This window comes from Glycine max, chromosome 13, assembly GCF_000004515.6.
Source record: "Glycine max cultivar Williams 82 chromosome 13, Glycine_max_v4.0, whole genome shotgun sequence".
Classification (NCBI taxonomy): domain Eukaryota; kingdom Viridiplantae; phylum Streptophyta; class Magnoliopsida; order Fabales; family Fabaceae; genus Glycine; species Glycine max.
This window is the reverse complement of record NC_038249.2, coordinates 28477237-28548825: the sequence shown is the minus strand read 5'-3', so window position 1 is coordinate 28548825 and position 71589 is coordinate 28477237. Positions and strand designations below refer to the sequence as shown.

The following is a 71589-nucleotide window of genomic DNA, read 5'->3' as shown; positions in this document are numbered from 1 at the left end:
GATAGATCTACACAAACAAAACAACTTTTGGCACATAGTTTTCTTTATATATAAATGATTGGCAGTTAATTAAATAATTTAGAAACATTTAGAGAGCTTACTGAACTCAAGACCCCAAAAGGATTTCTTGGACAATTTTTATCAGGGTTTGTCTGAATTAAAGTCTTTGCCACGTCAAGAGGCAAAACTGTCAACCAAAACTGGTAGAACGATCCAGAAAAATCACAAAAAAAAAGGTTCAGTACATTAATATTCAATAGCATGTTTAGTTGTCAACAACAGCAGGAAAAAAAAATGCTAGTTATCAACATGCTTACAGCCACACCACCAAGGCCACCACTGGCGATCCCAACTCCAATATCAACCAGGTTTCTGTGATTGGATGAATTAGCTTTGATATTTGAATGCATGTGATAGCGCACATATTCGTATACACTGAAAAAGACAGCATTCCCTATTGATTCTCTAAGCAATGTTGCACAACCTCCACGAAAAATTCCTTTCACCTGAAAGGGATGCCATCAGCTATAACACATTAATCATGGTGCTGCAGAATTTCCTCACCCCTTCAGCTTTTACAGTTTTAAGGGCACAATCAAGGGGACTACTGTATCTACTGGATTTAGGAACCAAAGAGTCAGTGCCTTGTATCTGCATCCTACACTGGAGAAGTTCAAATTTAAATTGGTATTGTTGTTAGGGACAATAAAAGTTCCAATGACACACTGCAGGTTCACTTTACCTTTATCAGATCTGTTGGACCTAACACAAAACTGATGATGGCACCACTAAAAGCTGCAGATGGTATTATCACTTGAGGCCGTGGTTCCCCACTTTGAACTCCCCCCTAGATAATTGTAGGGAAACAAAGTAGAAGCTAAGAGATACAAGACACATCACACATGATACACTCACAAAACCACTAAAAGCTTATAGAACTCTATTTCATAACAAGTTGTGCTGATTGGTGCAATGTCAAATCAAGATAAACCTCATTTAAGCCATTCTGAAGCACACCTGAAGGTACACTTTTGTCTGGGAATAAATGCCAAAAAAGAGTGATCCTTCAACTGCCATCCCAACAAAAGATGGTGTTGCTCCTCTATAAAGTCCTTTGATCTGAAAGAGTTATTGTAAAATTACATTTGGAAGTCTCAAACCAATCCCCTTGAAATCTCTAATTAAAACTAAAAAAGAAAAACAAAGCATATTACATATCAATCTCTGTGACTAAGTTCAAGAATTCCACCATTGACACTCCAATTTTCATAAATAAATTGAAATTCAACACAAAGTAAAATGAGCTCATACCTTATCTATTATCAACACTTAAACCCAATAGACTCTCAGGTGAGGGAGTGTCATAGATATAAAATCATTCATGGGTCTCCAATTAACAGGCCAACTACATAGGCTTTTAGGTGAACTACTCTTGGACCTTTATCAATCAAAATTGAAAAGATAGTATGTGGGCTTTGGGGAGAGAAAAACACTTCCATTTGAGAGGAAAAACATCAGAACAGGATAGAAAGGAAAATATGGAATTTGGACATATGTGCCTTCTGACTTTACTGAATAAGTGAAGTTAAGCATAGCCAGTTTTTACAAATAATTAACAAAACATGTCATAATCAATAGGTTTCAAAACAAATAGGAAGATAGCTTTCAAAACAAAATTTAGTGAGCCCCTACAATCAAACTCCAGAAATAGAACACAAATATCAAATGGTCAAATAACTTTATTACTTATTAAATGATGTGATGGTCTGATAATTAATAAAATATTCAATCTAAATCACCAGATGAATTCAAGTAATGAGCCCACTACATGCCTACATAATGATAAACTACCTCTGACCAGGCTTCCAGCTTTTATACACAAGAAAGCATATCAACCAGCATTGATATGAATTAGCAGTTATCAATATGTCATATTCCTATGTGGAATTGGGAATAACCCATTTTTATCCTTTGGAAGTTAAAGGTCAATTAGCCATACTCCTTCAGTCTTCAATATCCTAGCAGTGCAATGCAATCCATTTCTATACTGAATCATATGTGCTTCTGCATTGTGCTTTTGCAGCATCACCTGATTAATGGGGGAAAAATAGTTTACAGAGACTACAATTTTAAAAGTAGATAACAATTAAAATATAATTAAACACAATAAAAACCATCCTGAAGTCACCAGCAAACATGCAAGAAAGGGCCTAAAATAGATATAAATATAAGTATATTGTAGAAGATCGTGGACCAAAAGAAAATGACCAAAAGGATTTCTCACTGCAACTGAAGAACCATAATTTAGGAAAATTGTTCAAACCTTGTGCTTCTGATGCATAAATTTAAAATTTCAGAACTTTCTCAGTATTTTCATAGCTTATTGATATTATCTCCTTGCAACATGAATTATATGAGTAGTCTTAAAATATTAAGGGACTGTAAATTTCTGTACATCTGGATTATATTGTATAGCTCACATATATGATATTGCTGATCAAATTATTATATACATAACATTTACGTATGTTACAATTATAAGAGTTAGCACCATTCCCTGTTAAGCTACAAGTCACATTTTGTTGCTATAATCCTATTCCTGCCCATATCCCATATATTATTTAATCACAATAATTTTGTTCGGACGAGATTACACACCAATATTTCTGCTAGCTAGCTAGCTAGGAGAGAGAGAGAGAGAGAGATCATTTCATCCTAATTGCATTAAGAAAAGCTTGATTCTTTGCCTGAAGGTTTTGCAAGCTTTCTTCTAGGCTTTGGATTGATAATCTTATTTCAAAGTTCATGTGTGCCCCTCATGGGAAGCCTAACTATCATTTTCTATCACAAAAGCAAACAATTTGATAAAGGAAAGCAGTGCAACAGCATTGCACATGCCAAGGAGATGGAAAAATCATTAATGTTTTCTTTCTCGATCACTTAAGTAAAATTCTAAAATTTCCTATTATTTTCTCCATTATTTGTCATGAGGGTGAACTTTAGCACAACGCTAAAGCTGCTACCTTGTGACCTGGAGCTCATGGCCCACAGATTCAAATCTTAGAAACAGCCTCTTCGCTTATGAGGATAAGGTTGCCTACATCTACCCTCCCAAATCCCACTAAGTGGGAGTCTTGGGCACTGGGTCTCTGATGAAGTTCTGAATTTGGCAGTAATAATTCCGTGTTAGGATGTTGTTAAGAAGTTATTTTCATATTAATTTTGGATTAGGAAGTATGTGTTATGGAGCGAAAGTTATAGTGATATATAGGTTGGGTGACAGACTTGCAGAACACAATTAAGTTGTCAGATTGTTATTTTATTTATGGTATTTTGAAGCAAGAAACTTCTTGTTAGGATGAAACCCAAAGTTTTTTAGGAGAAATATCGTGCTTATTGATGTTTGTACTCAATTTCGACTTAAAACCAAATTATTTATATAATTTATTCAGTGTTCATTTCTTGAGTCTAACAGCCAGTCAGCCACCCCTTTTTTTTCACCATTATTTGTTATCATAATATTTATACATGCTTGAACTATTTAAAAAGGTTAACAAAAAAGCACAGACATGAATTATACAAGCAAGTCAGTAATAGCTCTGAATCATCATGTCATCCCTAGATAGCACATAAGTTGCAATTTTTATTATCCTATGCAAAAGCCAGCAATTGACATTGGTCAGTTAAAAGGACAACAACAGTAGAACTTGGCCATTAAGCTAGTTAAGTAATACTGACTAGCTCAACACAATCCCAGACACTATCTTTAACTGCTCAATCAACCAATAAACCAACCACGAACAATAACAAAAACTATATAACACTAATCACATTAAGTATCAACTCAAAAAACAGAAATGAAAAACGACCCCAATGAAAATTTGAGATCTAAAATTGTTTCACACTAGTTCAGAACGATGGCCGATTGAAATTATAGCAGCCCACCATTTTAATTTTCAACCCTGCATCCCAAAGTACAAAAAAAAAACACTGTTTTGAGTTCCCCAAAAAAATTCACTGGGCAGAACAACAAAAATACTGATCAAAAGAGCTAACAGTAACACATAGAAACAAAACAATTACAGTATCAAATAATGTATCAATCGGGGGCAATAATTAAGACCAAAGGGTTCCATAAAAGTTGATAAAAATCGAACCTTGACGGTATCAAAGGGGTGGCCAGTGGCTACAACGGCAACACCAGCGGACAAACCGGCCACGTATTCCTTGTAACCTGAACTTGAAATCTCCGCCATAATCAGCTACATAGGAACTACGTTGTTACTGTCCGTACCAGGTCGCAGGATACACTGTTACAGTTACTGATAGTGTCTCAAAGAAACAAACACAGTAGCAGGTGGCATGGGAAAAGTAAAATTTTTTCACTATTAAGGATGAGATCAGAGGGGTTTTTTTTTTTTTCTCATTTTTGTTCTGTTTTGGTAACTTGTGTCACCCACCTGGATTCCCTGACTGGAAAGCAACTGGTGAAACTGCAGGGTGATGCAGTAATTATCTTTTTTTAATCATAATGTAAAATTCTTATATTACAATTTGTTTTAATATTTTATATCATAAAACAAAAAATTTAAAGAAGAAAATCATTAATGATTTTTGCTAAAAAAATCATTTATGATTTACAAAATAAATAAATAACATACTTAAATATTTTTTAGTCATTATAATTTAATTTTTTTCCTTATAAAAAAATTATTTATTTTTAATCTAACAAATTATGTTTATTTTTTTATCCTTAAGATCATTTTAATAACACTTTAAGCTATAAAAAAGTGTTATTTGAACTATTTTAAAGACCGAAGATAAAATAAATATAATTCATAAAGATTAAATTTAAAAAAATACAAGAACGAAAAAAAATATTTAAATTTAAATAATATAGATACTCATACTATAATATTGTTTTATTGTCAGTGTAGAGAGAAAGTAAGTTTATTAATGTTTACAATAATCGTGTTTTAGTCATGCTAAAAATATTTTTTAATTAATTAATAATATAAGAAATTATACTGTTTCATTTTATGTCAAACTTTTATAATGTTGTTATTGAAATATGGGAGTGGGGTTTAAAGTTCATCTTCACCAACATTTTGTTAATTTCTCCCTATTTTCACTTGACACATTATTATCACTTCAACATAATTTGTTACATGTGGATGTTAGAAACTATGTTAGCGCTACATTAGTAAAATTTGTTAAGTTTTTTAAAAAAAATTGAGAGACAAATAATTGTAAATGAAAGGAAAGTTTGGGGACCGGTCCCAAAGACAAAAATTGCATAATTACAATACTTGAAAACAAAAGTGTAATTAAGACTATAATTAATTACTATATTTATAAATATTGTGAAGTTATAAATTAATATTAATATTAAATACTATTCACGTTAATCACTATTATTACTTTATATATTTACTAATATTAATAAAAATATTACAATGAATATTAATCATTAATATTAATTTATGTATTACTATTTGTATTAAGTACTAATTCTATTATATATAATACATTTATTTAATTGCATTAAACGTGTGTAAGTTTTAGTCAGCCATTTAAATTACATATAATATAATTTTCATTCTTATAAAAAAATAGATTTATCTAATGGTTTTATATGAAATGATTCCTTTTCTTGGGTGTTATCTAGTGAATGCAATATTAACCCAAAAAAAGTGACATGTAATTTATTTTTTAAAATATTTTTTGTATTATTATTATTGATACTATTTTAGTAAAAAAAACAAAAAAAAAGTCTTATTTAATTACCAAATACAGAGATTCGATGAAGATAATTTTATTTAAATAATATCAATACCATTATAAAAAAGTTGTGAAGTAATTATGCACAAACAATTGTTTATTGCAATTAAAACTAAAATAAATCTTTATTGTGTGCGTATTTTTTTATACTATTAAACCTATGAGATATGATTGCGAACATGCATTTGTCATAATCCATTTGGTTAAATTCTTGGAATTTGTGTATTATTATTATATATTAAATATTGTAATAAATATTTTTGTTGAATAATCAATTTTATTTAATATTTTATATATGTATTAAATGTTGTAATAAATTTTATTTAACAAATTCAATACTTTATGTATCTATTAAATACCGTAATAAATACTTTTTAAATAATAAATTTTATTTAAAAAATACAATATTTTATATATGTATTATATGTATCTATTAAATGTTGTAATAAATACTTATTAATTTTTTGGTTTCAACATGTAATAAACAATTTCTTTCATTTTATATGACCTATAAGATTCTGACACAAGTATTAAAAATGAATAAAGAATATTATACACAATTGTTATATATAATAATTTTGTTGATTTTTATAATAACTACCTTAAAAGTCATGAGTTGTGATTGAATAACTGTGTAAAAAATACAATTAGTAAAAACTTTAACTTTTATTTTACATCATCAGTGCATATTTATTAAATTCATTAAAAATGCAATTAATATTTTGAATACATAAAATTTATTAATGGGGGTGGAGACATTTAATGCTTCATGGGAGATATTGGACTACACTAACATTATTATTTTGAGTTATATTATTTATACAACCTTTATCACCTTTTGCCCCTCTATTGTTGAATGTTTATCTTGAACTCTCACTTCATTAGTTTTCAATAGTTTTTCTTTGTAGGTGTGTTAGCTACAAAGTGTTTTAAACTTTCATTTCATTGATAGGTTTTGGTTAGTTGGAGTGAAAATAATGTCACCAAAAAGGCTCCCTCACCAAACTTCAGCAAAACTTGCTCTTAGAAACAACCATGAGCAACCCCAAGACGAAGTGCAACCCGAAGAAATTGGTATGTGTCGTTTTCTTCTAAATTTTTTCATTTGGATTTGCATAACCACTTCCTCCATTTTATTTTAAATTTCAATTACTCATATGAGCGATTCGTAATGGTAATTTTTCATATATATCTTGCTTCTTTATTTTTCTCAAAATTAGATCAAAGTTGTTTGCTGAGCGATGAGTACAAGGATGAGAACAAAGACAAGTACGTTAAGCTTATTTGTCATTTTGCAATTCTTCAATCATGTTGATCTTTAATTGGTTTTGTTGCTTGAATTTTGATGTTGATTTTGATTCTACCTAGTGAGATTTTTTTTTGTCAATGGTTTAATTTCATGTGTTGCCTTTTCATGGTATTTGATAGTGTTGTTGTGGTTTTTGCATATTTGTAAGTGATGCATGAATTCTCTCGTACTTTTTTAATTTTTTATGGGTGAGTTAGATGTTGAATCCCCTTTGAAGGATGGTTTTTTTATGGAATGATTTTATCTTATTTAAATATGTTTGTAGAAGCTTGTCAGATGAGAGACAAGAGTTTGAGAAAAAAGTAATAGCAACACAAAGTCTCCCTCAAGAGACTCCAACAGAGATTGCTCCCAGAAATGACCACGAGCAACTCGAAGCTGAAGTGCAACCTGTAGAAGAAGTTGGTATGTGTCCTTTTCCTCTAAAATTATGTGTTTCAATTTGCAAAATCAATTCTTACATTTTAATCTAAATTTCATTGACTAATGTGTTTGTTATTTATGATCTTGTTATTCATTTATTGTTTCTTTGTTTTCGATATTCAGACTTAGATCAAAGTTATTCGATGAGTGAGGGGGACAAGGATGAGGATGGGGATGAGGATGGGGATGAAGATGAGGATGAGGAAGAGTATGTTAAGTTGATTTGTCATTCAAAATTTCTCTAGTCATTTCAATGTGCAGTTTTTGTTTTTTAATTGGTTTTTTCACTTCTTTGTTTTCATGTTGATTTTGATTATACTTCAATGTTGTTTGTTATGTGACTATGATTTAATTTCATGTGTTGTGTTTTAGTAGTATTTTGAGATTATTGTTGTGGTTTTCACTTATTTATAAGTAATGCATGCATTCTCTCATGCTTTTATTGTGCTTTATTTAGTTGTTTACTTTGCAATTTTCAATTTTTACTAGATATGTCTTTTTATGTTTACTTTCTTAAAAGAAATAAGAGTTAAAATGTATTTTTTTTCTTATTATAGACAAGAAAAATTAGGGATCTAAACCTACAACACAAACGGTTAAATTTGCTTCACCTTATGAAAATGTGATGTAGAATGTGATTACATCATGGTACTAAGAGAAGAAAAAAAATCATATTTATAAAGATAATATGCTTTACTTTTATTGAATTTGTGTAAATCTTTTTTTTAATATGAATGTTATTTTTCACTAGCATGAACTTATTCTCAAGGAAGCATTTTATCTTGACTATAAATTAAATCAATTTGGATATTGGGTTCATTTTTTTTATTTACCTATTTTTTCACATTAGAATCTACCAACATTTTCACATACATGCTTCTTTGCTAAGCTAGGAAAGTGAAACACTTCTAGGCATGCATAATGTTAGGTTTTTTTTTTTTAAAACTCAAATATAACGTATGTGAAAACTATTAACTCTAAGGTGGAACTACTAATCATTATTCTTATCATTTACATGACTTTTTTAAGTAGTTATGTATTTACCACAATTTAGTAAAACATTCTTTTTTTTTTCTTTTTTGCACTATTCTTAGCACGATCAATTTTATTAAATGAATAAAATTAAGATGAATTGTATTTCCTTTAAGGATTGTCAATGTCTTCTCATAATAAATTCACCTAAGGCAAGAACTTGAGAATTTGGTATTTGACAATGATCATCTCCAAAAAAAATATTAAATATTAACATTTGCTAAAATGACTAAATGGGTGTTTATTTACAGATATGTGACTATAGATTTGGCAAATTTGAAGGAATTGCGGTGTCCTATATGCCTAGGTATGTAACTTACAACCAATTCTTGTTTTCTTAATATTTTTTTTTGCTATATAATCATTGTTGTTCCTTAAATATGTTAAACTTACTATGAGTATGAATTTGATAACTTTGTTGAGAGTTGTGTTTTAGCAAAGATATGACAACAATTGGTTTATAATGCTTTTTACTTGGTAAGAAAATGGTTAAAATTCTGGCAATGGAAAATTAATCAATTTAAAATTTTGTATTGATAAATACCTTTTAATGTGCCTTGTCCCCTTCATGATGCACTAAGATTTTAAAGTGTCAATCATATTTTAGTAAATATTTTATTAAAAAATAAATATAAGGAAGATTAGGGAGGGAGTGATCCAAATATGCCTATTATGTTGTGGTTGTAGACACTACTTTGCTTAATAACATAATCTCCACATGAGAGTAGTTTACACTTATCTCATTCTTAAAAGTCCATGACATTTGCCTTTTCTGACATGCATGGTGCATATAGTAACATGTAAAAAAAGTCCCAACATGGTGTATTTTTAAATAGTGTTGTATCCTGATTATGAATTATTTAATGACTACTATACTAGGTCCCGAGCATGAAATAAAAACATCAAAGCTATTTGGTACTTCAAATTTTGCATTGCCCATAGTTTTTGCTCACCAATTCACTTTTCTTCTTGAACACATTGTATTCTATAAGGGGTCTAAGAAGTATAAAATGTATGTGTGTGAGGGGGGGCGAGTTGGAGAGCTTGGTAGTGCATTAACTAAGATGTTATTCGAGAGAATAGTAGGAAAGAAAGAAAATTAGTTAGGTCACTTGAAGGAAGTAATAAACTTTCCTGATTAGATTTCTTAAGATTGGTAGTACTTGATGCTTAAGACAAATTTTTGAATGGTCTCAGTGTGCAATGTTGATTTGGAGGTACCATTGGAAGAAAGATGGGTGCCTTCTTTACATTCATCATAGGGTCTACTTCCTTTAGCATAAGCAATAACACCAAAATTGTCTTTTATTTTATTTTTATTAGAAATTTCAGGTTATAAAAATCATCTAATTATCTTTTAAAACATTTTTAGCTGATTTTTTTACTATAAGTAACAAAAAATATGCCTTTGGAAGGAACTATAGTTCATTTTTTTCTTCTTATAATGAATCCACTTATTAAAAAAGTGAATGTCCAATTAGATGACAATAAAGATTTTAGTACATGAACTTTTCTCATATTATTGTGTTTGAGACATAATATATTTAGATTGGATGTTTTTTCATCAATAACTATTATCTAATATTTACTCTAATAAGAAGATTTTGCATTGCAAATTGAAAATTTTAAAATATTTTTGTAAAATGGATAACATTAATTTGAATTCTCATGCAGATAATATGTATGGAAATGAGCCAAGGACTGATAGTGTTTTTGTTATTGTGTGTATGGATGAACTTTTTATAACATTATAAAGATTTGTTTCAAATGCAACATTATAAAATAATTATTTCCTTTCTAATTATCAAATCATAATAGTAAAAAATGGTTGATTCCGCAATATGTGAAGGTATTCTCCGGAAAACAAAAGCAGTTATGGAATGCATGCACCGCTTCTGTGGAAAGTGCATAGAGAAATCCATGCGTCTTAGGTTGGTCCTCAAATTGTCACATAAGTTATTATGTCATAGATTTATATTTCTAATAGTCTTGGTTTATTTTCACATTTACTAACAAATTTAAAATGGTTTTACTACAGTAACAATGAATGTCCCGTTTGTCGTGTACACTGTCCTAGCCGTCGATCACTTAGAGATGACCCAAATTTTGATAATATAATTGCTGCTATATATCCGGATATTGACAAGTATGAGGAGGAGGTAAGATGAACATATTGTATTTTGAATTTAAAAATATAATTATGTGCCTTTAAACCCCATGAATGTGATTTTTTGACTCAGGAGGAATTGGCAATGTATGAGAGTGAAAGGACTCATAACAAAGAGGTATGACTTTGCCCAAACATTTTTCAGATATGAATGCTAATTAAAAATAATTTCATTGATAGTTCTTGTTGCACTAGAATACAATTTATGACCAAAGAAAGCTAATGGCTTGATTATCAAACTACTTTTATTTTTTGCTAATTGTATACTCTTATGTTATGAACTTAGTACTCTCTTTTGAACAAGAATTTTCAGTGGTTATTCTCCTATTGAGCTACATGACTTTTCCTACATTAAGTATATCATTTTATTCTTTATATATAGTTTTTAATTTTTTTCAAAAACATTTGTTAAAATTTAGCTTGTTAATTCCAATTTACATTTGAATTGAATTTTATATCTTACCACCATATCAAACTAAAGTGATTTTTTAAAATTAGATTTTTTTTTCTAAAATTCTTTTACTTAAAATTTAAATGGCTAAATTTTAAGCTAATGGCAAAATTTTCAACTTTCTTTGTTGCTAATACAAAATCTTTCAACATATTATAATTTGAAATTGATAAATTTGGATTAACACTATCAAATTAATAGATAATTAACACAATTCATTTTCATAATTTATTTCTCCATTTATAAATTTTATTTCATTAATTTATTCCTATATTTCAATTTTAAATGTCTCATGTTTAATTTATTCTTATAAAATAAAACAAGATCTTCATCCTTAACAATGAGGATGTCTCCTAATCATGCCTTATTCCTTGCACAGGAATCTCCCACTATCGATGTGGATATAACTATTGGTGAAAGTATCCAAGACGTCAATAGAGAAATAAGTTCTTCTGCTGATAGTCACCAGAGTAACACTCGAGTGAGTGGTGATAATGGCATGAGTAGTCGTCTCTCTAGATTTATTAATCATTTACATAACTCGAATGTAAATGATGGTGAGGTAAAATAATTTTATCCTTTGCTAACATTTAGACCAACTTTAGAGATTCATCTAACATGTTGCTAAGTTTTCTTCTTCTTCTTTTAATTTTGTAATCTTTTAAATCATGATTTTTTGCTCGAACATTGGTATTATTGCAATGATACAATATGGGTGATTTGGACTAATGTTATTTCAGTTGGACATCCCCCTTGTGCTTGTCTCTTTAGATGAGCAAAAGATGCCAACTTTACAAGAGCCATACCTTCATTGTAGGCCTACTTGTTCAGTGAAAATCTTGTGCAAGGTTATTTTCTCTCCATTTTAAGACACTTCTATATATGTAGTATATTTCTTATTGATTCTAACTGATTTTTTTTTTATCTATAGTATGTTGCACTTAAAGTTGAGCTCCTACCTAATGAAGTTGAACTAAGCTTGGTAGAAGAATCTCAAACCAATGTTATGCGAGATGAACTAATTGTTGATCCAAACAAGGATAAATTGCGTGTTTTAAGGGATGAAGAAACATTGGCTGACCTATACAAGCCAAACGTCACCAACTGCGGTCATTTGGTAAACTCTTGAAGGCCAAAAACCTTTTAGTAAATATTTATAAGAAAACAAACTTCTTTAACATTAATTTTAACTTTTATAAAAGTTATTTTTAACTTGTGAGGGAAGATTATTTTATTTTATGCTTTTTATTTTATTTTCTTATATGTGCTTATTAAGTATTTTTTCAAACCAGACCGAAGTTGACTATAATGTGTATACATAATTAAATATCGAGTTTTCCCTCTTAGTACTATTGCTACAATCTTAGTATTTACTCTCTTGTCATCTCACTTTCTTCTTTTTTTGTTATTTTCAGCTCCTGGCTTATAAGATGAAGTAGCAACTTTCGGAGTTTGGAACACATTTGGGTTAAGCAAAATAATGAATAATCACTTGACCATTTTTTGTCAAGTGCATAATTATATAGAACAATGAAAAATGTATGGTAGTTTTATCATTTTTAATTATTTCCCCGTGTTAGACAATCGCATATTTGACGTAAGGAAGTTTTACAAACTATAAGTGCCCTAAAATATTCATAAATATTTCATGAAATCATATTTAGTAATCTTTTAATGTTACAATATAAGGCTTTGTTTATTTAGTTGAAGTGAAATTTAGTGATTATTTAGTTGAAGTGCAATTTAGTGATTGTCACTTAGAGGATTCATGCGAGAATGAGAGTGTTGTTGAGTTGAGATGCGTGTTATTTGGTAAATTTGCATAATAAAATAAATTAATATTTAATTAGGAAAATAATATTAGTAGTTAATACATAGTTAATTAGCTTAAAATTAACAACTCATTAAATTTATTAGTAGCTAAACTTAGCAAATGTTAAAAATTCTTCTGGTGTATGGTAGGAGAACTTTTAGTATGAAGTGGGTTCTATCTCCTATACTTGTATACAAAGACATCAAACTGTAACCTTTGATGTAGTATCTTTATAACCTTCTGAGAAGTGAGAAATACAGATTCAACTTCTAGTGCGGAGCGCAGAAGCATTCAACATGTTCTAGTGTTTTCTTTATTTTAGCAAGACATTTATATCTTCATATAAGACATTTATGAATGTAAAGTATTATATAGATATAGATATCTTAATGTGCTTGATCTTGAGGCATGCATTAATGATAAAAGATTGTAGCAAGCCAAAGTGTGTGTTTATTTGCTTTGGTTTCCCATTGAACTTGAATCTATCTATCACACAACCTTAATGTTGGTTGTGATTCAGGGACAAATCAAGCACACCATAAATAGTCGGCAATCTATGATTGTGTTGTGTCTCGATACAAAAATACTTCACATTCATTACATTAAAATTGAACCCATATAAAAACCGAGAACACTAACACTAACATCGATCCATAGAATAACATTAATGTCTTAATCTTTACTACTTTGAAATGCAAAAAACTCCTCATGACATTAATTTTCTGCTTCATGTCAGTGGTATATGTTGAGCTTTTCTCATTTCACACTTTGTCCTTTAACGGCACCTGGCTGAGTGGCTTGGCATTTCCTGCATGGAGATAGAAAAGACCTAAACACTTTGTGGCCAAACCAAGTTCTTGTCACACTACTACTCCTTTCCTTGCTTTTGTGGATTCTTGCTTTGACACGTTGCTCATCATATTTTCTAGCTTGTTGCACATTTGACATCTTGCTATTATTGGCATGATCAATAGCTAGCAATGATCTTAAGGAAATGGGGGGATCTGTGAGGACAGGTCGATTTGGTTGAAATGGTTTGATTTTTCCATTGGAAATGAGCACATCAGCAGGTGTGATCTTGAATGGGTTGGAACCAGAATTTAGGTGTTCTTGTATGGTGGAAAATTCAAAATCTAAGTCTTGCTTGCTTACCTTGTAGTAGTGTGTGGTGTGGTTAGGAATAGGAGGCTTTGAATTCTGGTCTTGAATAGAAACTAGGCCTGCAAAAGAGAGTGAGTCAGCTGAAATGCTATCTTCTGCAGCATGAGATTTTTTAGAGGAAGGTTTGTTTCCTTGACGTGTGCCCATTGATTTATGTTGGGGTCAAATTTATTATCTAGGTCGAAAAGGTATATATAGGTGAAAGAATGTTTTTATGAGAAAAAATAATCTTAAATTATATAAAAAAGTGTAGATAAATTATTAAGATTAAATTTAAATGGATGATGATTAATGGTACAAAAAGTATCTATACGAATTTCAACGAAGTTTATTTACTTGGTGCAGTTTTATTGGAAAATAATCTGTATTTGATTTTATGTGTGATTACTTATGCAAAATTTAATTATAGAGAACAATTCCTTCGGATGTTTGGTAGAAGAGTTATTTTAAGAGTCTTGAGTTGATGGGAAGAATTTATGCTTGGTATAAAATTCTTTTAAAAATATATTTATAGAAAACTAACAATCTCATGAATATTTCTAATCATATTTCTGAACAAATGTTTTATGAGAAGCAGTAGGAATTCAATATTCTTATAAAGTGAAAAGGTTTTAATCATATTTATGATAATATTTTGAAGAATCTCTTAAACATATCAAACTAGCTGTTGCCACTTTCTTAAATGAATAGTTTTCGGCTGACTTGATTTTTTTTTATCTTGTCTTTTATGTAGGTAAGAATAATATAGTTTAAGGAGAATTCTTTAGGAAGTAAAATCAAATTAATCTATTAAATTTGTTAAAAAATATAGACAATAAAAGTATGTGAATTCTTTTAACAAATGTCTTGAATTATAAAATAAGCTGCCTATTAAGAGTTTGCATTGTCTGAAGTTTATCATCATCCCTGTGGGGTTTTCATACCCATTTGGCCCATTGATACACACAAGAGGACAGTGGTGTGATACACTTAGAGCTAGCTTAACCCTTTCTTGATTTCATTTTCAAAACTCAATTAGTTTATATATGTGTTTGTTGTGACTATGTCCCTTAAATGGTTGCATGATGCATCCCAAACTATATATATTCCCTCGAGGATGGTGTGTTGCTTGATAATAATTTGCTATTCCAGTTTACTTAATCTTCCTTTTTATGAAAGGTGAACACAAGGACTTGATCTGCATTATTTGCTTGTTGGTTAGATCCATGGCCTGCATTGAAGTTATTAGTAAAATTAGGTGCTAATTAGAACAATTTTCTTGCTGTAAGTTTATACTTCCATGAAGAGCTAATAATGGCCAAAATATGTGATCTTTCGTTAACTTTGAAAAATTTTCCAATTCAATTTCGTATATGTTTATTTTCGGTCGTCACTGTATTAAAGTAATGTGCATATTTTCAAAAGGGTTGAAAAATGAAAATAGACGAAGCGGTCCAATGAGAACCAAGACACATCACTTTTGGTAAATACCGTTACTCGTGTACCAGGAAAAAACAAAATCTGTTAAGAAAAGGATCATCAAACCAAAAGTTATTAAAATATCAGAATCGTCAATTCATCATAATAATAAGATTAAAATATAATTAAGTGAAATTAATATTTTAGAAACTGAAACAAGAGGCTATTCAAGTAATGGACTATTGTTTGTTTGCACCTAAAGGTTAAATTTGTATTTAAATATTTGATTAAAAGTCATTAACTCAGTTTTTAATTAGTTCAGCCCACTAGTTCAACTTGCCGATTTAGTGGAGATTTTTTCTATTATCATGTGGAGATAATTATTTGATGCCTATGGAGAAAGAAATTATTATTGGACGGAGATAATTTACCTATGAATGTCAGCAAATTTCTTGAAAGAATTTTAAAATTCTGATGATTGATTTGGATATTCTTTTGCAATCATATGCACAGAAACAAAAAAAAAAAAAAAAGACTCTCTTAATTACTCTACTGTAGAAATAGATCAAAATAAATAAATAAACCTCACATGTTTTAAAAAAAATATGTTTCACATATTTATTTATATATATACTACTTAAAATTTGGCATAAATACTACTTAAAATTTTAAGTTTTCTTTATTAAAAAACTAATTTGACATGAAGTGAAAGTATTTAAAAATTTATTTTATATAAATATTTTTTTAAAAAAGTATACCAACAAGCTAGCTTCCTTTTTGATAGGCTAAAGGGCCTAAGCATTTATAATAATTAATGGATCAGAGTTTTTAAAATAAACTAACGAGTATATAATTTCAAAACATTTAATATTATTATATAAAATAAATTTTCTGTGTGTAAACTTTACCTTAATATTATTTTTTCTTCCAAAAGCTAAATTATATTTTCAATATTATGTATTTAAAACAATCAAGACAAAAGTAATTGATGTTCTCTGATCATGACCAAACAAAACAAGCACATAAAAGTTTGGTCAATTTGGTCTCAGTTTGATGTGTTAATAATAAAAATAATAATCAAACATCATAAATGTTTCTTATGGGGCTATTTTTGTTGAGGCCTTACGGAGCTTTATAGAGCGTTTATGGTTCCTTCAGCACTACAGAGTATCAAAGTAGAAATGATCGTTTGTAAGAAAAAAATGTAGAAATGATCGATATCATTCAAATCTTGATGTGGTTCCAGTAATTTAATGACAAGTAGATTATTTTTTTCTAACTCATGATCTGTTTTCAATTCTCTATTAAAGTAGTATCAAAACTTCAATATTCATAAATATCCAACCAACGTTAGCTAACAACTGTTAATCTCCGAAAGTTAATAGAAGAAAAAAGAACATGCTAAGCCCCTGGCTATTCCCGAGAGAGACAAAGTTTCATCTTTCTAGTTGTTTTGCATTGCATTTCACAGGAAAAAAACGCGGCAAAAATAGTGTTAAAATTATTAACCAATTTTATTTAATTTTTTTATTCCTGGAAAACAATAATGTTTGAAGCATAGTTGAACATGAATCCTAAAGAATTTAAGCCTTGTTTAATAAGGTTGTGAAAAATTAGCCTTTTCCACATGGATTCGGTTTGGTTGCTAAGAATTTTATGTAATTGCTTAAACTTTTCAAAAGAATTAGTTCCTGACATGGTACAGAGAGCATTTTTTATTTATCGAGTAGCCAAGAATTAATTATTGCTTTCCCTATTTCTTCTCAAAAAAATTGAGGACGAACTAGAGATTTTACCATAATTTTTTTTAAGCAAGAGATTTTACCATAGTTTATTTTTTACACGAGAGCTTATAGCATAGTTGAATCTTAAAATATAGTGCAGAAAAATTAACTTATTACCTAAGTGCGTAGAACAGGAAATCCGTGTACGAATAAGCAAGAGATTCTGTCATTAATTGTGTGATGCGCATGCGATGGCAATATCTATACACCAGGAACACTAGGCATATTTTCTTCATGCACTAAGTTCCTTATTTCAATACGATTATATTTATTTTTTTGTTTTATTATAATTATTGTGTAAGAAAAAAATTCTAAAATAATAATAATTATTTTTAATATAACAATGTTAATTATTTGTTTTCATTTATATTCTTTATAATATTAATATGAAACAATAAGATTTATAAATAAATTAATGATGATATAAAATTAATTTTATAAAATTATTATTTTTTTAAAATATTTTTTTGGTATGTCTAAAGCAACTTAGAATGATTATTAGTTAAGAAACATTAAGTACCAATGTCAAAAAATAATAATTCCTGGCAAATACATATAATCTATGTTGGATATCATCAGACTAAATGGCATAGTCTATTACATGCATGGCGGATCTACATGAAGTTTAATGGGGCAATTGCCCTCGTAAAATAAATTTTTTTGTTGAATATATTAAATAAATATTTTTTCTTCCATAAAAAAATAAGTCTTACGCTCTTGTAAGATAATTTTTTTAATAAGATGAATGTAAATAGTAATAAAAGATAAACGAGAGAATAAATTATTACTGATTTTATCTATTTTATTCTTTTAAGTTTTATTATTTTTAATTTTTATTATCATTTTTAATAAAACTTATATAATTTTATGTTTGAGAAAATATTAGACTATTTTTTTTCAAAAAAAAAAAAATTGGATCCACCACTTCTCATATGAATATGAACTTACATGAACTGCCTCACACAACTAATTAAATTTACATCTTACGGTCCAAATAGTCAAAAGCTTGTATACATAGAGAATGCATGGCACATTAACAAAATCAAGAATGGTATTGTGTAGTATGTACTTAAGCATAAAGATTAGAAAGATTGAAGGGGTAAATTCAACGAAACATAAACCAAACTTGTGTCATTATTAGCCTTATGAAGCATTACTTGGATTTGCATAACTTGAACAAATAGAATAAAACAAAACTTAGTAGATTAGAAAAGGTTTTTTTAGAGTAAGGTATTATTATACAATTCTAGGCCTAATTAAGCATATGATCCCTAGCCAGGACCCCGGCCAGAGCCTCTAGAGCAAACCGGTTTCATAATACAATACCCATTATTAGAGCAACCATTATTATTGTTGGTGTGTCTTCTATTATTATTATTATTATTATTATTATTATTATAACCACAACCCTGATGCTGCATCTCCATTGTTAGTAGCTTTCTCTCCAAGTCATGCCTCTCAAATCTCCTCCTTATTAGATTCTGCCTCCTAACAACAGCACTTAACTTCTCTTTATTATTATTCTCACATGATATTCTGCTGCTACTACCTATTGGCACTGGCATGGCTTCCAAACCCATCAACTTCGCCACAACCCCAGGTTTTTGCCACACCACACTCTCCCCAGCAAGTGTTGGAGGCAAAAAACACATACCCTTATGATTATTATTATTATCTAAATCATTCTCTTTCTTTCCTCCAAGACTTATCTCGCTGCAAACTGATCTCCTTCCCTCAATGTTCCCGAAAGATGACCGGTACATGGCGTCCCTTCCATCGAGCGAAAACCGTGGATACTGATTCAATGCATTCCTTGCAGATCTCAGTATGTCTGAGTTGTTCACACATGACATCCTACCCCTCATTATTCCACTATACTCACTAATATTATTAAGCTTTGCTTTTCTTGCCATTTCTTCCTCCAACTCTAGTTGTAGTATTAGATCCTCTAGGGTTGGTGAGTTTGATGAGCTTACCTTGCTTGTGAAGTCACTGTTGTTGTTGTGGCTGTTTTGTTGGTTGAGAGTGGAGGTCGAACCGTTGTTGTTGCAGAAGGTTTTGATTCCTTTCTTCATCTTTGCTCCTAAGGAGTTCTTGAGGAGAAAGAAGGGCATGTCCTTCGTCAATATTGTGTGAGTAGTTTCGATGAAAAAAATATGATGATAGAGAGAGCTATGTGCTTATGTGTATGCTTCTGCATGATTTCTGAAAATGGGGTTTTGAGATTTCCTTAATTAGTATAGAGCAGAGAGTGCAACACAAACGCATTGAAACGTGAATGGAGTGAATGGGAGCGGTGTGGTGCGGCACTGAATGGAGGCATATTTAGTCAAGTAAAATTAGATGAGACTTATTAATAGCTCTCACGTGATGGGTGAGGAAGGGTTTCACTCACAAGTTTTTCATTTCTATGCTGCAAAAGTTGTTTGGATGTTTGTGGAAGAGTACCTGAAGAGGCCTTTAAGTTAGCAATTTTTCACTTTAAATTGGTTGAGAGAAATGAAGATCATTTATTGAAGTCGCGGTGGTAGTAGAATGCATGCATGAAAAATATTTGACTGACTATCTTTCGGTCTTTGGTATATTAAGTTAGTGCATTAGGTAGTACTACAACTACTTAGTACTTGTATTTTTTGGTGAATAGAAAATTCTTGAAGGCTCAAGCCAGTCAGCAAATCATAATTTTGGCAAACACGTTTTCTTGGCAAGTCTTAATAACTCTCTAATTGCTAAAAGAAACATATGTAAGTAACAATAAAAAAAAATTGACAGAGAAATTGATTGTAAGAATTAATACTGGAATTTAAACAAAAAATTGAAGCTAGAATAAAATATTCCACACCAGTCATATATATAATCAATGAAGAAAAGAATTTAAATATGTTTCATTAAGATTTTACATGTGTTTAGAGAATTCATGATGTTAGTTAAAATGGAAATTAGAACTTCTTTTTTCACGTGAATTTATTGATATGTTATACGAAGAATTATAATGTAATGAATTCTTTAAATTAAACATACGTAGTAAAGTTAACAAGGTCAGACTAAAATTATTATATGCACTAAGTTTCTAGAGCGATCCTGAGGATAAGTTGAGGTTGTTCCGAATAAGTACCTCAAAAATCGCATCAATGTTCTTTAAGTCTTTTACAAATAAAGGGTTATAAGAACTGGCTCGGGCCTGTTTAATTGATCGACATATAAGCCTGTAACCAATTTGGTTCATTTACAGATTAGATGTGTAGTTGACCTGGAGCCAACATCATCAAATCGGTGTTGCACACCAACCAGGATGGGTATCCCAGAAACACCAACTCTTAAGAAAGGATGACTTATTTTTAAGCATTTACGTCATTAGCTAGGCATTTGGCTTGAGGGGTTGTGCTCCATCCAGGTTGAATATCCCAGGACCGATCTTAGTGGAAAGGACGACTATCTCTTGTGTGTCCATGCCACAAGGTCACATGTCTAAAGAGCCAAACATCATCTAAGTTAGGATTCCAAGATGGCTGATTAGTCACCACATTTTTGGTGGCGACAAGATCAGAGGATCATCACAGTTTGACATGTCAGGAGCAATAGCATGCCCCATACTATGTAGGAAAGGAACAAACACCACATTGGAGTGACAAAAAGGGAATAGTGAGACCATGACTCGTGGATAATAATGTTGGAGGGTGTCATGTATAAATAGACGTCAGGTTCATGATTAGGTAAAACTAAGAAAAAACCTTAATGTAACTGAGTCAGAGACTTTTGTCCTCTCTCCTTAATGTTCTCCTATGTGAACAAGTGTTAAACTAGAACAACTCACTCCAAGCATACCAAAGTGGTGCATTTGATCGAAATCATATATGTTTGTTGATGCCTGATGTAGTATCAAAAGGCAATCATATATAGTGGAAAATGCATATAACTATTTATGTATATAAAGTTCTATTTTTTCTCCACTTAATTTATTATCAAGACGGTTAGTTTGGCAAAAGAAATTTAGTCTCACAGAACATGATGGATTAATGTCTGAACCATTGTTAAATTTTTTTTAAAAAAAGTGACTATGTTTAATTTTTGATAATGTTTTGAACAGAATTGCTCTAAAAAAAAAGAATACACGTGGAAGTATTATGTAGTTTTATAAAGTTCTAAAAGAATAGTCATATACTTGTGTTAGGATTGATAAAATATCCATATTGTAATATAAAGACATAAAAACTCATTGTTGATTTTCGACACAAGATTTTGATCAGCCAACCTCCCATGGCGGAGATCTAGATCTCACTGTGAACGTATGTTCTGTATTAATGGCCACCAAAATAAGAAACGCTTTTGCTATATTTATTCCCCTTTTTGCTAAGTAGACTCTCATTTGTTTATTCTTCTAATTTTTATTGTCACATATATATATATATATATATACTCATAACATACATAATCATTAGATCAAAATGTATTTTCCAGAATAATGTTTTATTTTTTATATTCCAGAAGTACTTTTTGGAATATATATAAAAAAAATTTTAACATTCTAAAAAATACTTTCTAGCCATGTTAAAAAATAAAATGTGTTTCAAAAAGTACTTTCTAGAACAAAATTTTCTTAACATTTAGAAAAACACTTTCTAGTACTATCTTGTGTTTTAAAAAATATTTTCCAAAATTTTAAGGAAAAAAACCCATTTAAAGAAAAAAAAGTGTAAAATAATGGAACAAGTAGAATGGATAAAATATATAATTGATATTAGTTATTCAATCTCAGCCAAGAACGGATACATGGGGGGACAGCCAGGGGCTTTAGCCCCCCTCCCTGCCTCAAATTTCTTTTAATTATATATATAATATTATTTTTAAAAAAAAATTAATAATAATATATAATAATAAATATACTATTTCTAGCAAAAATTAAATGAAATAATATATACTAGTTAGTATATAATAATATATACCAATAAATAATATATATTACTCCCAATAAAATAACTATGCTTTGTATATTATTATAAGTCTCATTTATCTATTTATTTATATATCTAATTATTATCATTGTATTATAAACATATTTATATATTATATATAATTATGAAATTTGATGACTTTTAATTAGTTATTATTATATTTGATGTGTTTGTTTCTTTTTTTTATTGTGAGATGATTAGGTGAGTTTTGTTTGATTGTTATCATACCTGTGAGACAAAAAATCTTTCAAAACTTTAAAAAAAATACCAATTAATAAAAGTTATAAACAAATGTATTTCCTTATTGTATCATTTGAAATAAAAATCAATTTTAATATTACTTGTAAAACTAGTAAATAATTATATAAAAATCACTATTTATTTTAAGTTAGATATTTAAATAATTAAAGTAAAAAAAATATTCAGCCCCCCTTCTTGATGGTGTCTTGGATTTGTCATTGATCTCGATGACTCTAAGAGGCGTTCCCCTACAACAATTTTGAAAAATTAAGATTTAGTTGTCTTATTGTTGCATATATAATGAGACATTAATTATGTGTGTGTGAGTGAACCAAAATAAAACAGGGAAGGAAAGTAGTTGATAGCATAAACTATTGCATCGGAGTTTGCAGGGTAAAAAAAACCCTAACACCAAATCAAGAGACCAAACAAGGGAGGAACAAAGGAAGATCACGACAAGAGATTAAAGGGGATGAAATGAGTGAAAGACATAAGATAATGTAAAGAGAGAAGGAATGTGTTTATACTATTTTTTTAGTTATTATGAGAATTTATTGATTTTGTTGATAATTAATTTTCGTTAAATAATCTAGTTGATCACCTTTGATAAAATTTTTCCTTTTTAATTATGTTTTTTTATTTACAAAATTTGAACCTAAGATTTTGTTTAAGGATACTGAATCGATTATCATTCAAATTAATAATTAGTTGGTGATGTGTTGATGTTATGAAAGAGGAAATGTGTTGTGCTAAAAATGGGCGTGTGCGAGGGAGAGAAGAAAGTTTGAACAGGAAAAATTATTTAAGTAATTTGACTTTTAAAGAAAGAGAGAAAAAGAGTGTACTTGGATAATAAAGGAGTGGATATAGCAAAAGAAAGAAAAAACAAGATGTTGAGGTGGTGAAATCAAAAAAGGCAAAATTGAGGAAAAAATTTATAACTTTTATCAAAATAACGGAAATTTAATGATACTAAAGTAGTTTTTATAAGTACAAGCATTTTATTAAATAAATCAAAATTACAGAAATTGAACTTTTTTCTTTCTTTTTTTTTACTGCTATAGAGATTGAACTTAAATTTTAGAACATTAATTAATTGTACTTTGATGTATTACTATTTGTGAAATGCACAAGAGAGATGAAGAAAATATCTCGTATGCCCTCCGATGATTGCGCACTAATCCACTAATCCCTCACTACCACCACCCAGTGTGGGTCAAAAGTCAAAAAGTTCAATGAGCCCATGAATGACCATTATGAACCGTCGGATCTAAAAGTAGTAGCATCATCAGCTGCAATCATATTGTTCAGACTTAAGATTAATAATGCTGAGTAATTTAACGGCTTCAGATCTTTCCCTTCACCTGCTTAAAAATAAACAGTATCAACCTCTTACCCAAAAAAAAAAATCTATATTAACTATAAAACTAAAAAGAAAAAAAAATCTATTTTCTATATTAACTATAAAATAAAAAGAATATCTACATTGCACAATTTATTAGATAGTTTTATTTTTGAACAATTTCTTAAATTCAGCTCCTCTCCCTCTCAATTTGGTAAACAAATGGACATCTCCATTTCCTCAAGGCTTTTATTGACACGTGGTTTAAAAGATTATCAACGGATGAAATTTATTTACATTTGAAAGTGATGAAACGAATATGAAACGGGATGCAGCTTTTGAACGGGGTTTTTTTTTCGCTCTGCACATAGTCTCACGGCAACACAGTGGGAGGATACGCAAACACAATTTCAGGGTTTTTTTTATTGAATTAAATAAAAGTAAATCTCAGCCATTGAAAAAGTTTAATACACGTGTCAGTCAGAGGTTTAATGGACTGGAAGTCTTTTTTAAACTGTTTTTTTATCACAAATACTAGAATATTAGTGTGAGAAATTTGAACTTTGCAACCTCCCCCGTTAAATTATGATAACTATGCTACTATTTTTATATGATCAGTTTCTTTCTTTCTCATCACCTTTATTTTTTTTTGTCAAAAAAAAAATCACCTTTATTTTTTATTTAACTTTATAAAATCCCTAATTTTTTATTATCTTGTTTCTTCTTTTATTTTATTTTTATTTTAAAAAATAAAGTTCCCCTAATAAAGAAAAGGAAAAACCCATATTTTATCAAACAATTATACCACTATATTTTAACTGTTTCCTAAATCATTCATATCTCTCTTTAAAGCTACAATAATCATCCCACTACTTTCAATAAATTTCAGTTTCTTCCCTGAGTAATACTACTATATTTTTACATTGTTAAAAAAACCACTTATATTATAATTATATATGTTAAATATATAATTAACCTCTTACCTGAAAGAAAATATAAAGTAGATTTAGTAATTAAGAAAGAAAAAAAATGAAAAGATTGCAAGTTTGATACCTAAATTAATAATTAATATTTTTCGATAAAAAAAATTTACCCAAAAAAATAAAGAAAGACACAATACTAATAAAATAAAAGAAGAAGTAACTCTACTTTGATACCCATTAAGTAATTATATTGTAAACCTAATTTACCTAATAAAAAAATAAATAAGACTATAATAATATGGATACGAGTGACGAGTTGGCACTTTGAGAAGATCTCCACCGTCTCCACCGTCTCCACCGTCCGATTGAAACTGCATCGGTTATAATGAGGCTCAGCAGCATGGAAGCAACTGCGTGTTCCCCCTCTCTCTCCTTCGCGCCCACGAGTAGTAAACTTGAACGAAGACGATTTTCCAAGCGTGGTGTGCAAAAGTGCGCTCACCCCACACGCTCTTTCTCTCTCTAGAAAAAAGCACTCAACAAAAATGGGGACACGATGAATGAGAGAGAGAAAGAGACAAAGAAGAATAATAACAAGTTTTAGAGAGAGAGAGAAACGACCAAAAGTGAATACACCGCAATGCTTCTTCGATTTCTTAAGCTATGGATGATGCTCTGCTTTGCTTGTGTTTCCTCTGCTGCACGGCTAGGTGAGCTTCAACTCGCTCGTTTTTTTTTTCTTACGTGCATTTGAGTGGATTTAACAATTTTTCTCAATCAAATTTGGATTGAATACTTTGATCTTGAGAAACCTCAGAGTTGTAAGCTTTTCCAAACGTTAAAACTCGAAACAAGTTACGACCTCAATTCTATACTGTTGTTTTAGCTTCTTTTTTTTTTTCATTTTGTTTCAAAACTATGCTTTACAAATTTAAATATTCATTAATTATTTTTCCACTTGTACTCTTATAGTCTTATTTAGTAATTGCTACAATAGGAATTTACTACAAATGATAAATTTAGAGTATTTTAGTCTAAATATAATACTATTTTACATTCATGAATGTTTGTTAATTTGTGTGTATTAATCTTAAACAGATATGAAACAGAGGTAGTAATTTTAACACAATTTTTTCTGAAAAATTTCCAGTTAGTGAAAGTTTGTTAAACAGTAAACCCCGTTATTCTGATGAATACTAGTAATAACTGTTACCAAATTGGAATTTGTTGGGTTTGGTTTCTTTGTTAAGCTTTAAATGAGCACATTTAAGAGAAGTGATCAAATTTCATTTTCGCAATTTATTGGCAATGAACGGAATTTATATTTGAAATTTGCAAGTGAAGAAGTAGTTTCTACGTGATTGTAGCTGTTTTCTTGGTGAATCTGAGTTTTAAGCTTGCACATACTATAGAGGATTATGATTTTCAAAAGTTGTGTTTGAATATTTTGTGTTTTTTCCCCTCTTTTTGATTTGGTTCAAATCACTACAGACCCATTTGCTCTGCGCTTAAGCTGCGGGGCTCGTCAAAATGTTCATTCAAAACCAACCAATACCCTTTGGCGTGAAGATTTTGGGTATACAGGAGGCATAGCTGCCAATGCAACTCTTCCAAGCCTCATTACCCCACCACTCAACACTCTTCGCTATTTCCCCTGGTCTGAAGGTCCACAAAATTGCTACAACATTAACAAAGTGCCAAAGGGTCACTACTCAATCAGGATCTTCTTTGGACTTGTTGGTCAGTCTAAAGATATCAGTGAGCCTCTATTTGACATTTCTATTGAAGGCACGCAATTATATTCTCTGAAACCGGGTTGGAACTATCAGATTGATCAAGTATTTGCTGAGGCACTGGTGTTTCTTACAAATGATTCGGTCTCAATCTGTTTCCATAGCACTGGTCATGGGGATCCAGCAATCCTTTCTATTGAGATTCAGCAAATTGATGATAAGGCATATTATTTTGACCCCCAGTGGAGTCAAGGGATAATACTTAGAACAGTTAAAAGACTGAGTTGTGGTTTTGGGCAGTCAAAGTTTGATGTAGATTATGGAGGGGATTCCAGGGGAGGGGACAGATTTTGGCAACACATTAAAAGTTTTGGCGAGGAATATGAATCTGATCAGCCTAGATCAGTTGAAACTAGAATCAAACATGCTTCACATCCACCAAACTTCTATCCAGAAACCCTTTATCAGTCAGCGCTTGTTAGTACTGATAGTCAGCCTGATTTAACTTACACATTGGAGGTGGATCCCAACAGAAACTATTCTATTTGGTTACATTTTGCTGAGATTGATAATTCAGTGACTGCTGCGGGGCAAAGAGTCTTCAATATTATAATAAACGATGATCTTGTTTTCAAAGATGTTGACATTGTAGAATTGAGTGGGGATATCTATAATGCCCTTGTGCTTAATACCACTGTTACTGTTAATGGGAGGATTCTGACAATAATATTGAAACCAAAGGAAGGTAATCTCGCCATAATCAATGCCATTGAGATATTTGAGGTTATAATGGCCGAGTCAAAAACTATATCAGAGGAAGGTACGCGTGCTGATTCCTACTACTAACAGTTTTTTCAACAAGAATGTCCATACTAATGATGTACGGTATTTATTGTATTATTAAAGATAACCTACATTGAATATGGCAGAGAACTTGAATGACTTTGAAATATCCACAATCAAGATTTGTGTTAGGTCATTGGAGGCGAGTGATAACATTATGTGCATGTGCTTAGGAGCTGTATTAGTGATGTTGAGTTATGTGGTTTCTGGCTTCTTTTTTATTTCTAATCAATTAATACATCTCAAAACTTCAATTTTGGGGTCTATAGTGTGTCAAAAGTAGACCATGGAATCTATTCCCAATCAAACATGTTAGATCGCTTTGTCTCCTTATGCTTTTCCTTTATTGACTGCTTTTGGAGTTCTTCCTTACCTCTATATCAGAGATGATATTTATTGATCATTTGCTTTATAAGACTTGTTCCATTTATTTGTTCTCTGATTCATGAACTATCAATAGCAGCAAATGCTGCTTTTGGTAATTTGAATGCATGTTAAATTTTACAAGTTTATTATTGTCTTTAACTCTAGTTAGTGCTTTACAAACATTGAAGAAGGCATTGGGGCTTCCACCCAGGTTTGGGTGGAATGGTGATCCTTGTGTTCCTCAACAACATCCATGGATTGGAGTGGATTGCCAATTAAACAAAAGTAGTGGAAGCTGGGTCATTGATGGACTGTAATTTCTTGTTATCCTTATGTAAAGCTTTTCTTTCTTTTTGTACATTTGATTGTGTAGTAGCCTGGTAGCCTTTCATACTGTTTTCATCTTAATAATTCTTTTATTCTGTTTCACTTTATCAATTTGTTCTCTCTAGTTATACCAAAAACCAAGATTTTTATTTCTTCCGCATCAGAGCTTCTAGAGGAAGGAAATGGATAACCTTCTATTAGGGAGAAAAAGGGAAGAATTTGTGTTTTGGCTGTATGCATTTATGTATGCACAATGACAGCTTACATGTAAACACTAGTTAACATACGTCCTTTTCTAGACATTTCTTTTTAACTCATTATGGAAGTGTACATTTTTACTTTGCGATATTTATTATGTTTCTCACTTGAGGTAGTAACCCTTGCATTGACCCTCCCCATTCTAATATTCCTTTGGGCCAATTTCATTTTTAAAAAAGGTTAAAGTACAATTTTAGTTCTTATATATGACACTTACTTTTAATTTAGACCCTATATGGAAATAGTTCTCAATTTAATCCCTCTATGCATAGTAGTTTTCAATTTGATTCTCGTTATTTGTTTGGAGTTATAACATAGTGAAGTATATGAATTGAAAATAAGTGTTACATATAAGAATTAGAAATGCTATAACTTTGGATCCTATACATGAGAATCACTTTTAATTTGGCTCCTAGCTATACGTCACAGTAATAATATAGATATCAAGTTAAAAATGAGTATCACATATAGGGACAAAAAAATATTTTAATCCTAAAAAAATGTAGAACTACTCCCAGCACTTAGATAAGAGATTGGTTCCACTATGATACAAAGACATTGTGATTTGTGTTGAGAACTGTTGAATTATTCCAATTGTTTTGTCTCAATATCTTGGTTATTACATCTCAGTTAATGAGTGTTTCGTCCGTTGATGAACAGTGGTCTTCACAATCAAGGTCTGAAAGGTTTCTTGCCGGATGACATATCCAGACTACTTAATCTACAAATCCTGTGAGTTCCAGAAAGGTTTTTAAGTATTTTGGAAAAACATGTATGCATAAATATTTGTGTCAATGCATGGATGTATCATGTATGCATTATGCTTGATGTATTGGGGATCATAAAACCTACTTATGAAGGCCTTATTCAAATATCTAGTGACAAATAATTGAGTGCATGTCTGAACTTGATAGGCCAAGGTCTGAATTAGGCAGTTATAATTCTGTATTAGAAAGTTATTGAGCAATTACTATTATATTAATCTTGGGTTAGGTAAGTATATGTTAGGATGTGATAGTTATAGTGATTTATAGGTTGTATGACAGACTTGTAGAAAACAATTAAGGTGTCAGATTGTTATTCCTTTTGCTTATTAGCTTATGAATTTGCAGAAACTTGAGTAGGAACAACATCCATGGAGCAATTCCATCCTCACTTGGTACAATAACTAGCCTGCAAGTGCTGTTAAGTATCTCTTCCTCTTTTTCTTTTTCTTGTGATATTGTTTCCATTGTTTTATGATTATGAAAGGTGGGAAACATGTTCCTTGAGTTGTCTTGGCTTTGGCTATCATGTTATTGTCATTTCTGAGTGCCATGTAATTATGCAGTGATCTATCCTACAACTTATTTAGTGGATCAATTCCAGAAAGCCTTGGACAGTTGACATCATTACAAAGACTGTAAGATTCTCCAGTGTTTAACTAACCCATAAAACACATATGAAGGCAACAAATGAGTATCACAATGTCTTCATGCAGGAATCTTAACAGCAACCTCCTATCTGGAAGGGTCCCAGCAACTGTAGGAGGAAGACTACTCTACAGAGCTAGCTTCAAGTATGTAATCAAATATTAAACTCTAGACAAATTATAGAATACGTAATTGCAACGACAAGATATTCCACATGTAAATGTTTGTTCACTTTGTTCTTGCTAAGTAATAATTATTTCTAAGTTTAACTTGTGGATGCTTGCAGTTTTACTGACAATGCAGGTCTGTGTGGTATACCTGGATTACCTACATGTGGACCTCATCTTTCTGGTGGTGGTAAAGTTGGCATTGGATTAGGGGCTTCTTTTACATTTCTTCTTCTTATTACCTGTTCATTTTGTTGGTGGAAAAGGCGGCAGAATATCCTCCGAGCTCAGCAAATTGCGGGTAAAGGATATTCATAATTTGTGGATTACAATTATGCTAACAAAACTTTGTTCGTTCCACTTTCACTTCCATCATAACAATACATTGTATGATGCGTAACAATATACATTTTAGTGAGACTAATTGGTTTGTAACTCCCACAGATGACCTTGTGAGGCAATGAACATTAAGAAATCATATTGAAAGAAAGTTTGTCTGTTTTGGTGTTTTCTCTTGCAGCAAGAGCAGCCCCATATGCAAAGGCAAGGACCCATTTTTCACGTGACATTCAGATGACAAGGCATCATAACAATTATGGCAAAACCTCAACAGCAGCTGAGAATGGGCCTATTTTACTTTCATGATGACATCTCATCATTCTGACACCTTATGAGTCTGTCGTAGTATTCCTCTGTTTACTGCCATCAAGTGGTTTTTATTCTTTTTTACTGTAGAATCGCCCTACTAATATGAATGGCAGTGTAATTTGAGAGTTTACTACAACAAATACTGAGAACTCCTGAAAATTGTAAATCAGAAAATTTTGTTCATTATCGTGTTTACATTTCCCCCCTCGTGGAGACTACACAGAAACTAAGTAAGAAAAAGTCTCAATATACGCGTAAGTATGTATGTGTAGTCTCATAATAGAAACTAGTCACTTTTCCGTATGTTGTGCGGATATTTTTTAAATTTAAAGAAAATGAATAAATAAAAATAAACCAAGGTATGAAGATATAAAATTTAGATTAAATTAAAATTAAGAATTGATGCTTAAAAATGAAAAAAAATAAAAATAGAATTAAATGTTTAATCTAGGAAAAGTGCGCATAATTTAATGTGTTTATAAAGAAATTCATACAAATTGGACATAACTATATTTTATTTTGACTGTTTGAGTCATTTGTGAAAATTAAACAATAAAAAGTAATTAAAATATTCCTATTTTTGTATATTTCAAAAATATCAATTACATCAATTTTTGTGCAAATCAACAAGGTATTAACTAATTTTGATTAACATAAAAGTTTGTAGGTTTGGTATATATGAACAAGGTATCAGTCCAACTATTGAAAGTTATTGACAACGTGATAATTAAGTTGTGCCAATGTAATTTGATCCTGTCCTTGTATGTAGAGAGAGAACATCAAATGTGATGAATTTTAATATAAGAGCGATAGAAGTGACACTTCACAGAAAAATTGTAATTGCAAACTTATTTCTAGAGCAGTAACTCCACATATATCTGAATTATTGAGATCAAGCAAAGTGGAGATCTTCGACTCATAAATAAGATGAATTATATGCCCTCCATAAATATATTGCAAGATTCGGTGCGCTATGACAATATTTAAGACTTATATATGCTGCAAATGAGCTAAGCTTAAGTTGCTCTAAGAAGTTTCTATGTGAAATTGTATCTTGAGGAATACTAAAGGTATAATATATTTGCAACCTACAATACTAAAGGTATAATAATAATACTATAATATATTAATTGCTAGCTACAATACTTCAAATTCATGAAAAAGAAGCCACTTGCTAGGCGTTTTCTGTGTCACTTGAGCCAGCTTGAGAGCCAGTTTGAGAGCCAGCTTGTGCATCAGAATTCAATTCCTCCTCTTCATTGTCAACTATCGTCCACCTGTTACATGCATCAACAGTGATTACATTTTACTTAGCTTGACATGAATATGATCAAATTCAAAACCATGTTTTAACATTTAACACTATACCTCTCAAGCACAAACTTCCCTTCTTTGTATATTTCATTCTTTTCATGTGCCAGAACCTGAATGAATCCAAACTTGTTATTATTACTTCAAACTGCTTTGAGCTCAAAAAAACGTTATTCTGATATATGTGATCTTAAGAACAACAAATTCTTGATGCACGAACAAAGAAAGACTTAATTAACAAGTGTTTGCATGTATGTGCATGATGTCATCATGGGTGCTTTAATAATTAATAGATAATCCTTCTAAATGAAGCTTACTTTTTTCATGGTAGATCATAAATGGATTATATACAAAATAGATTCGGAAAATAGAAATTCCTCATCTGTTTGTTCTTTTATTAGCAATAAAATTGTTGGAAACTTGAAATAGGGTAAATTTTTAAGTGTTTAATATGGTTTTATGGATAAGATTCATTGTACTCATGGGGTTAAAGACATATAAAAGTATTGGATTTCAAATTTCTGATGTGCTCACATATTTAATCAACTTCATTGCTAGTTTTAACTTTCAAGACTCACCCAACCATATATTAATGATGTTGCAGAAAAACCCCCTGTATAAAGTATGGCAAGAGGTGCAAAGATAAAACTCACATATTTCCATCCAAGAAGGTTTCCACAGTTGCAACAAAATATGTCTTCAACAGTGTGCAGTCCAGATATCATCATTCTCTCCACCTGAGGCCCAAGTATTACGTTCACCCTATTATAGGCCAAAAGTTAACAAGCAAGGACGCAGGAAATAGTTAGTAAAAAAGGTTCAAGGTAAGGTGTTGATAGGTGAAAAAAAGGTGCTAATTAATTAATTGTGCGAGTCAGAAGAAAATCATAATTCTTTTGACATCATTAATAATAACATAGTGCTTCAATCCAATTCCCCAAACCAATAGAGGAATAACCTGAGAGGGTGGGGGAAGGACCCTGAAGGTGGAGAGGACCACCAAAATCATCCTTAACAAAGTACTGAACAAATATTGAAGATTGATGTGAAACTATAATAATAACCTGAAAATTCAAGGAAGGAACAGAAAAGCATTTCAAACAACTTACACTTTGCTGAAAAGGTAGGCTCTCCCTTGACTGCAGTTGAAATTCTGATCATCACAGAAAAACAAACTAGAGTCAAATTGCTAGGGAAGATGGAAAGACTCGTACACAAGGAAGTAGGTAAATTTTCAACAGTATCAGCAATGTATGATAATTATATAGGACAAGACTAAATTTGACTGTAGCACTTATTTTTATAATTTTGGATATTTACAACTTGTTCTATACTATTATAAAAAATGTAGCAAGCATAAAGTTAGCTTACAACAGAAATGTGAAAGAATTAGCAATAATTAGCATCCTCATTAAGCAGTCAACTTATATTACAAGAATTTATGTGGAAGAAGACTAAATGTAACAAAAGTATCTAGATATGAAACAACTCAGCTTCCTTTTCAAAGCAACAGTAATCACAGATATTGAACCACTGTCTACTATTTACATTTAAGCTCAGGATAAAAAGCACGTTTACAATGCTGTGCATCTTCAATTACAAAACCTTGGCAAAAATTTACTCTATGAATCATTTATAGCCACAATAAAACAACAACAATAAAGCCTTATCCCACTAGGTGAAAAAAAAAGAAAAACAACTAGGTGAGTTCGACTACATGGATCACACAACGTCATTCGGCACGGTTAAAAAACCAAAGTTTCAGATATATTATTAAGCCTTAGATCTCCTTTGATGATCTCCTCCAACGTCCTTTTTGGTCTCCCTCTTCTCCTTTTCCCCGGGTTAAAAATCATGCAATATATTCTTCTAACTGGTGCCTCTTGTGGCCTTCTTTGTACATGCCCAAACCATCTTAATCAATTTTTTGTCATTTTTTCCTCAATGAGCGTTACACCAATCTTTTCTCATATATAGTCATTCCGTATTCTATAATTTCTTGTATAACCACATTCTCATTTCTGATACCCTAAGCCATAACAAAATGTTAGCAAAATAAACTAATTCTACCCAACATTATCTCACTCGTAAAAGCCAAGTCGATATTAGGAGACCTTCATTTTAAATGAGCTCCCAGTTTCACACCCACAACGGAAGTGGAGTAGTAGAAGTTTGACAAAACAAAATGGCAAGTGACTCAAAAGCAGTCTTACATTTCACACTAGCAACTTTTCTTGTGGACTGAGTGTTTATTTAAAAAAAAAAAAAAAAAAACTCCTAATCTAAGTCATTTCTTTGGTCTCTTGCACTGAAATAAGTGAGAACAAAAAAAAAACCTCCTTGTCTCCATGTACATCCTTCAACAGGGCACAGGTTCTAAAAGAAGGGATATGTGTCTTACAGAAAAGCATACATAGTACACTTGTTCATTCAATCATTTCTAAATCCATGGATTCCCTCTGATCAGAAGAATTCACAGTGGAGATGTCAGCTGAAACATGATCTACCTCCATATTTAATTTTTTTTCCCAAAAGTAAACTTCTATTGTTCTCTCACTAAAGTTATTCCAGTTCCAAAAATGCAACACCTTCATTAACCCCAATTAGTCCCTAAAAGATTTATGTATTTACCTATGAGAAAAGTCATCTGTTTCATCATTACCTATGCGATCCACCATTAGCTCACATATGGTTCTTTACATATTAACTCATAAGGTTACAGTCCCTGGCTGAATTTTCACCCAATAGCTAATCACTTTGATGCAAAAAACCATTGATTGATTGTAGTATTGAAACAAACATTTGCCCCAATTTCCAACCTAGAATCATCATATATATCATTTAGGCATTTCCAAATTGCAAATACCAGCACCATGAATACTACGTGGTTGCCTCAATTCAGACACTCAAATCATCCTTCTCCAATTGTACACATAATCTTAATGAAAACAAAAGGATCTAATTTATCAGAAAGTGATACTGCACAATGGAGTCTATGTTTCCGGAAACTGATTTGCAACCCAGTTACTTCCAATCAATAATCCACACACACACACACACACACACACACACAAATATCAACTTTCCACACGATCAATTAATGGGTTCCTCCAGATTCTGATTGATAATTAAAACTAGTCAAAATCCAATCTCTCACCTATCGGATTCATCACTTCAGAAAGAGTTCATGCCCATAACAAACATCAATCAGCAGCAGAAATTAAAAAAAAAAAAGCTTTTTATAATATTTTTTCACAAGTATTCAAAATTGAATTTGAAGAGAAGAAGGAGAAGCGTACCCGAGAGAGAATGTGATCAGCGAGGGCAAGAGGGGTGTTGCAGAATTTGCATCCGTAAGATCTGCCATCCAATTCAAGAACAAAAACCCTCCCCATGTGAAACTCACTCTCATAAAACCCACACAACACAACACAACACAACCAACGACAACAACCTCAAACAACACACCCACACGCGCAATTCCACAGTGCCCTGTTACCTCGTATATAAAGTCTCTCTCCTTCCTCCTTCCTCCCTCCTCCCTCTTCTTTTTGTTTTTTTTTTGTTCAAATGATTTTTTTAAATGGCAGTTTATTAAAGACCATATATTTAAAATACTATATCGATTATTATTTTTTTTCTTAAAATACTACATCAATTAGATACTTCAGCTGTCAAGAAAATCAATTAAATATTAAATATTTTAACTTAAAGGAGAAATTTGGCATGCAGGCTAAATTGCTAACGAAAGATTGATATAATTGTGTAAAGAGATTATATTTAACCAAAGATATTATATTTCAATTTTATTATGTGATTATATTTAACCAAAGACAACTCATAAATTATGTTTAATCAAATATGTTAGAACTCTTTGTTTTACAATAGAAATCAATTAAGTTCTATATGTATCAAAAATCAATTAAGTTTTCTTTAAGAGAAAATAGTATAAAATAATTTTATATTAAAAATATTAATTGAAAACTTGAATAACAAATAAATTTAAATAAATAGAAAAGGACATAATTAATTAAAAATTAAAATTAACTTCACAATAATATAAAATTATATGTTAATAAACTTGAAAAAAATACATAATTAAAATAATCTAATCAAACATATTAATAATGATTTTGACAATAAATAAAATTAATGTATGATTTTTTTTATAAAATTAGAATTTAATGTCTATAGACTAATAATGTAAAATAATTTTATATTATTCGAAATAAATCTTATACAAATAAAATTTAATGTTAATAATCATATTTTTAAACCGTAGTATGTGTCCATTTTTCTCATAAAGATATTTGTAATAACTAAAGAATGTAAGATATTCATGATGCATTATCTATTTTAAATTAATAATAATAAATTTATGAATCCATAAATAGGTTGGAAGTTTACGTGGCTAGATAAGGTTGGTTCTCAACCTTCGGAAGTTACGTGTCTTCAGTTGGTATTTAATAACAGTTGGATTATATACCAAATTCAAATTAATACATTTATGTCTCATTTATGTTTCATTAATATATTTTGAACATCTCATTTATGTCTCATTTATGTTTTATTAATATATTCAAATTAATACATTTATCTCTCATTTATGTTTCATCAATATATTTTGGACGGCTCATTTATGTCTCATTAATATATTTAAATTAATACGAGTAAATAGTCATTTTCATTTCTAAATTTATAAATGGTTAAAAATTTATTCTTGAAAGATTAAAATTTAAAATTAAATTTTCGAAAGTGTAAAATGTGCGACAAATTTATCTTACTATTAACTTTCATTTGTCATTTTACCATTAATAAAATAACCTAAATGGTAGAGAAAGACGAATTTATCATAAAATTAATTGACAAAGTAGTCATGCTGAATAGATTCGACAAAAATGTCAATAACTTATCATTATTGGACCTAAATGTCAGTAATTTTTTTAACAAAATTTCAGTATGTTTCCATTGGACAAAAATGTTAGTAAATTACCATTATTAAACAAAAATGTTAGTAATTTTTTATCGTATCAAAATGTCAGTAATTTTTTGTTAAACTTAAATACCAGTATGTTTCTGTTAAACTAACTTATTAGAATTTTGTTTCATTTAAGAGTAAAATATAATTTTTAGGATAAATTTTCCCCAAATTTTGAATTTTAATTTTTTAAGGATAAATTTGTCAATATTTACACATCTATGGACAAAAATGACTATTTTTTTTTACCTCAAAAGATATGACTCATTCAGTTTGAGTTTGAATTTGTGAAACTAATATGATATATACTAAATAAACTTGAGAAAGAATGAAAAATCTTAATTGTGATTATATTTTAAACAAGATTGTAAGGATATTTTTTAAAGAATGATATATACTTGTGCATAAAAATAAATTGCCTAAAAAAACAGAAAGTAAATAATTTTAACAAATTTAATATACAATTAGTTTATAAAATTGTTTCATCTTAAATCTGCTATACTTTGATTTGCAATTTTATATATATATATATATATATATATATATATATATATATATATATATATATATATATTACTTTATTAAAAAAAGGTGGTTTTTTTAGATATTTAATTTTAATATTTATGTATATATTATTTAATTTGTTTCAAAATTTATAATAATATAAAATATCCAAAGAAAAGTACACAATGATGTTAATTGTAATTTTATTACAAGAAGTCTCTTATTTAATGTTTAATATTGTATCATATTTTAGTTTTTTGTTAATTTTTTGAATGTTATATATAATCATATTAGTATATTTGTTTTACTAATAAATATTTCAGATCTAATAAATTAGTCTAATAGAAATATATCGATATTTAGATTCAACAAAAAATTACTGATATTTACGTTCAATAAAAAAATCACTAACATTTTGATATAATAAAAAATTACTCACATTTTTGTCTAATAATGATAATTTACTAACACTTTTGTCTAATGAAAACATACTCACATTTTGATTCAAAATAAAAATTACTACATTTTCATCCAAAAAAATTATTGATATGTAAGTCCAATAATGGTAACTTATTTATATTTTTGTCCAATTTATTTAATATGATTATGTTGATAATCAATTTGTGATAAATTTATTTCTTTAATTTGTGTCATGTATGCTAGTTGATTAATGATAACAAACGAAAGTTAATATCGAGCTAAATTTGTAATACTTTTTACATTTTCAAGGGATTAAATTTTGAATTACAAATTTTTCAATTACGAATTTGTCAATAATTTACACAGAGATGAAAATAACTATTATCATTTTATCGTTTACATCAAATTCAAATTCTTAGGCTTCGCAATTCAAGTGTCATAATCTTTTCTAGTTTCTTCTTACCTTGATTTGTTTAGTATAACATTAATTTGCCACACTAAAAATGGTTAGTTCTGCTGATAAAAAAAAATTAACAGATAAAAAGCTAAATAATGAATCTTTTTTATTTCTTATTATTGATGTTTTATTTTTAACTTTTGTGGTAATCCATTTGATTTTAGTCTCAATTAAAATTCATATTAATCTTTTTTTTAGAAGAATAAAGATGTATAAGGAACAAGGTATATCAGATTTTCTCTTGACCGAACATGGAGGTTCCAACTAATATGTAGAGATTGACAAAACAATAAAGATGTTACGATCACCTAACTCGAGATTGTCGCAACAAAAAACCAGAAGTGGAAAACTCTCCGATCAGCACATCATCGAACACCACACCGCTGGAAACCTCTCCAGCTACTCCAGCCAATACCTCCAATAAAGGAAGGTAACGTATAAAAAATTATCAATCAGAATATTACTCCCAATCAATGTGATGATAAAGGAAGGTTTTTCTCTCTTTTCACGGGATCTAAATTGAAAGGAGGTGTATAATAAGTAAATATGGGAGGTGTGTTTTGTAAAATTTAAGGGTGTTGCTAGGTGCACCCAGCATTATTGCTGGTGCACTCAACACTTAACATGAAAAGACAAAAATATTCCTGTATATTTTTTAAAATATTTTTGTGCATCCAGCACATTCAGGTTGGTCCGCATATGTAATGAGTTGATCCACAATTGATATAGATGATCTGCAAGCTTCTTACGGATCAAGTTGATCCACAAGTGACTTACAGATCAACTTGATCCGTAAGAAGCTTGCGAATCAACATGATCCGCAAGTAGACTTTTAAAACTTACGGATCAAGTTGATCCGTAAGTCTTTTACGGATCAAGCTAATCCGCAAGTTGATTTTTAAGACTTACGGATTAAGTTGATCCATAAGTCTTTTACGGATCAAGTTGGTCCGTAAATCTTTTACTTCAACTTGATCCGCAAGTTTCTTACGGATCAAATTAATCCACAAGTTGATTTTTAAGACTTACGGATCAACTTGATCCGTAAGTCATTTGCGGGCATTGTAACTGAGTTGTTAAATACAAAATGAGTGTTTGAGCATGTGTTATCTTTCTCTAATGTGTGCTGCACTTGTATTCCTTCATGGTTTTGAGGATCTTCTTGTATTAGAGAAGATGTTGGGTATCCGTATGAGCATTGTAGTGAGTTATAAATAGCACTATATAGTGGCAATATAGCAGAGTAGGGGAGTGAAGTGGTCCTAGGCAGCTACAGAATTCAAACAGCAGAGCGGTTTTCAATTGGGATCATAGCGGCTTTTCTCATACTATAGTAGTGCTACCATGATATACGTGACCATCTTTCAGTTTTTGACTTCATTTAGATTTCCCAATACAAATTCTGCTAATTTTTATCAAATTTGTTGTGCTCTTTGTCTTCATTTTTTGACTTCATAATTTACTAGTGTGTGTGAAAAGTATGACATTATTTATCATGAATTTCCATAACTTTGATTTCTTTTTTTGTTCGAGTATTTGTGTAGTATAATTATATAGTTTGTATTATAATTTAACCCGCTTCCATAATCTTGCTTTAGCATCTTTAAAGCTGGCCACTATGCGCTGCTACAAGATTGATGTGTGTGTGTCTATATATATATATATATATATCTTAAATAAATGTGCTTCCTCTATGGTGGTTGTGGGAGAGGCTGGGTCCGATTTCTGTTTGAAATTTGAATAGTTCATAGCATTTTCAAGATTTCTGTTTACTGTGAGAGGAAATCCTGAAGGATGATAATGCTTATGTTTACATCTTCCCAAGTTATGTATCTGTGTTATAGTTGTTATGTCATGCAAATCTATGCTGATATGGCTGTTTCATGAAGTGAAGTGGAACACGGATTATTGTTATGTTGAAGCCAATGTAGCTTGCTTGTAAAAGTCCTAGAGTGGGTAATAAGGTTGAAGTTATCATACGGTTTGAGTTTATTAAAGAAATAAAAAGTGCATTTTTTACCCAAAATTTTCTTTCTGGGGTTGATGGGTCTTTCAGTAGATAGAGATAGAGAGTATGCTGAACAAAGTTTTTAGGAAACCATCCGCCTCTTTTACTTTTTTTAGATTCTTTAATATAGTTACATTATTGGAAACTGATATATTCGGTTCACAATGAACAAAAATATTGGATTAGCTATTCTACTTTATTTTATGATATACAGTTATATTTGAGTTTTAGTTGTAGAAAGTCGAATGAATGGGGTATGGGAGGCAATGCTTGTGCTTGTATCTGCAGAATTATGTGGCAAAAGAGGACAGAAAGAAAGAATTATCTGCAAATTTTATTTGAACTTGAAATATCTCATTCTCATCACTATTTGTAATGCAATTTTGAGTTGCAGGTTTGCACCCAGCAGTCTTGGAAACACCCTTATGGAGTTGGACACCTGGTAGCTGGATTAGATGAATCAGGAGCTCACCTCTATTACAACTGTCCCAGTGGAAACTATTTTGAATATCAGGCTTTTGCTATTGGGTCTCGCTCTCAAGCTGCAAAGACATATTTGGAACGCAAGTTTGAGAATTTCGTGGGTTCTTCATTAGAAGATCTGATCAAAGATGCACTTATTGCAACTAGGGAGTCCTTGCAAGCTTAAAAACTCAGGAGTGCTGTGTGCACCATTGCTGTGGTTGGAGTTGGTGAGCCATTCCACATTTTGGATCAGGAAACTGTTCAACAGTTGATTGATACTTTTGAGATTGTGAGGGAGGAAGAAGCCGCACCAGCTGAAGAAGAAGCTCAGCCAGCAGCCGAACAGGATGCTCCCACAGATCAGGGTGCTGCTGCTGTAGACCAAGGTGGTTCTCCTATGGACATCTGATAAATTAAAATTAAGTACTAGAGGTGTTGAATACCGATATTTAAAGATGAGTAGGTTTCATGTGTCATGGGGCAACATATCTCTTTGATGGATTTTCTTTCCTGAATCTTGTTTGTTTCTGCAATTCATCCATGCCTGATCATTGTATACGATTTTATAGCAATAGATACACCATAGCTATCAGCTAGCTTATTTGCCTCTCTCATGACATGCACAAATTATGAAACTGAAATTTGCTACCCATTGCTTTGATTTCCTCCACTAAATCAACAAAAGGATGATTATTTGAACTACGTTTTAAACTCGTGCAATGTACTGTTTGTTTAAATTATATAATTTTATATATTTATATTTATTATTTACTATTTATATTTATATATATATATATATACACACTAATAAAACGAATCTTTATAAGATTTAGTAACATATTATATTAAAATTGAGTAAAATAATTAATTATATGTTTAATTGATTAGAAGTTGTCTTAAAAAATATTAATGAAATTTATTATAATTTATTTTTAAATTTATATGTATATAAATAAAATATAAGTCAAAAAGCCTATTGAAACTTATTATGCTCTTTGTGCTTTGGTTCTTTTTTAACAGTGGTGTAATACATATATTAGATGTATAAATAAAAAATATAATAAACATAAACTTTATAATCATTTAATGTTTAGTGTTTAATTTGCTATTGTAATTATTATTTTAACATTTATTTGAATTTTGTATGATTATCAATGTTTTAAATGTATTTATTGCCAACAAAATATTGTTTTTGAGAGAAAAATATTTATTTAAAATTCGTCAAAATAGTGTATTTTTATTTATTACATATATTGTTAATTAGTTTGAAATGTTAGTTTTAAACATTTTGAACAAATAATTAATATTTATTATTTTATTATTTTTTTTTAAAAATCATTTTAAAATGATTGGTATTATAATGATTATTATTATTATATTTTGTAGGCTTAATTACTATTTTAGTTTCTAAATTTAAGATATGTGTTTTATTTAGTCCCTCAAAATCTAAAAATATATTTTTTACTCCTTAAATCTTAATGCCATGAATAATGTGTATAATGGAAAGAAGAGACACAGGCATAAGACACATTTTAGTTAAGGAATTGTTGAAGAAGGATATATGATTTCTTTGGAGTTTATAGGATCTGAGAGAAACTTAACGAACCCTCTCACTAAAAGTTTGACACAAAAATTAGTTTTTGAAACATCAAGAAAGAAGAGGCTTAAGCCTTTATGTTGAGGTTGAGCATTGTGGTGCTCTTAATGATTCCATAGCCCTTTGTGGTGGTGCTTTTGAGATGCATTTGATGGATTCACCTACTATGAAAGACTTTAGTTGTCTTTCTAGAACACTCATGAGTACCCAAGGTGTGCACATGGCCATTCAAAGTGATTGGTTCTATTCTCGCCGAAATCACAGATTTTTAAGGTAAAAGCATGTGTGGTGAGGGTCTCAATTGAAGGCTTAGTAGTTCAAGGGTAATTCACTACCTAGAAAAAATTGTTGCCTCACTTCAATATGTATCAATTCAATGATACTGATGCTTAAGTGTTAATCTTTATTTTGCCTAAATTTTCTTTTGTTTTATTACAGATTTGCCATTGGTGAGAGATGGTTGGACAATGGCAAACTGCAGGTTTCGTTCTGTTACCATTTGGCTACCCCACATCAGTGAAAAAAGATCAAAACTATTTTTATTATTTATATTTCTGTTTTGTTGTTTTTAATGATTTAGATTCTAATAATAAGTTTTGATCTACTCTTATCTTTTGCTCCCTTGTTTGTTTTTTAGGGATTGGGGGTTTTGAGGAGTTAGTAGGACACAAATTCTCTTCTCTTCTATATTTGACAGCTATATTTTCCTCTCTTTTCTGGTTTGTTTGTACTACTACTCATTATTTTCTAACAAGATCTTTGGCAATAACTTTTTTACCTTTAGAGAACACAACCCAAGTTTTGCATGGCCTATCATCCCGAAATAGATAACCAAACATAAAATTTTAACCTTTCTTTCGTGGTTTCATGGGTGACTATCCTTAGAGATGGTACTCATTCCTCCACCTGGTGGAAAATTAGTACAACATCTTTAAACACTTTACATTTGAGATATCTTCTTTTGAAGCCTTTTATGCATGGTTGCAACCCTCCCTCCATTCTTGACTACATCACATTCAAGGCATTGTTTCTCTTCATGTTGTCGATTATTCCCTACAACAGAGAAAACATATCATCACCTAACTAAAGTTGAACCTTGGTTGCTCTAGACAACAAATAGAAGCCTAAGTTAACAAAAGAATGAAGGACATTACCTTTTAAAGTAAACGATTTGGTCTTACTCAAATTCCAACTAAATATATATCATCAAAAATACCCTCACATCTCTTCTCAGAAGATGGCTCACTAATTCCATGACCCATTCCAAGTCACTCAGCAAGTTGGAGTCATTTGAAGGATCTAAATTCAAATCCACCAAGCTAAATTATCTATGATTGATTGATTACTTTCTCTCTTTAATTTTCTTATTCTAACCAAGCAATAACATAAAAGTATTTTTTTTTTCTTTCTCAATGATCTATTTTCTATTATAAAGGATAATTCTTACCGTGGCTCCCCCTAATTTTTCGTTGAAGCTCTGTCATTGTCGAAGAAGATATGAAAATAGTACATGGACTAAAAGAGATCATTTTTGAGTATAGGAACTAAAAGGAAAAGTTTGTGTAATTATAAAGCTGAGTAATTTTTCCAGAAATAAATAAATGATAATAATAACTCTATCGTTAACTCTTCAACCTTACATGAATATTTAATAACAAGATTAAGACGACGACCACGACAAAGTCTTGATCATCATTTTTTTAATCTTTTTTTCATTTCTTTTCTTGCAAGAAACAAGAAACAAGATACAATTTGCGAGCTTACTTCGAGCTTTTTGGTTCACTAGCTATCAAAGACAACTACATGGACTAAGTCTAAAAAGAGGATGCAGGTGCAGGGTGCTTCACATATACGCGGGAATTAGGAAACTACGCATCTGCATGCTAACAAGTAGATGAAAACAAATGGTTAGATTAACAAGGAGATGAAATTACTTTTTGACTCACTTTTGTGTTTTAAGAGCAATCAAAAACCGTGAGTTGAATTCCAATACTTTTTGCATGCTTAACTTATTTATTTGATCTTCTTATTGTTTAAAAGTAGTTTTTTTTAGTCTCTGCGATTTACATTTTAATTATTTTTTAGTTCTTATAATTTAAAAGTAATATTTTTAATTTTTATAATTTTATTTTTATTTATTTTTAATCTCTATAATTTGAAAGTAATTTTTTTAGTCTTATAATTTGTATTTTAATTATCTTTTAGTTTTTACTATAAAAAAATATATAAAAATAATTAATTACAAATTAGTTATAAATTATCAATTATTTTTTTATTACGAATTATCTTGTGATAAATTAATTATGAATTACTTACTAATATTTTTGTAGTTAATTGTAATTGATAATATTATTTATATTTTAATGGTAAAAACTAAAAGAGAATTAAAATATAAAGTAAAGGGACTAAAAATACTACTTTTAAACTATAGGAATTAAAAGAGAATTAAAATATAAATTATAAAAACTAAAAAAAATCACTTCAAGATATAGAGACAAAAAAGCTTTCTAGTTAAGTTCTATCCACATATACCAACGGTAAATCAACATGACAATAAAACTAAACTCATGGGTATATATCTTATCTCATCCCGATTTTGATGAAAAAAACTTGCTTTAATTGAAGTTGGGATCAGATTTTTTCCTATTTGGGATAGCGGGATCCATTGCAGATATGGGTATGTCACTTTTCATTCCTTTCCCGTACCGATTATGTATATCTTTACAATTATTATTAATAATATATAGTTAAGTAAATAATATTGTAAGATTGATTGATTACTCCTATGGTATTAATTTGGTGTGTTCAGATTTGTATATGTAACATGCTACTGTGACCATTGGAAGGGAGAGATCCTTCCTTCCATGACGGTAATTAATGGCATCAAGTAGTTGTATGTAAGGATTTCTCCTTCTCCTCCATCTTTGCTCTCTTCCATAAATGGGAGATGGTGGAGTGAACCATGGTAAAACATTAAACATGATGGCACCATAGCAGAAGACGAAAGTGTCACTCTAATAACATGTTGGTAATTAGAATATAAAGGATACAAATCATATGCTAAGGACAAGTAATATGAGAGAAATGTAATTTCATAAAAACTCATAGATTGATTAAAAGATATAAAATTATGTACATTAATCTCTTATTAATATAGGACCCCTATAACTGACTTCTAACAGATAGATAACTGACCTATATTCTATTAAGAAAAAAGTCAAGTTGGATTTTTTTACAAAATAAATTACATTTAATTAAGATTTTATAAATGTTCATTTAGTTACAAATACTAATTAAACTTTAAGACATTTTTAAAAAATATTATAAACATGCATTTTATTCTCTCATAATCCACGTTCATCCTATTTTTCTTCTTTATCACTTTCTACCTTTTACACAGCATGTACCCTATTATGTAATTAATAATATCTATAACATAAATATATGTACAAAAAATTGAATGACTATTTAATATAATAAGTCTGAAAACTTTACACGTATACACTTCGAGACGAGTAATTTGAAAGTCAGCTCAAACTCATGTTAATCCAAAAGTTGAGTCTTTTGATATCTATGGTGGAGAATGGGCTTTTTTAAAATGACAATATTGTATTTCTTTCATTACTTGGAAAAAACTTGATGATATATTGAAGTGTAAGACCAAGTTGTGCAGGCCAATAATTAAATATCAGGCACGACAAAAATAACATAATATTTTCAAAAACTAAAGTATTAATTAACAAGAAAAACTAAAATTTAATTTATTTATTCAAATTCGAATATAAAATAGTTGTTTTTCTTTTTGAAATTACTATAAAAGAGTTGTTAAAGGACTAAAATAATTATGAAACTTAAGACCAAGTGAGCGGATATGACTTGTGAGATTATTTAGTTTTAACCAATAATCTCGGATTCTAATCCTATATGTAATTATGTTAAATTATAACTTTTTTGCACGATAAAAATAATTATGAAACTTTCTAACACAATTACTTCACCAGACTACTAGTTAATCTTAACAAAATTCAAGTATGTAACAAAAATATAAAATAGTTAAGAAAATTTCACAATAAATTGAAATAAAGCATGGTGCATTGCTGAGAAAACGTGGTGTCTCCGCGTCGGTTTCACTGTGTTAGTAATAATAATGGGATGATGAATTAAATGCAAAAGGCCCACAAATAAACGAAGTGTCAAACGGACCAAATGATTGAATCGTCTTCAACGGAATTGAAAACGTTGATAAAACGAAAAGGAAGTCGTTGAGAGTTAAGACGCGTTTATAGTAAAGTTTAGTCCCAAGTCTTCGTAATAATCAATGAAATATAATGAGGTCGTCAAATTATATGATTCTTTAAACTAATTAAGGCACCTTAAAAAATAATTTTATTAATTACATTAAATCTGTAAATTTCAAAGAATCTGTGCCTGCCACGGATGAGTACACAGCTGTCCAAGAAAGCTTGCAAAAGAAAGCTAGAAATGAAACATTGAACTCGTGTCTGCAATGGATGAATGTAAGACTAATCGAGGAACCTTGGAAAGAAAGATAGAGAAAAAGTAAAATTGTGCGAAGGAATGAATTGCATTCAATTGAAAACATTACACATAGCAATTGGATGTTACAATTTATATAGTTAGTTGTGATAATAATTAACTCTCACCTACTATGTTAACTCTAGATACAAGTTTTCTAACTCAAGTTAGGAATAGATATCAAACATTCATAGCTTGGAAAATAGAAATTAAAAAGTACAAAGCATTAAAGTCTTTATGTATATGTTTGTTAACTGACTTGCAGAAGTGATGTGATCCTTATTAGGAGCAGATTGTTTGGTACAGGTCAAGGAATCAAATGATGCTACTTTTAGAGATTAAAGATAAGTCAAGGGTAAACACCACAAGGGTTCAACCTTGATAAGTCCGAGATTAGTTCAACAAAAAATCCAAAGAGAAGCTCTCACAAAATACACACTTATTTTCTCAATATGCCAAAAGTTTCTTTTCTTCAAAAATGAGTCAATATATACACCGTAGATGAGGTACAGCTTAAAAAGACACCAATTTATTTAATTAAAGTTAAAAAATAGAAAATATTCAATATGGGCCTTCAAATTATTTTGGGCCTTCAGCAATCAAGATTCTTGGGAGTGCCTCTAGGCCTTCGTCCTTCTCCACTTAGGCCTTGTCAAGTATGATTGCTACCATTTGTTGGAGGGTATTCTCTAACTATTTGATCTTACTCTTGGGCATAGATCCATGTATTTAGGCAGTTTTGGGACTCTCATCAAGAAGGAATGGAAAGCAATTTCACAAGGCCATTCAACATCTAATCTCAAACTCTGTGACAGTCAATTTCAATGTGCTTTGTCCTTTCATAAAACATAGGATTTACAACTATATGAAGAGTTGATTTGTTATCACAATACAAGGTAGTAGGCTTCTAGAAATCAACTTTAAACTCTTCCAGCAAACAGGTGAGTCATTGTATCTCACAAGTAGCACTTGCTAGAGCCCGATTCTTAGCCTATGATGAACTTTTGGACACAATGGCTTGCTTCTTGGATTTCCACGAGATAAATGAATCACCAATGTATATTGCATAGCCAATGATAGATCTTTTGGTGTCAATGCAACCTGCCCAATCTAAATCACTAAAGCCTTTTAAATGAATATTACTTGCAACAGAAAGAGAGATCCCTACCCCTGGAGTTCCCTTGAGGTATCTAAGAATTCGCAAAATAACCCATTAATGAGCTGAGGTAGGAGTAGTAACAAATTGGCTTAGGAATTGCACAACATAAGTAATATATGGCCTTGTGTTGGTTAAGTAGATTAACTTGCCAATTAATCTTCTAAAAAAGGAAGCATCTTCCATTGAAATAAGAGTTCCTGAATGTTGATGCAGCTTGGTAGTATAATTAGAAGGAGTAGATATTGGCTTAGATCCAAGCATCCCAACATCACTCAAAATGTCCAATGCATATTTTCTCTGGCACAGGTTGATACCAATAGATTTTCTGGCTGCTTCGAAGCCTAAAAAATACCTTGGATCACCTAAGTCCTTTATCTTGAAAGCATTGTCCAATAGTTGTGTAATGCTTTGAATCTCAGCTAGATCATTACCCGATAAGACAATGTCATCTACATAGACCAGCAGAGCAGTGATTGTCTTGTAACCATGTTTAAGAAACAATGAATGATCAGAAGCACACTGTTTGAATCCATGTGAAATCAAGAAAGATGATAGCCTGACATACCACTACCTACTAGCTTGTTTCAGGCCATACAAAGACCTTTGAAGTTTGCAAACTTGCCTTGGTTTTGCCACTTGCATGCCTTGAAGAAGAGTCATGTACACCTCTTCATTTAGATCACCATGTAAGAAAGCATTGTTCACATCCAATTTCTTAAAATACCACTGATTGATAGCAGCTAAGGCCAATAAGAGTCTTATTATGGTTAATTTTGCTACAAGGGAAAAGGTATTTAGATAGTCTTGTCCTTCCACTTAAGTGTAGCCCTTAGTTACCAACCTTGCCTTGTATCTCTCTATGGACCCATCTGATCTATGTTTGATCTTATAAACCCACTTACAGTTAATAGCATTCTTGTGTTGAGGAAAATCAATGAGAACCCAAGTATTATTAAGTTCCAATGCTTTAATCTATGTATTCATTACTTCAACCCATACATTATCCTTAGAAGCTTTACTATAGGACTGAGGCTCAACATTTTGTGTAATAGATAAAATGACATTGTGATAAGAGGGAGATAATTTTTTTGTAAGAAAGAACAAAACTAAGAGAATAAGGATTAGTACCTGTAGAGTGACTAGCAGCATTTGAGGATGGGTATACGATATAGAAATCCCAATATTTGCTTGGCCTACGTATTTGTGTCACAAATTTTCTAGTTTTTTGAGTAGGTTGTTCTGAAGTTGAAGGATCAAAATTATTATCATTGCACATAGGCATGTTATGATCAGTCAGTGATTCATCAAATTGATCAATATAATGAGATGAAGGGGTAGGAAGGACAGTAACAACATCAAGTTTACCCTGATCAGTGAATGGAAAGTAGTCCTCATAAAAAATCACATTTCTAGAAACAGAAATACTTATAGTTTTGAGATCAAAAGTAACAAATCCTTTTGTATTTGGTTTGAGACCCAAAAAGACAGAAGTTACAGTTCTTGGTTCTAGTTTCCTTCTATTGGCTTCCAAGGTGCTAGAAAAACACAAACAACCAAATACCTTCAAAGACTCATTATCATAAATAGTTCCATGTAGTTTTTCAAAGGGGGTTTTATTGTCAAGAAAAGGAAAGGGCATACAATTGATAAGAACAATAGCATGAATGAAAGCATAAGACCAGAAAATATTAGGAAGGTTTGATTGAAATAATAAGGATCGAGTCACATTGAGTAATTGTTGATGTTTCATTTCAACAATCACATTTTGTTGAGGGGTTTCAATACATGAAGTTTTGTGTATAATTCCAGCATCATCATAGAATTGTTTCATAATAAATTTTCAGATCTAATCATTTTGACTTTTAATTCAAATTGCCTTTCAACATTAGCAATAAAACTCTTTAAATGTGATTGTGTCTGTACCTTAGAATGCATGAGAAAAACCAAAACAAACCTCGAATGATCATCTACTATGGTAAGGAAATACTTGTGACCATTTAATGAAGTCACATTACAAGGACCCTATATGTCCACATGTATAAGAGCAAAAGCACAAGAGGAATGAGAATCATTGCTAAGAAATGACAGTTTTTTCTATTTTGATTGATGACAAGTTTCACACATAAATTCATTATCTGTTGTAAGCTTAGGATAACATTCTTTTAATAACAACATTCTTTCAAAAGAAGGATGACCAAGTCTAAAATGCCACAAATCTATGGGTGTTTTATTACATGAAAAGGCTAAAACACTAGAGATAATAGGACAAATTGAATCAGGATTGTACTCAGACTTGACAGGAGACATCTTGAGTTTGTAAAAGCCTTCCTTCATATTCAACTGTACCCATCCTGACATGATCTGTGGCTCCTGAGTCAAGGATACACTTATCTTGACTATTCTTGCTTACACTACAAGTAATGGATAATATACTACCTTTATTGTTGATTGTACCCATTTGATTCACTTGTGAATTGTTGTGTGTTGTCCCTTGCTACTACAGTAATGCCATTAAAGCTTTGTACTGCTAAGGAGTTAACCTTACATCTTCATTCTGTGCATCTTGATTTTGATTTAGAGTTGAGTTGTCACCTTCTTCTTTCATAGCATTGACATTATTGATGTTTGAGCTTTGAGAATTATGGAGCCTATGTCCAAGTGGATAACCATGCTTCTAGTAACACTCGTCAACAATGTGGTTATTAAGACCATAATGTGTACAAATCTTCTTTGTTTTTCCTCCCGAGTTCCCTCTACCAGAATTGCCTTGATTGTCTTTTCCTCCTCTATAAGTATAATTTTGAGGGAAACCATTTTTCCTATAACAGCTATCAATGGTGTGATTGACTTTGCCACAGTAAGTGCAAGAAAATCCTGAGTTTGATGAGTTAGTGCTTGTTGCATTGATCAGACTAGTCCCTTCTATTGTTTCACAGCTATTGATCTGCCTTTCTTGTTAAGCAACATATGAGAAAACTTTGGCAATGCTTGGTAATGGATCCATCATCAATACATTGGACCTAATAATGCTGAATTGATCATTCAAGCCTTTAAGGAACTGCATAACACCATCTTGCTACTTTCTTTCAATAACACTGGTCAAAGCATCACACACACTTTGGATTACATGAGCACATTGGGTCAGGCCTGTAACTCTCCAATTCATCCCAAATAACACGCAATTTTGTAAAATAGTCAATTATGGTTTGATCACCTTGTTTAATGGAAGCCATATCTTGTTGTAATTCTAAAATTCTCATCAAATCTCCTTGTGAATACCTCAATTTCAAATCCTTCCATACGTCTCATGCATTATCCATTCAAAGGATGCTATGTTTGATTGAAGGTGAGACTAAATGAACTAGCCATGAAACCATCATGTTATTGCATCTTCTCCAAGTTGCATGAAGAGGATGACTTGATGGATGTTCCTGTATTGATCCATCAACAAACTTTACCTTATTATTTGCACATAATGTAGTAAGCATCAAACGACTCCAAGAATTGTAATATGTTGAATCAAGAACTAGATAAACAAGTGTGATTGCAGGATTTTCTCCTGGGTGAAGGTAGTATGGATTGTGAACATTTGATGATAGATCTTGTGGTGATGAATCGCTGGCCATGATGAGCGAATCAAAACAAAAAGATAGAAGATACAAGAACAGAGAGTTGCGCAACAGAGTTGTTTAATGGAAGAGCTCTAATACCATCAAAGAACATGTGCCTGCCACGGATAAGTGCAGTGTTGTTCAAGAAAGCTAGAAATGAAACATAGAATTCGTGAATGTCATGGATGGATGCAAGGCTAATTGAGGAACCTTGGAAAGAAAGCTAGAGAGAAAGTAAAATTGTGTGAAGGAATGAATTGCATTCAATTGAAAAAATTACACATAATTGTTGTTGGTTGTTAGAGTTGATATGGTTAGTTGTGATAATAACTAACTCTCAACTAATTATGCTAACTCTTGATACAAGATTTCTAACTCTAGTCATAGACTTAACCAATGCTAAGAAAACTATCTATATTTTAATTTTAAAATTATTTTTTATTATCTCTCTATTCACTTAATTATTTTTTATTAATATTTAAAGAAAGAATAATTAAATAAGAATATATAAGAAAAAAATAATTAATACATTCAGAAATTAGAAAAATATCCTATAAAAAAGAAATATATAAATTTCTAAAAAAAGTCTTATAATTTAATTGAAAAAATTATTAATTAGAGTATTTTTAAGATAATTTTTTTGGTTATTTTTATGAATTCTTTGGTGAATTTAATTGGCATATATTGTTAGTATCTATATTTTTTAAAAAAGTTTAAATTTTATTTTATATTATCTATAAAGTCATACATATATACTATCATAAATTATGGTTGGTTTATAGTGCAATTTTTTTTACACTAACTGTATGTAATAACTAAATTCCTTTTTGTAACAATTTTTTTTTTATAAATTGATATACTCCACTGAAGACAATTTTCTAGTTAGCTTCCGGGAAATTTTCATCTGCGCGTGTAAAACAATGTAAGGCGCTTTCAGTTTTATTCCTAGTTATTTAATGAAAAGTGGGGAGTAATCAGCAAAAAAGAATTTAATGAAAAGTGGAAAGTTTTGGCCACAAAAAGACTTCACTGTCATTACAGTTACACTTGACAAAGGGACATTCACATCATGTAGAAGACACGTCACATATAACATCATGAAATAAAAAAAATTTAAGGGTAATTTCATTCATATATTAATAAAAGACTATTGATTATATTTTTTAAAATATTATTCACAAGCTTATTGCATAATTTTTGTAACCTTACTGCATCATTCGCAATTTTTTTTTATAAATAATAGCACCCTATGCTATTTATGACTTTTATCTGAATTAAATCTATCACTCTCAAATATATATTTAAGATATTCTTTAAATTTCAAGTGAAAGTATTAAATAAAATTTTTGAAACATTCTTTTACATTAAATATTCTTTTTTTTTATTAAATATTGCTTATTTATTGGTCAATCTTTTTTTTTGACCTAATTACTTTTTCAATCCCGTAAGTTGTATCATTTGTCTCTATTATTTTTAATTTTATGTTTAGTTCTTATCGTTTCTAATTATTTAAGTCCACAAATTCTCTGCAATAATTAAAAGAACATAACGAAAGTGGGATCCATATTAATTATAATAGATAATCAAAGGAAAAATACCAAAAAAATATTTAAAGAAAATACGATGTAGTAAATGTAACGAAGAGATTTTTTGCTTTTCATAGCTTTTATTTAAATATTTTGTGTATTTTTTCATTGTTAATTTATACAAACCGACGTTACATCACATTTTTATTACACTCCCATTGATTATTAGATAGAATTTAAGATAAGCAACTTAATTTTAACAATTAGAATATTATGAAGATCAAACATGAACAATTTAAACAAAAAAAAATTACATGTAAACTAAAAAAAAATGTTTCTACTTATTTTTAAAGGAGAAAATAGGCTATGCACTAGTATTATTTTATAATTTTTCATTTTATCTAAATTAAATCTACCACTTTTATGTAAAAATATTTTTTTACAAAAATCACTCCAAGATATTTTCAAGATATTCTTTGAGTTCCAAGTAAAAGTATTAAACAAAACATTATTTTACATTAAATGTCGTATTTTTATTAAATATTAACTGTTTATTGGTCAATTCTATTTAATTTTGACCTAATTACTATTTCAATCCCGTAAGTCTTGCTTATAAAAAAAATCCATAAATAAATATATGATTTGTCTCTTATATTTAAATTTATTGTATTTAGTTCTTATCGTTTCGTAATTATTTAAATTAAGTCTCTGACTACAAATTCTCAGCAATAATTAACAAATGTAACGAAAATCTGATCAATATTAGACGAACACAAATTGAAAAACAAAAAAATATTTAGACGAAAATAACATGTAAAAAATATAACGGATGGCAATTTTTTTTTTCTCAATTTTATTTAAACATTTTGATTTCCGTTGCTAATCTATATCAACCGCTGCTACACCGTACTCCCACTATTTAATTAGTAGATATATAAAATTTAAAATAAACGACTTAACTTTAACAACTAAAAAATTACGAAGAACAAGCACGAACAAATTAAACAAAATTTGAAAATTACATATAAACCAAAATACAACAACAAAGTTACAAAGGCTCTACTTACTACAAGTATTCTTAAAGTTAAACAAAATTAATTTTGAACTATTTTAATCTCAATCAAAGTCACATGAGGACAAAAAGAATTAAATTTCTTTTGATTTGTTAAATCATGATTACGTTCCGTTAAGGCACGGACCCATAAATGAAAAAAGTTGTTAAGTCAATGCATATGCCATATGCTACGACCGGTTCCACTAACAAAATCCCAACGTGGCTCTCATCGTTATTTACCATGCTGGGGTGCCACGTGGAGGACTCTCAGACACGCATTCTACTGTTGTTAATGTAGCCGCCTTTTTATGCTTTCTCTCCTTCCTCGTTCCCACATGCTTGTCTCCATGTTCCGGTTTTTTTTTTTTCAACATAATTTTTCATATCTAACTAACCAGTATCCTTAAAAAACTAAAAACAATATTGTTAAAAAGACTAACCAGTGTCCTTAAAAACAAAAAAAAAAAATATGTTGCTAAAAATATTAGTTTTTGCTAAAAATATGTTGATTTTAATTTGCAATCAATTTTCTCTTTCTATTATTTCTTAGATTAATTTTATATTTTTCAAATAACATAATATTAGTGTGAAATATATTTTATTTTTTAATGATTAATTATGGTTAGAAAACGACCATTCTTTCTTAATTTGTGAATCTGTCTCATGTCTTTCAGCCTTATGAACAACGTAATATTAATATGAAGTGGTCTCTTTCTCATTTTGATAAATTTATTTGTCTATTTTTTTTATAATTTTTAGTTGTATTAATTTTTTTTAAAAACATTAATAGAAAAATAGTTGACTGAATAGAGAAATAAAAAATATTAATTTTAAAATAATAGCATGAATAATTGTTAAATTTATTATAATTAAGTAAACTAATTATTTTACTTTAGCACGTGAATTAATTAAAAATAAAAAAAATATATACTAACTTTTATTGATAAATAATCTTCGTCACTTACTAATGACTTTGTCCTTCTCGAAGAAGAGACCGAACCGGTACCATGAGAAGAAACGAGTTTCTGTGTCCCCATTTCCAATGGTCCAACCTTTGAACACAAACCTGTCCATTTTACCCAGAAGCACCGAAAAGAAGAAAGACTGTGTGCTGTACCCGCGTAAAACAAGACCCTTTTGAAACGTTTCGTGGTAGAAGGAACAGCGTAGTTAGTCAAGTCAAACAATCACTTAAAAGACTCGTTCTCCTTAATTGGTTCTTCAGCACTTGTTCAGTTCTTCTTATTGTGAACAAAGAGTGAGAGACAGACGCTGTTGGATCATTGGATCATCACTCTTTGTGAGGAACAGGAAGGAAGAACAATAATGGGGATGATCAATGTGAGCATTGCGGGGTTGGATCCCCAGATGGCTGCAGAAAAAGCTGTGAATGTGATTGGTCAAGGGTATGATCTTTGCAGCGATATAAAGTTCTCGGCTTGTAGAAACAGGTTGATAGAGATCGACAAAACGCATAGTAGAGACCTTGTTTTTCCCGGTGGGGTTGTTGTTTCCGATGTTCCCAGCTCCATCAAGTGTGACAAAGGTGAACGCACCAGGTTTCACTCTGATGTGCTCCCTTTTAATCAGGTACATCCATCATCACCAACAACATCAACGTATGGAACAGTGTTATTAACAGTGCCTATATGATTTGAGTTTTGACCTGTTGTAATTGTGTTGTTTTTCTGTCTCTCTGGTTGAGTTTCCGTTTTTCATGATGAAGCTCTCTATCTTTTCTTTTTTGGTGTTTTAATTATGCTGTTGCCAGAATAAGTATTAAATTCTATTTGAATTTCGGTTACTGAGATTCCCTTTTTAACCATGCACTGAATTTGATTTATAAGTGTTGATTTGACTTTTGAGGACGAAACATGTGTTACTGTCCGTGTTTTGGATTATTTACAAACATGATTTTGATCAGTCTTGATTTAATAAGATGATTTTGGTTAAAATTGGAGTTGAAGAGAACTGATTAATATTTAGAAACTTTTATCTCATGAAAGCAAGTTTGTATGCACTTCTTTAGTGGAAAAGCTATTTTTTCACTTCTACAACTGTACTTCTAGGACTCAAAGTTGACTTTGGTTTGATACAACCAAACATGTTAATGTTTGTTGAGTTTTCCCCTACTTCCCTTATGTTTATTTTTCTATTTCATTCCCATTTATCTTTGATGATTTTTTAATATAAAATTAAAATTAAAGAGTGAATCTCTGGTTCATTCATATGATAAGATAGTGTAAAATGAGAAAGTCTGAATTTCAATGAATTTGGTTCGGTGCAGATGTCTGAGCATTTCAACAAACAGATATCCTTGTCTGGAAAGATTCCATCCGGCCAATTTAATATCATGTTCAACATGAAAAAATGTTGGCCTACAGACGCAGCTTCTACTAAAAACCTTGCCTATGATGGATGGTTCATAACATTATATAATGTCGAATTAGATAGAACCAACATAACCCTTTCTGAAAGTGTGAAAAAAGATGTGCCTTATTCATGGAACCCCGCAGCTCTTGCTGAGTAAGTACTATCATTATTGTTGTTCTTCATTATCTTCTTGTTAATAGTATTAAAATATTAAAGAGCTTTGATATTTTATTCTTTTTCGGGGGGGGGGGGGGGGGGTATGAACATTTTATTTGCTTTCATCCCTATGAACAATAATGAAAGTCTGTCTATGTATGTATCACTTTGATTACCTACCACTTCCTCCATAATTACTAAAACCATAATAGCATTAATATGGTTCTAAAGAGTACTCTAGATTCCCCCCCCAGAGGATATGGTTAACTACAAATATTTTAGAATAAGTTAGAACAGTCCTGAATATGAGAAGTCTATAAGCTTAAACATGAACATATTTTCAATTTCACCAAGATATAACATCAACCATAAGTTACATGACATATTGACAGATTTTTGGAGGAATGATAAACTTGGTTATGTCCATCTACTACCTGAGACTTTTGCTATACCCAAATTTTGACTTTATAGAAATGATTTTTAAGTTTATGAATGAATTGTTGGACTAAGGAAGAAGACTCTTGTGTTGTAGAACATGATGTATTGCAAGCATGTATTTTGGGTCCATGCTTAGAATTCCTATTTTGGTCTGTCACTGTCAGAGTCTCCTACCGTAAAAACAACATTTATCCTTAAAGAAAGTTAAGAAACTTTATCCTGATAATGTTCTAAACTTGTACTTGTTTTCTTGCTGTATTATTATATAGGATAGACTAATATGGTGTACAATATAACATTCTACTTAAAGCTCTTTGTGTATTTTTGCCTGTTTGAATAACCTTTTTTAATTCTTTATTTGATAAAAATAACTCCTTTATGTTGCTTGACCTGAATAGTGCTCTAAACGAAATGTGGTTCTTCAGGTTCATTGAAAAATATGGTACCCATATAATAGTTGGGGTGCAGATGGGAGGGAAGGATGTGGTTCATATCAAGCAGACAAAAAATTCAGATTTACAGCAGGCCGAACTGCAGAAATTGCTAAAGCAATTAGCTGATGAGAGGTTTTCTGAGGCTTCAAATCATAGTTCTAATGTCGATCCTGCTGACAAATCAAGAAAAGTAAAGGTAAAGATTAAGCAGTATATTTTCTCATAAAGGACAGCATACCTTCCATAGTTCCATTAATTTCTTTTAAAATTGAAAGGAACAACAAAATGCAGAATATGATATTAGGGAGTTTAGAGGACAGCATACCTCTTATGATTTTAGAACAATGCTCACTAGGAATCCAATAAAGATGGTTCTGAAGAAAAATAGCTGGCTTAGAATGCTAAAAAAACAAAAAAAATCCTTATAAGACATGAAAATAAAATGGAAATGAAAATCTAAAAAGTTTTAGTTGTCTAAATATATATTTAATCTTGTCTACAGGATAATCGTGCTAAGATGTGGGGGTCCAAACCGATTCCTGTTGCTGGCAGGCCAGTTGTAAGAAATCACTCCAAGAATGATGTTAGTATTTTTTTTTCCTTTTTTTGTTTCAAGAGTGTTTCTATTTTTCATTGTTTCAGTTGTAGCACCTTGTAGCCATCCTGCATCTGACAAAGTTGAACTTTTCATTATATAAATTTCTTATTGCAGGATATTGTGAGCATTTCTGTTCGAAGAGGGGGTATTGATAATGGTCAATCTTACAACCAATGGCTTTCAACCATATCACAATCTCCTAATGTCATATCAATGTCTTTTGTGCCTATTACTTCCCTGCTGAATTCTGTTCCCGGCAATGGATTTTTAAGTCACGCAATGAATTTGTATCTTAGATGTGAGTAACACCTGCAACTTTCGTTTCTTTCCAGCCTGTTATTGTCTTGAAGTTTTTCTTTTGGAATTTTGGTTGACACTCGTCACTTTTGAGGAAAGTTTTGTTTAGATCAATATTTAATATTCTATAATTTAAAGTCACTTTACATTTAGTTGTAGGATTATTTAAACAAAATGGCTAAAAATTTCTCTGTACAATTTATACCAACATTGTATCTACATTTCATATTTATCATGAATTTGATACGTAATGTTATGTCTTAAGACTTGATTTCTATACGTCGTGATCAAGATATCTCCGGGGAGTAAAAATCAATCATATAATATGTATATTATCCTGCAACACCAAATTGGAGGGCTATTTGAATGGCTGTAGGATTTATAACACAAATAGATTGCTCAGATGTTGATAATTGATAATTCTCACCCAAAAATATCTCTAGATACTACTAATTTATGCGTGTATATTCATACACATAAAGTTATTAATATTAAATGAATATATAATGTTTATTTTTATAATGCACCTTATCTGATACATGTGTTTAACATTTTCATTTTCCTGTTTCAAACAGATAAACCAGCAATAGAAGAGCTTCATCAATTTCTAGAATTTCAGTTGCCTCGACAATGGGCACCAATGTATGGTGATCTGCCTCTTGGATTCGGCCATAAGTATAAGAAGAGCATGTCCCCATCACTTCAGTTCACTCTCATGGGACCCAAGCTTTATGTTAACACTGTGAAGGTAATTTGACTCATACATTTTTTTGGTATAAACATGTGCTCTAATTGCTTGTAGCCATTTTAAATGAGTTTAATTTCGAGATGCTATTAATCTAAAAGTTTTTACACTGTGAACTATTTAGAAACCATCCTGGTATAGTTCTCAAGGTAATTATTATCACAATCAGTAGTCTTACTATACATAGCAATTTGTGATCGGATGATAATGTAAAAACTGTCAACACATTCTAATTAAATTGTTTAAAAGTTGCGTACTTAATTTAGATGGAATGTTTTAGTATGAAGACACATAATGTGAATAAGTTAACAATATTTATGAACTGGGTTCTTCTACAAGTTCAGTAACATTACTTCTATAACCATATATTTCATGTTATTGAGTAAAAAAAAAATAACCAATGTATTTTCAATAAGCAGGTTGACTCTGGAAACCGGCCTGTGACTGGAATTCGCTTATACTTGGAAGGCAAGAAAAGTGACCACCTGGCAATCCATCTTCAGCATCTTTCAGAGGTTCCAGGAGCCCTTGAAATTTCAGAAGATCATGGTTATGATCCCGTGGACGAACCAGAGGAACGAGGCTACTATGAGCCGGTGAAATGGAGCATGTTTTCCCATGTCTACACAGCACCTGTGCAGTACAGTAGCTCCAGCATGGACGAGTCCACGGCCATCGTGACAAAAGCCTGGTTTGAAGTGAAGCTCGTAGGCATGAAGAAAGTCCTTTTCTTGAGACTTGGATTCTCCACGGTAGCATCTGCCACAATTCGCAGATCAGAATGGGATGGACCTTCAACCACGTCGCGAAAGTCAGGATTCTTCTCAGCACTGATGAGTACTAGGCTCAGCAAGGAATTGCAGTCACCAGATCAGAAGCCGAATAAGGTGGATATAAACTCGGCAATTTATAATGTTGGACCACCTGTGCCAACAAGGGTTCCAAAAATGCTTAGTTTTGTGGACACAAAGGAAATGGTTCGAGGTCCTGAGGATACACCAGGGTATTGGGTGGTGACTGGGGCAAAGCTGTGTGTAGAGGGTGGTAGAATCTCAATCAAGGCAAAGTATTCCTTGTTGACTATATTGTCGGAAGAATCTCTGCTGTAGTGAGAAGTCATAGCAAGTTAGTTAATACTGTTATTGTCTTGTTGTAAATATCTTGTACCAATATACCATTTATTTTATTTATTTTTTTAAAAAAAAAGTTATAGGGGGGAGTGTCGTCTCGTGCTAAGTGGCCTGAGTATGGCAATTTCATTTGCTTGTTGGTAGATTATGGTTTTGATTTATTTTTGGCAAAACTGCCTTCAATGATGTTGATAAATAATAGTATTTGGAATTTGGAGTCAAAGTGTTTTGTTTTTATTTTGTGAATTCTGGCTGAGTCAAGGACTACCCTAACAGAGAAATTGATATGAATCATCCAAGGAGTTTTTTTTTTTTTTTTTGTGTGTGTGCCAAGAATCAAATTTTTGTTGGCATACTCTCAGCTATTTACCAACTGACTCGAGTTTATCCTTGGTTGTAAATATTAGCTTCATTTGTATTTTGTAGGCTGTAGCATCTTCATATGGTAGCATGCTGATGAATTTTGCTAGATATCAGCATTCTATATTTCTACACAAGGAGGTGTTTGACCCGGTTTAATTTGAATGAATAATTGCTTATTTTTATTTTTATTGTGTAAGAAAGTTATTGAAATGTCACAGTTGTTGATATTATTGTTTGAAAATATGAAATGGAGTATCTGAAAAGCTGAATTTAGTTGTAGAAAAAGTGCAAGATATGGGAATCTTTTCATTCCCAACCAAGTCATTTTCTACAAAATGAGAAATTTCTAGAAATTGTAAGCAATTATTCACTCAAAATAAAATGTTTCACGTGGACTATTAGTATAATGTAATAATCACCTTATATAATATTGTTGGTTCAAGATATTTTTTTAACGATTTTAAGGTGCTACAAATTTTTTGAGGTGTAAATTTGGTAGAAAAAGAGATTGAAGAGCCTAAATTGAAGGGAGAGGTCATGCGAGACAGAGGAAGGATCTTTTTATTTACTGAAGATGATAACGACAAGGACTCGTAGCGGAGGCTGAGAGCCAAAATAAGATCTAAATAAAAAAATATTGTAAATTATTGACTATTTTGATAATTTCATCTAAATTCATAAATTATTTTCTCTATTGTTTGTCAAAACAAAGGAAAATAGAAATTCTTAAAATAACTTATTATGCCATCATTTTCTATCATGTTCTTCTATTTGATTTCGATGATATTAACATTACCTCAAAATAAAATTAAGAAAATAAAGTTAAAAAGAAGCTTGTGGAAATAGTCTATTAGAAAAAAAAAGTTTAATAATTATGCAATATGTATTGATAATGTAAAAATATAATTTTTTTAATTTGTCATATAATATTAAATCTTGACTATTTAGATGTAATTGTATGATTAACATTTATTTTTAAAAAAATATTATTCATAATATTAAACCAAAAAAGAAAAATATCAAATTACTGTGAGAAAAATAAATATTGACCATTGATTTTATCATGAATAATCAAAATTAAAACCTAACTTCTTTATGTGAACACATAATATTAAATAATGACTATCCATATGTAATTGTGTGACTAACATTTAATTTTCTTTCGTTCATATAAAATTGTCTCTTTCATTATGGTGGACAAAAATAATTTAGAGTAGATGCAAAAAAGTCAGGATGTTTAAAAAAGAGATAAGGTGAATAATTTTAAAAATATTAGGACTTATTGTATTATTTCTCACCTATTACATTAATTCCTCCCTATTCTATTTCTCTTAAACTAAACATCTTTCATTTTCATTTTATTTTTGTTTCATGTATCTTATGTTTATCCTCTATTCCAAACACACCATAAATATCCACATATATGTGCATAATTTCATTTTTAAAAACATTGGCACGGCTCCCCATGTCATCAAGAAGCTCTACACATGGACTAAAATCTCATAAAATTTGTAGCGTCTTAGAACCGCTAAAGATGTCTTGAACTGATAATATTATATAACATGATTGTTATATTATACTAGTAGTATAAGTTCACCTCACAAGTCACGTGATTGCTACATTATCAATTAATGTTGATACTTGATAAAAATGACTAAAAACAATGACGAACAAAAGCTGAGGAACTAAGATTGGTAAAAAAATTGTTGAAGGGTTAAGATCCGTCAAAAGAATTGTTGAAGGACTAAAATCGATCAAAAACTTGTTCAAGGACTAAAATCAATCAAAACATTGTCAAGAGACTATTAGTGAATTTTGTAAATAAGTGCACGAAAGACACAACTATTCCAAAATTTGACACGCTGTTGCCACATCAAATTAGTGGATAATGTGACATGCCAATGTGATTATCATGTCATCACTTAATAGTGATACTTTGATAGAAACTTAAAACGTAAACGGAGAAAAATATAAGAATTAACATTGATCAAAATTTTATTTATAGACTTAAAGTGAATTTCACCAAAAAGAAGTTGAGGGGAAAAAAACATATTTTGCCCTAAAAATAGTTATTATAAATCCTATTTGTCACCATTTCTAATTTTCTATATGGGACAAAATATTCAAACACAATATTCACGAACACATGTAAGCTAAGCTTCAGTAGTGTATCTACACGATTTTAATACTCAAGTTAGTATATGCAAGATATAAATAGGCGATAAAGGTTAGATAGAGTTCCTCAAATCCTATGGGATCTATTTATACTGATTCTTGGTTGTCTATTATGACATTCCTTATGTGAGGTAGTGTGGGAAGTGTCTCAATGAGCAAATCATAACAAAATCACTACCTTTAACAAAATATGGATCATGATCATGTTTCATGATAGTTAGCACTGAGGCAAACTGTTCTCAATAGGACTATTTCTTCTTGCACTTCATAAATTTCTCGCAACACTTCATTTACATTCCATTTGAAATGTAAAATTACATATCAAGTTAACCTTTCGGGAACATAAAAGTGTCACCCCTTTTACATTCTGAAAGCTAGTATGAAATGTAAAATTATATTCTAAATTAGCCTTTATGTAAAGGAGTTATCACAAGAAATTTATGGGATACAGAAAGAAATTTATGTAAAGTCGACCCAAGTGGTTTATTAATCCTGGAGTATCTATTCGTACTAGAATACACCATATCCTCTTCCAACTCAGATAATTGTTAACCGGTAATACTCATTGTGTTAGCAAACATTCAGCAGAGCTATTGCATTAACCTCAGTAAGCAGAAAAGAACATTGAAAAATCAACAAAATGAAAAGTACAGAACCACATATAAACTAGAACACGTTTTTGTCCCAAATCTAATTCACTACATTAGAACAAAGAAAAGCACACGACTTCCAAGTTTATACAACTATTTTATTTGTTTGTACAATCACAACTCCCACTCACATCATATTAGAACAAAGAAAAGCACACGACTTCAAACAAAAAAGACCAACAACATTTGCTTCTGCTTAACCAGAGATTTCTATGGCCTTAACATCATGATTCTTAACCTCTTTCTTAGGAACAGTAACAGTAAGAACCCCATTTTCCATAGAAGCCTTCACTTCATTCACTTTTGCATTCTCCGGCAATCTGAACCTCCTCATGAACTTTCCACTGCTACGCTCCACGCGATGCCACGTGTCGTTCTTATCTTCATTCTCAACGTTCCTCTCTCCGCTGATCTGAAGCACCTTATCATCTTCAATCTGCACCTTCACTTCCTCCTTCTTCAGCCCGGGAATATCGGCCTTGAACACGTGCGCCTCTGGGGTCTCCTTCCAATCCACACGAGTGCTCACAAACGCAGAATTTTCCCGAGAAAACTCAGGGAAGGAAGTAGAGACGGAATTTGGGAAAGGAAAATCCTTGAAGGGATCGAACACATTGCTCCTACGGCCACCGAAAATGTTTGGAATGAGAGACATTTTCTCTTAGCTGAATTTTGGAACTTTTCTTATCGAAATTGCTATTAACTGCCGAAATATTTGGTGTGAAGATGTTGAATTTAGGAATGAGTTATTTAAATGAAGTGGCGGAGTAATCCTGTATGTTCCAGAAATTTCTATTAACTTTCAGAAATTTCTTTTCCTTTCTCGGCAAAATAATGTTATTTAAAGATATGATTCTTTTTTCTTTTTGAGGAAAGTATTGTTCATTTTTTCATATGCCAAAGAAACAATGTGTACATCGTCACTGCCACCTGGAAAAGATACGAACTAATAAGTAAAGATTTGAGTTTCACGTACTTGAATTTTTTGTCTAAAAGTTTTTACACCATTATGTAATTTAAAATCATTTATATTATTTGTTAAATATAACTATTATACCATTCCGTCAAAAAAAAAAAAACTATTATACCATAATTTGTGATTAAATAATAACTCTTGACGTCAAATAACTAGAGGTTTTCTATGTTTTTTTAAAATAAAAAGTAAATTTGTAAACATTTTCTTAACCAAATTTGAAAAATTGCAAAAAATAATAACAATAGAATAAAAATCTAATTATTATTTATAAAATATTTATTTTATTGCTGATATAATTCTTTAATATATTTATTTATTATATTACATTATTAATAATATTATGTTATCAATATTAGTAAGTAAAAAAATAAAAAAGTGAATGACACCAAATGTTTGGGTATATTTGATTAAATATTTAAAAAATATTTTTATTTAGTGTCTTTTCACATAGATAGATAGTAGGACACAAAGGTGAAAGTGATTTTTCATTTATTGTCTCGTACGAAGTATTCAAAATAATTTTCATTTCATCTTTTTGATTCAGGTCACAGATAGAAAATGGGTACCTATTATTGTCATGTTGAGGTTTAGTTTCCTTGTCAAGCACTCACCCTGTTTTTTCCTATTACATCTAATCAAAGAACAAAGAGTATCCAAAGTAATTCACATGTTAATCTCATGTGGCTAACCCATGCCCACTCATTTTGAAAGGACAAGATGTCATTTTAATGTTTCTCAATTTTTAGTCGAAAAAAGATAAATTATTATATAATTATAAGAAAAAAATATGATAATTTTTTTATTATCATGACATTATACCAAATACTTATTAATTTTACTCGTAATTAATCTTCATAAAAAAATAATATAAAAAAATCATATTATCAATATATTTAAATTAAGCTTAAAAAGATGAAAAACATAATTAAAAATAGTATAATGTTATGGTCCGAAACAATGGTGTCTTCATTTTTGACACATTGACGACATAGACATGTGTTGGACATGCATTTGTCGTGTCCAACTTTTTTTTATAAAAAAAAACCTTCCATCACGAAATCAATAGACACGACACAACTTTTGTTTTTTTTTTTCAAAATCATATTTTTTTTTAATCCTAAAAGATAAAAGATTAGATTTTAAATTATAATAATATATTAGATTTTTTATTATTTCCTCTTCACGTCGTTGCGCTTCCTATTTTTATTTAAATCTTAAAGATAAAACATTATATTTCAAATTTAGAATAACAAGGCTTCCTCTTCATGTTAGTTGTGTCACTCTTTTATTCATGTAAGTCTTCCTTGGTTTCCTTCTTTATGTTTATTGATTACTGGTTTAAGTTGATTTATTGTTTTGGTTGTGACTTGATGCATTGTAACTTTATAAGATTTAAACTTTTGAAACATTTTTTTTACTTTTCAATTTTTATTTTTTTTCTTCATCTTTCGTGGGCTTATAAGAATTTTTAGATTAATATTTTTTTTTTACTTTCTTACCTACTAATACACTTAATGCTTTTTTATTTTTAATTTTATATCCTATTTTAATAATAGTTTTTAAATATAACCGTTAACCAATTATAATTTTTTTAAAAAAATTGGTTATTGTGTTCTTATTTTATTTTATTTTATTATATTGATTAATCGTAAAGAAGAGTACTTTTAATCAAATTAAAAAACAAGGTGATGACCCCAAACCTCTAATCAATTTTTTTTATTTATTTTGATACTTTTTAGGTGAGAATATTTATTAAATATATTAACAAGTGTGTGTTAGATATGAGATATATTAGAAAGGTCAATAAATCTTAAAAAAATATTTAGTTTTAAAATAAATTTAAAATATTGTTAGAATGTTTATCATCTTATTAGTTGCCGACTGATAAAAAAATCTGATTAGTTGCCGAAAAGGACTCATAAGCCAGTTGCCCTGTCAAAATGGGCTAGCGGTTCCAATTCGTCCACGTGTCACAACGGGGTTGGAAGAGGTGCCTTTGCGTTGTTATAAAAGCGAAGCCCACACCAAAATCATCCTCAATCCAAATATTTAATCCTATCCTATCGTAGCAAAGAAAGAAAGAAAGAAAACCCTAGCTTACCTTTTCAACTTTCAAGGTACCTTCTGCTCCTCTTCTGTTTTCGATTAAGATTTCGGTTGTTAGGGTTTTCTGCTATTTTTTTTTATCGATCATCGGACCTGTCGAGCTATTTGAATTTTGATCTGGATTTTTTTTTCGTGTCTTTGATTTTACCGTCTATATAATTACGCAACCTGGGATCCGTTTTGAAACTTTTGTTGATTATTTGGCTTTGTTTCAAATTATTTGTTGATTGAAAGTGATCCTGATGTTATGAGGTTATATATTTAATTTGTCAGAACTTGGGGCATGTATTGTGTATTGTACAGGTAAAATCTCTATTATTTAGATTTGTTAAAGGTATTTTCCTCGTCTATTTTGGATATCAATCTGATTGATTTATTTATTGGAATCGAGTTATTAAAAGCGTTGTTGTATTTTTGTTTTGTCCTGGCTTTAATTCTGTCTATGTTGTATATCACTACACATGTAGTTTTGTAACTTGGTTTTCCTTGTTATATTGTTTGGGAGGGTTTGATGGACTAATTTTTCAATTTTTTTAAGCTGTAAATATAATGTTGGATAATTTTGCTTTCAGTTCTCTGATTTCTATTGTCTTTCCATTCTCTGTTCTTGAACATTTTAATGGTTATGATGAAGAATTGGTGACTGATTCATTTATTTTGTTGACTGTATTGTATGTGTAGATGCAAATCTTTGTTAAGACACTCACTGGTAAGACAATCACCCTTGAGGTGGAGAGTTCAGATACCATAGATAATGTAAAGTCCAAGATTCAAGACAAGGAAGGGATCCCACCAGACCAGCAACGTCTCATTTTTGCTGGCAAGCAGCTTGAGGATGGACGTACACTTGCTGATTACAACATTCAAAAGGAGTCCACTCTACACTTGGTGCTCCGTCTCCGTGGTGGAATGCAAATCTTTGTTAAGACCTTGACCGGAAAGACAATCACCCTTGAGGTCGAGAGCTCTGACACCATTGACAATGTTAAGGCTAAGATTCAGGACAAAGAGGGTATCCCACCAGACCAACAAAGGCTTATCTTTGCAGGAAAGCAGCTAGAAGATGGCAGAACCTTGGCTGATTACAATATCCAGAAGGAATCTACCCTCCACTTGGTGCTCCGTCTTCGTGGTGGGATGCAAATCTTTGTCAAGACCTTGACTGGAAAGACAATTACCCTTGAGGTGGAGAGTTCTGACACCATTGACAATGTCAAGGCTAAGATTCAAGACAAAGAGGGTATCCCACCAGACCAACAGAGGCTGATCTTTGCTGGAAAGCAGCTTGAGGATGGCCGTACCCTTGCCGATTACAACATTCAGAAAGAGTCCACCCTCCACCTGGTGCTCCGTCTTCGTGGTGGCATGCAAATCTTTGTCAAGACCCTCACTGGAAAGACCATCACCCTTGAGGTGGAGAGCTCTGACACTATTGACAATGTCAAAGCTAAGATTCAAGACAAAGAAGGTATCCCACCAGACCAACAGAGGCTCATTTTTGCTGGAAAACAGCTTGAAGATGGCCGAACCTTGGCAGATTACAACATCCAGAAAGAATCTACCCTCCACTTGGTGCTCCGTCTTCGCGGTGGTATGCAAATCTTTGTGAAGACCCTTACTGGGAAGACCATTACTTTGGAGGTAGAGAGCTCTGACACAATTGACAATGTGAAGGCAAAGATCCAAGACAAGGAGGGTATTCCTCCAGACCAGCAAAGGTTGATTTTTGCGGGAAAGCAGCTTGAAGATGGACGTACGCTGGCAGACTACAACATTCAAAAGGAGTCTACCCTTCACCTTGTCCTTCGTCTGAGGGGAGGTATGCAGATCTTTGTGAAGACTTTGACAGGGAAAACTATCACCTTGGAGGTTGAAAGTTCAGACACAATTGATAATGTCAAGGCAAAAATACAGGACAAGGAAGGTATCCCCCCAGACCAACAGAGGTTGATCTTTGCTGGGAAGCAACTGGAGGATGGAAGGACTCTTGCTGACTACAACATTCAGAAAGAGTCTACTCTTCACCTTGTCTTGCGTCTTCGTGGTGGGTTTTGAGTTTGAGAATGGTCTGCAGGTCCCTTGTTTGGTGTGAACTGAAGTATGTGAAAGTCTATAATCTGGTCTTTTCTTTTTATATGTTCCTGAACTTTGTGTATGTGTGCATCCCGGGTCCATTAGCGGACCTTGAAAAGCTATGAATGTGTACAATTTGCAATCATGTTTTAATGAATTTAGTACTTTCAATACCTTATGTTTTAGTATCAAATTTATTTAGTTCTTATGTTTTAGCAGTGGATTAATATCTACATATGGGCAGACGATGCTGCACATTCTTTTTCATTGGTTGTGCGGGAAATATGCTTTGACAGCTTTTGGAAGTAGGTTGAAGTTTCACATAAAATTTCATCCCTGTTATCTATGTAAACCAAAGGGACTATTGCCAATTGGAACCTTCCCATTGGCATCCATCATTTGATCAGCTGGGACACTGGAAAAGTTGAATTGGTCAATTAAACGGATTAAAAGCTATCAAACTTTTTGATTCTTGTTTTAAACTGAGATAGGAAACTTCAAACTAATGTTGTCTTTGGTGGGAAGGATGACCGTGCCGAGCAGTGAGTGACTGACTGACTCACTTAGGTACATTTTTGGTGATTGTCCCGTTTCAAAGAACGGTGAGCGTAGATTAAAAGTTCATCGGGGAAGAGAATGTGTGCAGTGAGGCGAATCTTGCAAAGCTCTCTTTCTAATTGTGGATAAATCTCCCTTTTCTTCTCCCAAACCTGTGTAAATTATGCAGTTATCACAAGCACTTCCTCAAGAAGTTTTTATTGGCTCCAACTGAAAAAGGGATTCAAATTAAAATATAATAAATCGAGAAAACAGAATGAAATTATAGTGCCGTAGTTGCAAAATGCTGAAGAATGCCTGAACCCTTAGAATGAACATTATTGAAGCCTACTGGGGTCACTGTAAAATCTGAAGAACCTATCTGAAAATTTGAACATTATTGTAGAGTAGGGCAAGCATATCCGTTGCGGGAAGTAAACTTCTGTCACGTGCTGAATTCGTAACCTTGATGCCAGTAGGAAAGCCTTGGTTTATTGTAACCTTTTCGTATGGCTCAAGTCATTTATTTGATTTATTTCTCAAATTAGCTAATAAAAATTTAGAGTTTGGTGAATCAGTTAGTTCTTCAAATTCAGTTAAGTTTACGCACGTAATTGGACGCCCTTGTTCGAAAAAAAATACTAGACCAGACCTAGTTAAACTCTGAATTGTTTCAATGCAGTAAGCCTGATATTATCATCCCTTTTTACCTGGGAATAAAATCTTATTTCACCTTGGTAAAGAAGACTGAATAAACGAGCTACGTTAATTGTATATACTCTTTAGTTAGAGTTCTATAATTCGAGCTTAATCGTGTTTAAATTATTTAGTCAAACTGTTACAAACCTAAATAACTTTATTTTTTGGCTCTGAGACAAAGACCACAATGTTTCTAACACAGAATTGGATACTAATCTGCTCGTGATACGTGCAGACTAAAACTGCTACTCATTTTACCATAAAAAAAATATAACTTCTCCATTGCAAAATCTCATGTGCTACATATATAAGAGAGAGTTCACATGATATCTCACCAACTGCAACTATTTTATTTCTTTATACAATCACACCTCCTACGATACATTCTCCCAAGCATATCACTCACAATAGAACATAGAAAATCACACAATTTCTCAAACAACAAAGATAAACACAAAAGACCAACAACAATTTGCTTTTGCTTAACCAGAGATTTGAATGTTCTTCACATCAGCCTTCTTAACCTCTTCCTTGGGAACAGTGACAGTGAGAACCCCATTTTCCATAGAAGCCTTCACTTTATCCACTTTTGCATTCTCCGGCAATCTGAACCTCCTCATGAACTTGCCGCTGCTACGCTCCACGCGATGCCACGTGTTATTCCTATCTTCCTTCTCAACGTTCCTCTCTCCGCTTATCTGAAGAACCTTATCATCTTCAATCTGAACCTTCACTTCCTCCTTCTTCAGCCCTGGAATATCAGCCTTGAATACGTGTGCTTCTGGGGTCTCCTTCCAATCCACACGAGTGCTCACGAATGCAGAATTTTCCCGAGAAAATTCAGGAAAGGAAGCTGAAGAAAGAGTGTTTGGGAAAGGAAAATCCTTGAAGGGGTCCCAGACGTCGAGGGAAAAAGGATCGAAAACGTTGCTCCTTCTGCCACCGAAGAAATTTGGGATTAGAGACATTTTCTCTCTGGGGTTGGGTGAATTTGGAAACTCTGAGACAAAGTTTAAATCTTTGAGAATTTAGCCGTAAGTTGTAACACAGACACTGCGTGAAGAACACGAGCACGAGGGTAGTTATATGAAGTGGAGGAATAATCGTGTGCTTTCCAGAAAATTCCATTTGTTCTTTTTACCCTGTCTCTCAAAATTCCAAGTTCTAGACTTTTCTACAGAAAACCACGGGCCCTTACTTTTCTTGAAAAAAAAATATTCTTATGTTTTTTACGTTAATATTCATTTTTAATTTGGTATTTACCTAATTAACCCTCCAACTTGAATTCACAACGTGTTTTTCTTTATTTTATTTTTTAAATTGATATTAACTTCTTTTTTAAATTTTTTTTGTAATACATTTAAAAATATATTTTTTGTTTATAAGGGTGTCAAATATTTTTTTAGGAACCATTTTGAACTGTTTTTGCACAAATTCAAGACATGTAAACTATGGCACTTAAGTGAAGTTCAAAATAAAATAACTCTTTAACTCGGTCAAAATCAAATGACTTTCAGCAACAGTCAATTTGGACGTTGTTTAAAATACTAAACTAACTTAAACTTAATAATTAGGACATCAAAAAATAAAACTTAAATTATACATCACCAAAAGAAATTTAAGTACAAATAATAAAAAACATATATTAAAAATGTAATAAAAATTAACATTATTTTTGAAAGT

At 30.9% G+C, this 71589-nt stretch overlaps 8 protein-coding genes, 1 long non-coding RNA gene and 1 pseudogene across 10 annotated transcripts in view; 6 read left to right on the top strand and 4 right to left on the bottom strand.

Moving 5' to 3' along the window:
• Positions 1–4447, bottom strand: part of LOC100787607 (mitochondrial arginine transporter BAC1) — a 5705-nt gene extending 1258 nt beyond the window's left edge. Inside the window, exons 1-8 of one of the 2 annotated variants that reach the window (XR_001384158.3) lie at positions 4158–4447; positions 2000–2089; positions 1018–1119; positions 743–847; positions 565–663; positions 318–506; positions 102–200; positions 1–24 (exon numbers count right to left, since the gene is read on the bottom strand). The exon at positions 1–24 is cut by the window's left edge and continues 129 nt beyond it. Coding sequence is in view for 1 of the 2 variants with exons in the window: in XM_003541480.5 (XP_003541528.1) it covers positions 1–7; positions 102–200; positions 318–506; positions 565–663; positions 743–847; positions 1018–1119; positions 2000–2089; positions 4158–4256 (790 nt within the window). In the remaining variant the exon portion in view is untranslated. The remainder of the gene's footprint in view (positions 25–101; positions 201–317; positions 507–564; positions 664–742; positions 848–1017; positions 1120–1999; positions 2090–4157) is intronic. The other variant, XM_003541480.5, reaches the window with a different exon arrangement.
• Positions 4448–6635: 2188 nt separating this feature from the next.
• Positions 6636–7758, top strand: LOC102663277 (putative uncharacterized protein YGR160W). Its single transcript, XM_014765686.3, has 4 exons — positions 6636–6855; positions 7002–7050; positions 7356–7495; positions 7637–7758. The coding sequence occupies exons 1-4, from the start codon at positions 6759–6761 to the stop codon at positions 7756–7758; spliced, it is 408 nt and encodes a 135-aa protein (XP_014621172.2). The 5' UTR covers positions 6636–6758.
• A 526-nt stretch (positions 7759–8284) lies between these two features.
• On the top strand, positions 8285–10705 carry LOC121173312 (uncharacterized). Its single transcript, XR_005887883.1, has 3 exons — positions 8285–8852; positions 10395–10476; positions 10584–10705. It is a non-coding gene; the product is annotated as an uncharacterized lncRNA (long non-coding RNA).
• Positions 10706–25102: 14397 nt separating this feature from the next.
• Positions 25103–30713, top strand: LOC100819159 (receptor-like protein 4). Its single transcript, XM_003542688.4, has 9 exons — positions 25103–25486; positions 26268–27329; positions 27884–28031; positions 28964–29035; positions 29416–29487; positions 29634–29705; positions 29784–29861; positions 30002–30183; positions 30403–30713. The coding sequence occupies exons 1-9, from the start codon at positions 25417–25419 to the stop codon at positions 30525–30527; spliced, it is 1881 nt and encodes a 626-aa protein (XP_003542736.1). The 5' UTR covers positions 25103–25416; the 3' UTR covers positions 30528–30713.
• Positions 30714–31453: 740 nt separating this feature from the next.
• LOC100305833 (protein yippee-like At5g53940) lies at positions 31454–35427 on the bottom strand. The gene is made up of 5 exons (XM_003542687.5): positions 35141–35427; positions 32951–32994; positions 32495–32603; positions 31899–31954; positions 31454–31807 (listed from the first exon to the last, which is right to left on the bottom strand). The coding sequence occupies exons 1-5, from the start codon at positions 35234–35236 to the stop codon at positions 31705–31707; spliced, it is 408 nt and encodes a 135-aa protein (XP_003542735.1). The 5' UTR covers positions 35237–35427; the 3' UTR covers positions 31454–31704.
• Positions 35428–40590: 5163 nt separating this feature from the next.
• Positions 40591–41327, top strand: LOC100786525 (proteasome subunit alpha type-1-B-like; annotated as a pseudogene).
• Positions 41328–55125: 13798 nt separating this feature from the next.
• Positions 55126–60550, top strand: LOC100786006 (MACPF domain-containing protein NSL1). Its single transcript, XM_006594246.4, has 7 exons — positions 55126–55746; positions 56444–56682; positions 57549–57753; positions 58060–58140; positions 58270–58453; positions 59028–59200; positions 59617–60550. Exons 1-7 carry the CDS (start codon positions 55483–55485, stop codon positions 60304–60306), a joined length of 1836 nt encoding a protein of 611 aa, XP_006594309.1. The 5' UTR covers positions 55126–55482; the 3' UTR covers positions 60307–60550.
• A 2953-nt stretch (positions 60551–63503) lies between these two features.
• Positions 63504–64237, bottom strand: LOC111240470 (putative 18.5 kDa class I heat shock protein). Its single transcript, NM_001356480.1, has one exon. The coding sequence runs from the start codon at positions 64168–64170 to the stop codon at positions 63712–63714; it is 459 nt and encodes a 152-aa protein (NP_001343409.1). The 5' UTR covers positions 64171–64237; the 3' UTR covers positions 63504–63711.
• Positions 64238–66458: 2221 nt separating this feature from the next.
• LOC121173311 (polyubiquitin) lies at positions 66459–68843 on the top strand. Its single transcript, XM_041008192.1, has 2 exons — positions 66459–66608; positions 67279–68843. Exon 2 carries the CDS (start codon positions 67279–67281, stop codon positions 68650–68652), a length of 1374 nt encoding a protein of 457 aa, XP_040864126.1. The 5' UTR covers positions 66459–66608; the 3' UTR covers positions 68653–68843.
• Positions 68844–70078: 1235 nt separating this feature from the next.
• LOC111605750 (18.5 kDa class I heat shock protein) lies at positions 70079–70965 on the bottom strand. Its single transcript, NM_001365893.1, has one exon. The coding sequence runs from the start codon at positions 70872–70874 to the stop codon at positions 70389–70391; it is 486 nt and encodes a 161-aa protein (NP_001352822.1). The 5' UTR covers positions 70875–70965; the 3' UTR covers positions 70079–70388.
• Positions 70966–71589: the final 624 nt, after the last annotated feature.

Coding starts and splice junctions, on each gene's coding strand:
- LOC121173311 (XM_041008192.1), top strand. CDS start 67,279: ATGCAAATCTTTGTTAAGACACTCACTGGTAAGACAATCACCCTTGAG.
- LOC100305833 (XM_003542687.5), bottom strand. CDS start 35,236: ATGGGGAGGGTTTTTGTTCTTGAATTGGATGGCAGATCTTACGGATGC. Junction 32,604..32,950: donor GCCTACCTTTTCAGCAAAGT/GTAAGTTGTTTG, acceptor GGCCTATAATAG/GGTGAACGTAATACTTGGGC. Junction 31,955..32,494: donor ACCTTCTTGGATGGAAATAT/GTGAGTTTTATC, acceptor GGATTCATTCAG/GTTCTGGCACATGAAAAGAA.
- LOC111605750 (NM_001365893.1), bottom strand. CDS start 70,874: ATGTCTCTAATCCCAAATTTCTTCGGTGGCAGAAGGAGCAACGTTTTC.
- LOC102663277 (XM_014765686.3), top strand. CDS start 6,759: ATGTCACCAAAAAGGCTCCCTCACCAAACTTCAGCAAAACTTGCTCTT. Junction 6,856..7,001: donor AGTGCAACCCGAAGAAATTG/GTATGTGTCGTT, acceptor TCTCAAAATTAG/ATCAAAGTTGTTTGCTGAGC. Junction 7,051..7,355: donor AAGGATGAGAACAAAGACAA/GTACGTTAAGCT, acceptor ATATGTTTGTAG/AAGCTTGTCAGATGAGAGAC.
- LOC100819159 (XM_003542688.4), top strand. CDS start 25,417: ATGCTTCTTCGATTTCTTAAGCTATGGATGATGCTCTGCTTTGCTTGT. Junction 27,330..27,883: donor AAAAACTATATCAGAGGAAG/GTACGCGTGCTG, acceptor CTTTAACTCTAG/TTAGTGCTTTACAAACATTG. Junction 30,184..30,402: donor CCGAGCTCAGCAAATTGCGG/GTAAAGGATATT, acceptor TTTCTCTTGCAG/CAAGAGCAGCCCCATATGCA.
- LOC100786006 (XM_006594246.4), top strand. CDS start 55,483: ATGGGGATGATCAATGTGAGCATTGCGGGGTTGGATCCCCAGATGGCT. Junction 56,683..57,548: donor AACCCCGCAGCTCTTGCTGA/GTAAGTACTATC, acceptor GTGGTTCTTCAG/GTTCATTGAAAAATATGGTA. Junction 58,454..59,027: donor AATGAATTTGTATCTTAGAT/GTGAGTAACACC, acceptor TGTTTCAAACAG/ATAAACCAGCAATAGAAGAG.
- LOC111240470 (NM_001356480.1), bottom strand. CDS start 64,170: ATGTCTCTCATTCCAAACATTTTCGGTGGCCGTAGGAGCAATGTGTTC.